Source organism: Euphorbia lathyris, chromosome 7, assembly GCF_963576675.1.
Source record: "Euphorbia lathyris chromosome 7, ddEupLath1.1, whole genome shotgun sequence".
Lineage (NCBI taxonomy): Eukaryota > Viridiplantae > Streptophyta > Magnoliopsida > Malpighiales > Euphorbiaceae > Euphorbia > Euphorbia lathyris.
The window spans coordinates 47,937,243-48,009,331 of NC_088916.1; the positions used below are offsets into that span (position 1 = coordinate 47,937,243).

General features: G+C 37.9%; 1 protein-coding gene across 1 annotated transcript; it reads right to left on the reverse strand.

Annotated features, from left to right (window-relative positions):
• Window positions 1-13,081: 13,081 nt before the first annotated feature.
• LOC136235522 (protein DCL, chloroplastic) lies at window positions 13,082-37,237 on the reverse strand. The gene is made up of 3 exons (XM_066025235.1): window positions 36,878-37,237; window positions 33,484-33,598; window positions 13,082-18,380 (listed from the first exon to the last, which is right to left on the reverse strand). The coding sequence occupies exons 1-3, from the start codon at window positions 37,177-37,179 to the stop codon at window positions 18,213-18,215; spliced, it is 585 nt and encodes a 194-aa protein (XP_065881307.1). The 5' UTR covers window positions 37,180-37,237; the 3' UTR covers window positions 13,082-18,212.
• Window positions 37,238-72,089: the final 34,852 nt, after the last annotated feature.

A 72,089-nucleotide genomic window follows, 5' to 3' on the forward strand; every position in this document is an offset into this window, starting at 1 on the left:
CAATGTATGTGAATGTATGTGTCTGATGTATGCTAAAGCAAATCAAGACTAAGTTAGATTATGAGACCTAAAATAAAATCCCTCATTAAAAAGTTAAGTAAATAAGCAAGTTATTAAAATCGGTTGCCCCTCCCTAATATTATAATTCAGCCGGCAGTGCTGAGGGCCTTTGGGTTGTTGAGTAAACTCAAGCTCGGGGTCCTTTCGGTAACACCTGAATTATCGAAAATCATTTTTCATGAATATGGGGTAATACTTAAATTAGATTATGATAATTGGATGAGTAAACTCATGTTATCATAAACTAATGGGCAAGACGGTTGGGATTAATATGAATAGCATATTAGTTACTAATGTGGTTAGTAACCCAATAACCTAGGAATCACATTAAAGATGTGATTGATTACATGAATCTACCTAATGAATGAGACTAGCTTGTTGAGTAAACTCAAGGCGAAATCTCAGGAGTTAGGATCCTAGCTCACTAAAGGATTTGTGAAATTCTTCGAATTAATATGGAGGGCTATTAATTTGGCAAAATAGTGGGAGCAATCTAAAATAAACTAAAAGGCCTATAATTTTAGATTGATATACTTTAAGCAAATGAATGACATACGTTTACTCTATCTCACTCTCAGGTTTAATTAAACCCACTCTTATAATCATGACTAAAACCAATCTGCAAAACATTCTTACCGATAACAAATTGAATGGTTCAAACTTCACCGACTGGTTTCGTAACCTCAAAATTGTTTTGAAGTTCGATAAAATAGGGTATGTACTTGATACATCGATACCCCCTCTCCCTACTGATGATGCTCCCATTGAGGAAATTGATGCTTACCAGAAGCATAAGGCTGATGATGATCATGCCGGATGCATCATACTTGCATCGATGACACCGGAATTACAAAGGCAACATGAGGAAATGGATGCCTATTCCATCATCATGCACCTAAAGGAATTGTTTGGGAAACAAACCAGGTGCGAACGCTACGAGATATCCAAGTTGCTATATCATAGTAGGATGCAAGAGGGCACATCTGTCATGACACATTGTGTCAAGATGATTGGCTACATTACCAAACTTTCTAGTATTGGATTTGCGATGGATAACGAATTAAGTATAGACTTAATTCTTCAATCCCTCCCAGAAAGTTATTCACAGTTCATTATGAACTATCAGATGAATGACTTGCAAACCTCTCTTGAAGAGCTTGCAAATATGCTCAAGTCAGTTGAGCCCAATATGAAGAAAGACAAAGCCATACCGACTCTTGTCATTGAGGGATCAAAGAAAAGGAAAGGGAATTATCCCAATCCTAAATATCCCAAGAAAGGTAAGAAAGTCGTGCCCAACAAAACTAAGGGAAAGGAAGTGAAGAAGCCCAAAGGAGAGTGCCACTTCTGTGGTAAAGACGGGCATTGGAAAAGAAACTGTTGGTGTACCTAGCCTTCCTCAAAAGGGGAAGAAGCTGGGACTTCAACATCTGGTGTGTTTTATATTGAAATTTCACAGTCTGAATCTTTTGGTACTTGATACCGGATGCAGCCTGAGGATATTCCAGGAATATCTAGAAATATTATTTCTATTATCCGCCTTGTTGACGATGGCTTTTCATATTTCAATAAAAGACAAGAGTTGCAATTTTTATAAAGATTCGATCTTTTATTTTTCAGGAATATCACAAAATGGGATTTATGTGTTAGATAACAAAATTCCTGCTTTTGCAATTGATACCAAAAGACATAAGCTAGATAATTCAACTTACTTGTGGCATTGTCGTTTAGGCCATATAAACAAGAGACGCATGCTAAAGCTACATTCAGATGGGCTTATAGATCCAATCGATCCCGAATCATTGGAAACATGCGAATCATGTTTAAAAGGTAAAATGACAAAGACACCCTTTAGCAATAAAGGTGAGCGTGTATCAGACACTCTAGGACTCATTCATTCAGATGTATGTGGTCCTATATCAGTCCAAGCAAGAGGAGGATTCAGATTCTTCATAAGCTTCATAGATTACCATACCCGATATGGTTACATCTACTTGATGAAGCACAAGTCAGAAGCTTTTGAGAAATTCAAATGCTTCAAGAATAAAGTAGAAAATCAATTAGGAAAGAAAATAAAGACGCTTCGATCTGATCGAGGTGGCGAATATCTTTCAGATGATTTTCTGAATTATCTAACTGAATGTGGGATATGCTCACAATGGACACCTCCCTATACACCACAACACAATGGTGTGTCCGAGAGGAGAAATCGTACCCTATTAGATATGGTACGATCTATGATGAGCATGGCCTTACTTCCAAAGACGTTCTGGGGCTATGCCTTAGAAACTGCCCTCTTCACCCTAAATCGAGTACCAACTAAATCCGCTAGTTCCACACCATATGAATTGTTCGTTGGTAGGAAACCCGTGTTTTCATTTATAAGAGTATGGGGTTGTTCAGCTTTTGTCAAACGCATTGCGTCCGACAAACTAGATTCGAAATCTGATAAATGTTTCTTCATTGGATACCCTAAGGAAACTATGGGATATTACTTCTATCATCCAGATGATCAGAAAGTAATCGTATCTAAGCATGCAACCTTCTTAGAGAAAGAGTTTCTCGAAGAAACATAAAAGGGAAGCATGATTGAACTTGACGAAGTTCAAGAAGAAGAAACACCGACTGAAACAACAGAGGCGGTTGAGGTACCCGAAGGAGTCACATTAGATGAGACTCCAGTGCCACCTATTCGTAGATCACAAAGAGTTCGTGAACTCCCAGTTAGATATGGTTTTCTAGTGGGAGATGATAATGAGGTTCCCGTGTTAGACGACGAACCCGAAAACTACGAAGAGGCTCTTACTAGTCCAGATTCTAAAGCATGGCTTGAGGCCATGGATTCTGAAATGGATTCCATGTATACTAACCAAGTGTGGACTTTTGTTGATCCACCCGAAGGGATAATACCCATTGGGTGCAGGTGGATCTTCAAAAAGAAGACAGACATGGATGGAAAGGTTAGCACCTACAAAGCTAGGTTAGTAGCGAAAGGATATCGTCAGAAGCAAGGAATTGATTATGACGAAACTTTCTCTCCTGTGGCTATGTCCAAATCAATCAGAATCATGCTTGCAATTGCCGCTCACTACGATTATGAGATTTGGCAAATGGATGTGAAAACAACTTTCCTAAACGGAAACCTGCTTGAGGATGTATATATGATGCAGCCTGAAGGTTTCATATCGAAGGATGCAAATAAAGTTTGCAAACTTCAGAGATCCATTTATGGACTCAAGCAAGCATCTAGAAGCTGGAATAAGCGTTTTGACAAAACCATAAAACAATTTGGTTTTGAACAAAATTGCAAAGAAGCTTGCATTTACAAGAAAGCAAGTGGGAGCTCTATAGCATTTCTCATACTATATGTGGACGATATATTATTAATGGGAAATGACGTTGCTCTCTTACAGTCAGTGAAAGTATGGTTATCTGGTAACTTCTCAATGAAAGACCTTGGTGAAGCAGCTTATATACTTGGTATAAAGATCTATAGAGATAGATCGAGAAGACTGCTTGGTCTTTCACAGGCTACGTACATTGAAAAGGTGCTAAATCGGTTTAGCATGCTTGAATCGAAACGAGGTAACTTACCCATGTTACATGGAGTAAAGTTAAACAATCATCAATGTCCTAAAACCGATGATGATAAACGACGCATGGCTGTAGTCCCGTACGCCAGCGCAATCGGTTCGATTATGTATGCTATGCTATGCACTAGACCTGACGTAGCGTTCGCGTTATCTGTAACGAGTTGTTACCAAGGGAATTCGGGAGACGATCATTGGATTGCCATCAAGAACATTCTTAAGTACTTGAGAAGAACTAAAGATATGTTCCTAGTGTACGGAGAAGGTGATCTGAAAATAGAAGGATTTTCAGACGCAAGTCATCTCACAGATGAGAATGATTATAAATCCCAATAAGGATACCTGTTTATCTTGAATGGGGACGCGGTCAGTTGGAAGAGTTCCAAGCAGGGAAGCGTAGCTTTCTCTACGACCGAGTCAGAGTATATCGCAGCTACGAAAGCAGCAAAGGAAGCGGTTTGGATTATAAAGTTCATTACAGAACTAGGTGTGGTGCCTGACATTGTCAATCCCATTACACTATACTGTGATAACAATGGAGCCATTGCGCAAGCAAAGGAACCACGGTCTCATAATGCATCTAAGCATTACCTTAAGCGATACCACATCATTAGAGAGATTGTGGCTAGAGGAGATGTGAGAATAGAAAGAGTACCTACAGAGGACAACGTTGCAGATCTGTTGACAAAGCCTTTAACCCAGAGAATACATGATCGTCATTTAACTTCTACTGGGATAAGTTTTAGAAACAATTGGCTTTAGTCCAAGTGGGAGTATGTTGGGGTTTAATGTCCTATAGACAATTGTTCTAGGATACAAACTTAATGTAAATGAATTGTTCTTTATATCATTTGTTTAATGAGATATATGTTTTATAACTATATAAAGGCAATCCCTTTTAAGCACTAAATAAAGTCTAAAAGGAAATCCGTAAGTTTATTTAAAGTGATTATAAAGTGTTCATAAAAGCATGAAGTGAGACAAAACTTTATAGTAAACTGATAAACTTAAAACCACCCCAAGTCAAGTGATATGTTTAGGATTGACATATCACTGTTGAGACTTGTATGTAACAATGTCTTCTGTCCGACAGAAAGCTGATCTCACAAGCTTCATATATATAGATATCTGGACAGTTACATAGATCCGATGAAACGTTGTTCATTAGGATTGGGGATCCGATTTGAGATAACAGGATGGGTAGATTCATCCTTGTCACCTGTTCATCTCATTGGTATTAATAGGTATAACTAATCCTCAGACTCAAAGGAATATTAATTGGTATTCTGGATTACGGAATGTGATGCTTTGACTCTGGTGTAACACGATCCTTAACAGAGATGACTCTGGGGTGTGAACAGTAGACGTTGGGTATCACAGGAAGTAATTGCGGAGTCGTTATATATTGGATTGAGCATTTATCACTCCCGATAAATGGGAGATACATCCATGGATCGCTTGTGGAAGACTCGACTCTAAATCCTTGCAAGGTGATAGCTTAAGAGTAAGAAATACAGATTTCACTTAACCTATCTTTTTGAGTTGACTCGGCCTGTACAAGTAAAACGAACGTCTCGCTATATGTGACTTGACATCACCCATAGTCATAAGATTCAGTTCAAGGATGTAGTTGATAAAGGATCGAATTATACTGTAACTAATACGGAACGGTTAACGACAGAATCAACCTGTCTTCTTATAGCTCTGGGGGAATGATTACGGACTTGCTAATCACATACTTTGTACATCATTCTGTTATGCAAAGATTAAATATAATTCTTTGAAAATTAATTTAATAATGTTGCATACGGCTAGAAGCAATAAGAACCTAATGGATCACACATAAGACTTGGAACCTAAAAGAGAGATAGATGTTAATTAATTGATAGAAGCCCAATTGAGCCCAATAAGGCCCATGGACATAAGGGGGTCAAAATTCATGTAGTGATATACATGAATAATTAATTTGATTTTGTTAATCCTAATTAGATTAGGAATATAAATTAAATTAATTAAGAGATAATTAAATTAGGAGTTTTAATTAGATTAATATACTCCTATTATTATCCAATAAGGTTATTATTATTATCCTTAATATATTAGATATATAGTGAGATAATAATTAGGAATTCTATTCCGAATGGAATTCCTATTCAGTAACCTAATTCTATTTAACTAGGGATTAGATACAAGAGATTATAAATACCCATTCCCTTGAGATTTTCGAAATCCAAGCAAGCCATTCCCCTAATTGAGATTTTCGAAATCTACCTAGTGCAAAAGAGAGAGAAAATTCGACACCCCTAGTTCGAGGACGAGATTTCTCTACGGCTTCGTTTGATCAATTGATTTTCATCTATTTCTTTTATCCTTGATCTTGTGTTGATTAATTAGAGGCAATCTACTTTGGTTGCTATTCAACGGTTGATTCTAAATTAATCTTCCCGTGTTTTATTTCGTGTTTGGGAACTCAAAGAAGAAAAACAAACAAAAGGGAGAAATTCGTTTTACTACTCCTACCTCAGGTCAGTTCACGATTTCGCGGATTCCCGGAGATTTAACCGTCGGATCGTCGCGATTTTTGGACAGGAGCTTCTAGACATATTCTTCCACGTTTCCACCGAAGGGATTGTCGTTCGGAGGTCTGGAAGGTCTGTTTCGGATAGGGGCAGATTGGTAGACAGTTTCTATCTCTTTTGAAGTTGTAGGCACTTCGTTTGCAACGGTAGATAGAACTTCTAAAAGGTATTTCTTCTTATCATTCTTTATATGAAATAACGGTTAACGGATCTTGTGGTTTACGGAAATAGGTTAAAATTTTATATTTCCGCTGCTATACTTTAGCCTAATTTCCAACAGTATGTGCATAAGGCTCAACATGCCGTATTCACTCATAACACTGCAACATACTCAATCATATCACTTTCTTATCAATCATGACGTATCACAAACACCCAAACATTATCCACATAATTCACATCAGATTCAACCACATCTCACACTCAACAAGTCATTGTTGGTCCCTGGTAATTAGTTCCAAGGGGGGGTTAGGAACTAATATAACTTTTTCGCGTTTTAATTAAGCTGACGGGAAGTTATTTTGAGAGTTTATTAACTCAGCTTATAGTCAGCTTGGTGAGATATGTTTGAAGACAGCTTTAGTCAGATGTTGACTAAAGTTGTTTTCTTGTGAGTTGAGAATTGACACTCTTGGAGGTCAGCTTCTAACTCAGCACCACTTACTTACTCAATACCAGCTTAGGCAATTTATATGCTGAGTAAATAAAGTAAACAACACATGCAATTATAAGAGAGAGTTTAGAGATTACTCAGTATCACTTATCCTGGTTCGGCCTCTCTGCTTACGTCTAGTCCCCAGAGTCCTCCGGGATTTTTGAATCCAATACTGAGCTCTTTAAAGGTAGAGCACAAACCGATTACAAGGCAGTTGAATATGCAAGAGTACCTTCCTCTATTCGTCTACTCAACTCCTACTAAGTGCTACAACCCAGCACCTAGATTTCTCTACCACTGAAATGCTTACAGCCAAGCACTCAGCTTAACACTCTCAATATTCCTATTGATCACAGACTTGTTCTTTTTGAACTAAAGAACACTTTAGATGATTACAAATCAATCTAGCATTTACACATAGAATAGAAAAGTTGGTGTAAGATCTTTTTTTTTATATTTGAGTGCTTTCTAGACTTTCTCTCTTGTATTTTTCTTTCAATGTTTCGGTGATGATCCAAGTTCATCGATTGTCCTTTTATAGAAAGAAATCTGTAGATTTGATCGTTTTGAAATGTCTTAGCCGTTAACACCAAAATGGCTCTTTTGGGGAACAATTTCTGGACAGCTTCAGACTGGACCGCCATTCCCTTTCTCTGTTTTCTTCAGGCGTCAGGTTTGTCTTCTAGCGTCTGGTTTGCCTTTTTGTACCAGTTGTCTGTTTCCAATAATCCAACGTCCCATGACTCTTGGAATTAGTCTTTTAGGTGTCTTCGAGGTTCCAATTATTGGTGCAGAGGATTGGCAGACTTTGTCCTTTAGTGAACGGATCCTTTATGCTGTCCTGACCGTCACTCAGCTTCATTTGTTCTCTTCGAGTATTCAACGTTCATGCTGAGTTCCTTCTAGGTCAGCTCCGTTTTAACCGCTCTTGAAGAAATCTTCAACTTTAGTCAGCTTCGTTTTGCTTCTGAATTTTACTCCACTCAGCTTCCATTCTGTCATGCTGAGTTCCGTTCTACTCAGCTTTGCTTGTACTGTCTTTTGTCCTGTCTTTACTTTATATATTTTTGCACTCAATATTTAACAAACATATTAGTACAATTAAATCAAAGCATCTAAATTTAATTGCCTCTTAATCATGGATGATTTTGTCAAATCAAAATCTTGTGGAAAGGTGTTTCAACAAACTCCCCCATTTTGATGTTGGCAAAATACATAATTACGGAACTCAGTTATAAGTTGCCCCATGATTGATATTTTTGAGATGACTCCCCCGTAAGGGTTGCAGACATTTTGTCTTAACTTTATTCTTAACATTCCAAGATCTAATTTGATTTAGACTTAAGACATTTGTGTATACTGACTCAGTTTTAGTTTGGATTTAAGTCAGTTTTGGAAGTATGCTGTCTCTCAGTTTATTTTTAATGTGTTTTGGTCTTAATGCATACTGAGTGTTTTTAACTTCTTGATTTGTTTGTTCAAATTTTATTAGTCAGGTCAGGAAGGAAACTAATACTTGTAATATTGATCTAAACAACAAGAAGGCATATTGACTGAAACAAAAGAAAACACATTGACCTAAGCAACATTTAAAGACAGGATAATGGGATAAGGTTTTAGACATGACTAAGCAAGGTTCTACTTCTTCTTTTTCTGAGCTGAGTGATCAGCGTGAGCAATTCCTTTTCCTTTCTCTTTCGCTTTGCTTCCAGAAGCATAACCTGCAGGCTGAGGCTGAGTTTCTCCTTGAGTTCCTCCTTGACTCGTCTCCCCTGTTTTGCCATCATCGGGTTTGTAGAGGAAAGTTTCATTCCGTGCTGCGGAGGAGAGATAATAAGAGTAGCGCTGGAGCCTTTTGGTGCTTTCTCCCAAGCCATCAATTACTAGCACACTATTGTCCTGGATATGCCGAGGAACCCGAAGAGAGCTACTGATCATGCTGAGGAGGCATTCATGAGATTTGCTCAGGCGGGTGAGTGAGCCTGTGATCTGTCCAAAAGCTTGATGGAACAGTTTCAGCAGAGCAGAATCATAAAACATGCGCTGGCCATTGTTGATGCGCATTGCCTTCATGATAGCTTGTGAAAAGCTCATGAGTTCAGTATTGGAGATGGGATCAACATCCATCTGGGCTCTGTCGATGTTGAGTAGTCTGACTGCTTCACTTAATTGGTCAATAGCACATTGAGAAGAGGAGGATACTAAGTCACGTGTACTGGTCAGCTCAGTATGAAGCTGGGTGAAACATTGTTGAAGTTCAGCAGAGGTGGCAAACTCAGCATTGGTGGGTGGACTTAATTTGGTCAGCTCAGCATTCAACTTGGTAAAGCAGTCTTGTAATTCAGCAGACGTAGCAGACGCAGTATTGGCAGTTGCGCTAGGGGTGGTCAGTTCCGTTGTTAGCTTAACAAAATAGTTTTGAAGCTCAGTGGAAGTGACATACCCTGGATTGACTTCTGACAGTTGGTGAATTTTGCCTTCAAGCGAATTCATGTGGGTGGCCATTGTAAGCACGAGTTCAGTCAGTTTTGCTATTTGCCCTTGATTCGGTTGCTGAGTTTGAACCGCAGTGATAACGCTAACCAGATCCTTTAGTCCTCGAAGTTCATTCAGAAGCTGAGTAATACCTGACAGGTGGGAGGACTCAGCTTGAGTAGATTGGTGACCATCAGCTTGAGTAGTATGGAAATCTTGAAGCAAGGACTGAGCAGAAGCAATGACCCGTCGGCCAGACTCAGTAGCATTCAAGTATGCAAATTTCGCAGTATTAGACTCAGAGTCTGGTACAGAGTTTGATGGAGGTGGAGGAGTTGGTTCTCTGCCAAATTGAGTACCTTGATTGGTACCTGGACTTTGATTGATTGGATGAGCTGAGTCATCAACATGTTGTGTTGGAGGTGGAGTTGAGACATGAGTTGGCTCAACTTGAGTAGTTTGAATTGGATCTGCAGGGTTTTTGGCTTGTTCCTCATCCTGAGTAACAGAGGCTTGCTTTTCCACTGGATTTTCTAGTGGTGACTCAGTTTCATTGGAGAAGTACTGGAACTGGATTGTAGAGAGGTCAGTTTCAAGCTCATCAATGGGAAAGTCGTCCATGAGATCGATTTGCTTTTGCGCTTTCTTTTTGAGTCTTCGCTGTGTCTCAGCTCTTGGCGGTGAATGGTCAGTTTGAATACCTTCACTGGACTCAGTAGCAACTGTCTCCTCTTCTACAAGTTGCTCAACTGGATCCTCAATAGCATTACTTTCTTTCTCTCTCTGCTCAGCATCATCCGAAGATGTCTCAACATTAGGATATTCTTCCTGCTCAGTATTAGTTTCTTGGTGCTCAACATGTTGTTCAGTCTCTTCCACAGCTTCCTTTTCTTGGTCAGTTCCATGACCTTCCGGTTGAGTAGAGGCTAGTGGGAAAGTAGTTAGGAACACTTTTGTATAAAGAAACTTTCTCAAATTCGGACTCTAAGGTCCTCAAAATGATACATCAACATGGCTGCCTCACATGACATTCAATTTCGAGGCAGTCATGATCCATCTAGGTTTTCTTCCTCTATATATGGAATTAAAGTCCCATATTTTACAGAGGGTTTCATAACACATATAGGAACATAGTTTATTCTTTATATATCTTCAAATTCGAACAATATCAATATGAAAAACATGCTCCAAAATGACTGAAAGCAGTACCCTAGATTTCTGTTTAGGGCACTTGATACATATCTTTCATTTGGACAGCCTATAACCACTTTAAACAACACCAAAACTCAACAAACTCAATCACAACTCATCCACAACAAATCCTATGATCATACCTAGGTATTTCAGAATCTCAAACTCATAGAAAACAAGCTAAAACAACATACTAACCTTCAACTTGTGTCTATCATCTAGTATGCTTCCTAACTTGACTTGTTTGACTCGAAAATGGAAGAAATTGGAAGAGTTTTCTTTGGAGGATGTTAGGGTATGAAAAGGGAAGGTTTGATGAAGCTTTTGTCGAAATTGTGGCTGGAAAGCATAAAGAATGAGTTGTGTACATCCATTTGAAATGAAGAGGTGCATTTTGTCTCAATCTTGGATGACACCTCGTGCTTAAGTGAGGTGCTTGCTCACAAAACTCATTTCCAGCCCTCCACAAGTCTAATTTGATCAATTAAGGACATATTTATTCATTCATTTAAGTCCTAACTCAATTAACCAATCGTTACATCTTAACGACACACTAATCGTCTACTAATCGCATGATAATCGCATTATGCATACGAAACTTCCAATGCCAATTAAATGAATCTAAAATGTATGTATTCAATCATGAAAACATATATGAATGTGGGAAGATGTATATGTTAGGGTTTTAGGGATGTTACAATATAATCTTAGGAACAAGAGATCACTAGTAAAAGGGTCATTCAGCAAGGCCTCGAGCGAAGGGTTTCATTCAGGAGGATTCATTATGGAAGCCAAATGAGTCTTTGTTTGGGACCCATCAAGTTCAGTTGGCACACTCTTGACAGCTGAAGGTACCTCTAGAGGAGGGCATTCGAACTTTAAAGCAAAAGTTGTAAAGTTTGTGGAAGCAGAAGCCTTCCCAGATCCTTTTCCTAATGGGCAAAGACGAGTTATCAATAGTTCACGAAGAGAATATTAGTAGGAGTACCTACACCCAACAATAAAAATAAAAGAAATATAAGGTGAAGGAAAAAGTAAGGTCACCTTCTTTTAATTTCTTGAAGCCTCTATCCTCATTGTAAAGGATTTTACCTTTCCTATTAAGAAGAGCCATAGGGAGGTCGAATCATGTCTAACATATCTAAATAGGACCACTACTTAGAATAATCAAACAAAATGGTAAGCCCCACTTCCTCCTTAGAGGTAAGCTTTTTTGTAGGTTTCCAAGTCGACACTATAAGGAGCCTCATTCCATTTGGCCTCGAAGGAATAACCCTGAGCATAAGGACCTTCACGGATCGAGGGATTAGTCTTCAGCCAAAACAACTTTAGCTTAAAGTCCTTGATACTCCGAACCTTCTTTGTTAGGAAGCCCCTTCGGTTACAGTGTGTCTGCCAGTATAATCATGCCATCAATACCCTTCTTCATATGGTGCCGGTAAAACCGAAATAGATAATAAGCTCCAACAACCAAGTGTTTAGGGAAATCTGACAAGGACATAGGCCGTACTTATTCATAACATTCTCGACACCTTTGGGCAAGGGAAAACACATGTCCCACTTTAGGAACTGTTTGAACATCCTTAGGTCACCTTGAGGAGAATCAAAAGCCCTCTGATTTTCTGTTATTAGTCGAATGGTCATTTTCTCCTACTCTAGAAATCCAACCACCATATCTATTAAATCTTAGACAGTCAAGGTAGATGGTTGTGCGTAAACATTCAAAATCACTTGCTTGGGTTTCTTAAGTACCCTCTGATGAGTGTCGAATTCACCAAAAATAAAATACCTACTCTTGGAACTAGAAAACTGTAGTAAATGTGGAGTAGGGTCGAATCCACAGAGACTGGTCGAATTATAACTTTTTGAAACTAACAATTAAAAGTAAAGAGGGGGGGTTTGCTTTGTGGAAGGAATTGAATATAAGATAACAAGTAAAAATTAAATATCAATGATTAAATAAATGAGAAATATGTATGAGACAGATTCTAGCCAGAGGTTAGGTTCGAGTCTTGAATTGAACAAATTGATCATTGATCACGGAAAAGATATGTTTCAGCCATTCAAATAAATTAGCTAGTTATTAAAAAGCATTAACAACTAATCTCTTCTTACAATTTAGATAATCAGGAAACGTTCACTAATTACCTATATTTAATCAAACAGTTCTAAACAAGCTTTAGAATTTAATTTGATTGAAAACATTAAATATAAAAGAGATGTTAATTCTACTCAACAATCACACAAGCGGGATTATTTAGAGCATATCAATCTCAATTCACAACATAGGTTAAAAGTTTGTCCACAATCAACTATGTTATTTGCTAATTGTATCAGATGATTTAAACGATTACGTATTTAAACATCTAATTAGCAAAACGATTGCAAGTAAATAATTAAATCAAGGATTCAATTAAATCACGCAATACGAATAAGAACAGAATGGAAATCAATTACTTGAAATTGATGAAAAAGATGAAGTACATAATGATCTCACAATTCCATTGTTCAAGACCTAAATCCTCTAGCTAGAAGTTGGAATTTAGTTCACCATGGAAGAGAGAATAAAACGTCAAAGATGAAGAAGCTTGAAGAAGGATGATGTTGCTGGAAGAAAAAGATGTCGATGAAAGATGATAATCCTTGATTCTCTGTTTGTCTTTTAAAACGTAAAATCCCCACTCTTCCCACTCTTCCCAATCTTCCCTGTTGTTCTCCCAGGAGAAAACTAAATAACTACTTATAAAAATCTAATAATAATAAAAAATTCTATATAGAATTAAACTCTCATTAGGATTCTGTAATTTGAAATCCTAATAGAATTAAATCCTATAATAATGTATTGATATAATTAAAATTAATAATGAAAATTACAAATAGTAAAAATCATGAAATAAAAGTCTTCCAATGATAATCTAACTCTTAAATTCGGACTGGTCCTTACCCATGAGCATGGGTTAGGACAAATGAGCTTTTTAGTGAATAATTTCCTTCTTCAGTATAGCCTAAGCCATGGGCATGGGTTAGGTCCTGACAGATTTCTCCAATTTCACTTTAAATTCCATAAGATTAGCATTTTAATCTCCAATTTGAATTGAATCTCCAAAAACATCTATAAAACACAAAACAAGATAAATAAGCACTAATAAAGTAAAACTAACATTAAACTAAAGAGAATTAAAATATAAAGATGTACATAAATATGGACACATCACCCTCTCTATAAGATTTTGGGTTTCCTTGGAGGAAGAAACTTTATAGGGTTTTGAGGATTAGGAGGCTTGGTAAAAAGGGAAGAATAGGAAGAAGAAGATTCTTGAGAGTGTTCAGAAACAAGACAAAGTTTTTTAAAAATTTTGCGGACTAAACCTCCATGTAGCTCCAAAAAAAAAGGAAAGAAGGAAGAAAGGGAGACTTACAAGAGCACAAAAAAGCATGAAGGAAGACAATGCAAGAAGAAGCAACTGAAAATACTCTCCAAATTTATATACCTAATTTAATAAAAAAAAAAACACAAGAGGCGTCAGATTAATAATGACACCATACTCCTAAGGTAGCATTGAAAAACTCAAATTAGGTAATTAATGCTCCTAAAAACAGCAACAGTCAAAGGAAACATGATAAGAAAAAAACTGAGACTCAAGTCACGTGGCAAGTTAGTAGGGTCTACAAACGTCAGATGACATCTCATTATCGTGACCTAAAAAGATCATCTTCATAGGATTTGGTAAATGTCAAAACAAACCGCTAAAGAACTTCGCACAAGGGTCTCTAATGAGGGACATTTGATACCATATCATAAAAAGAAAAGCTACACGTGGACTAATGAAGGATATTTTCTCAAAAGGCATAACTGTCAATACACGTGTTCCAATCACAACAAGACTCAAACACACGCCATCATTCCCCCATATTACTTTGAGACTTACGGAATGAGAAAGCATGCCAAAAGGTACCTGTAGTACGTGTACCACTCCAACATCGTCACGTCGAAACCTACTAAAATATAGAATACCTTGATAAACTGTTTTAAAAGTGCACATCAACATCATAAGATACACACAATTTTCTTATCGCTCCTTTTTAATAAAACTTCAATGTTTTAGTATCTTTACTGACTTCAACATCGGAATGGAGACACCGGGCTTTGGCCCCTCTTTTAACCTTTTGCTCATCTCATTTAAGGTTCTCAAAGCAGTCTACCAGCCTATCTTGGAAGCTGAAGACATCAATAGATAGTATTATAAGAATGTAGAGTATCCAAAGCAATATAGTGTGCGTCTGAGAAGACTAAGTCAAATTCCTAAATGAGAAGTAAGTCTCATAGCTCCAAGGAGAAGTGTTTGTCTGTGTGTGTTGTCTTGCAATAACTTCATCATTTCCTATTGTATTTACTCTCATTCTTGTGTTGCTTTCTTTCTCTTTTTCTTTTTTCTAAGGCTCGATCTCCAAGAAATGTGACTATTTCAATTTTGAATAAATTCAAATTTAGAAAAGAAAAAAGGGTTGGTGCTAGCAGGTGAATAAAATCATTTTTAATGATTTTGCTTTCAAGTGCTGCTAGATTTTCTTGTGTTGTTTTTCACCTCACTCCACAAACTATAATTCTATAGAATTAATAACAAAATAAACTTTGCATATGTTCTTTTCTTTTTACTTGATCATCTCATATAAATATCTATTACTTTCTAAAAATAATTTTTATTTAATCATTCAACTCGTGTTCCTTCCTATAATATGCAAAGCCATGTTCCCATCTTCATAATTTTAAGGTTTTATGTCAAAATCGTATTAGAAAAATGATGATTTTATCAAATCAATGGCCGATCCTAGATAGGAGTGTTTCAATGTTATTAAAATGCTCAATTAAAATTTGTTGAGTGTTTATCTTTAAAAATAAAAAGTTTAATAAAGTTTTATTATCAACCATGTTCCAGACCAAATAAAAAAAAACACTATTGTTGGGAGTCTAGGCTTCAAGAATCCTCTGCTGCGCCACAAACATTGACCTTTCTTCCTATGATTTAGGTCTTGTACTGTTTTAGGTTATGGGGCCCATTGAAAATGTATCACAACCCTTCAAACAATAAGCAAGACCGACCATGATCTATCAAATTAGCTTTCATTCTCTTTTACACATTTATTTATTTTTTAAATAATAAGTTTTATTAACTTAAATTAGACGAAAGAATATTGCTAAAAAATGATAGTGGACATTTCCACTCATCCAAACAGACATAGAATTGACTGGTTTTGCTAAAGCATGGAAAGCCGAATTCACTTGAACATTTAATAAAAGAGATAGAGCACAACTCTAAATCTCATAATAAAGGAATACAATCAAAAATAAAATCAATGGTTAATGATTAGAAAAATCAATATAAAATCCGGTCAAAAACATATTTATTTTATCCACATTCCAAATATGACTTCACAAGTATGAAAGTTGTGTTATATATATATATATATATATATATAATGTGACCAGAAAGAAATTACTCTCTCCATTCCTTTATATAAATCATTCTAGCAAAATAGTAACTTTTAGTTTAGTTTTTTGTTCCAAATATTAATTTTTTTATATTGGTATATATATTTTTTAATATTCCAATGTTTATTCCCCAATAATGACATGAGATAGAATTATTTTTAGTTAACCAGTATATTTCTTAATTTGTGTAAAATACCCTAAAATGACTTATATAAGGGAACGAAGGAAATATAAAAACCTTAAAATAAGTAACCGCTTTTTAAAATAAATAAATTAGATTAAATCCACGAAAACCAAACCTTAGAAGAATGGTTTTTGTCATTTGAGTTTTGCATTAATGATTGTTACTAGTACTTAAAGAGCATGTGTTATATCGTATTGGTGTAATGGACTGGGGAGAGGAGTCCCATTGCCACATCGATTTGTTAGATCCAGCTGGGAAGAGGACTATCCACTCCACTCCACTCCACCCTTTCATATAAAGTCTCTGTCTAATCATCATGTTTGTCCCGTAATCATAATATCTTACATTGCACAACTTTCTCAGAACCATGTTTACCACTTCTGCTGTTATTATTGATTTTATAAGGGAGGGAGTTGACTTTATTGCTTTTTATTCTATTAATTTTAATACCATTTCATCGAAATGTAAACAAAACTTACGTATTAAAAGTATATTATATACTAGCCAGCGATACTCTAAAGTTTGGACATTACTTCCACATTAATGAACCAAAACTCTGTTGACTTATTGTTACAATATTTTCTTTTCTCTTAATACACTAAATTAGAGAGTCTTGTACCTGTCCAAATTATCTTATTGGCCCCTCAACTTCGGCCCTCTGAATTTAACTACAATTACCTATTGATCCATTAAATTTAATCAAATGATCTATTGACCCCTAAAGTTGTTATTATGATCTGTTAGCACAAAGCTATGCATGTTTTAATTAATTAGACCACATTTGATTTCGTCTAGCAACAAAAAGAACTGGTCAGATCAGGTCTGCTGGCTGGGTCTTGACTTGAGAAGTGAACAATTAATTAATTAATTAATGTTGCGACACCTGTCATGAAATGGGGATGGCAAAGCCCCGTGATGAACATCAGAAGCATAAAACAAGAGCAGTTTATGGCTGCTTCCTGCAGAGTGTTACAGTCTCAGTCAGAGAGTTTCTGCTCTGCCCATTGGTTAATAGCCAATGCAATTGTAGATGACATAACTTAGGCAGATAAGAATGTTTATGATGCACCACAGTACACTGTCACCATTTGCACACTACCATGCGTGCTTTGACTACTCTTAATGCACACACATCTGCAACTCTTAATGCACACTATGTTCATACTTCAGACTAGGGCAATGATACCTACCTACCTACAGTTTTTGCCCAATAGAAACCCACCTCCAGCTACGATTTTCCTTTGACTATTTTGACTCCCTTAAGTCCCCATCAACCACAAACCTTTAAAAAAAATTACTTCTATACTTGCTTATTCAATATTCATAACTAGACAATATGCATTTTTTTTCTTGTATACAATAGTTTTATCACTAAAGTTAAAGCTTTGAATAACAAGGACTATCAACAACCTGATGTTACACTGAAGGCCAAATGGTCAGACATTGCATACAGCCAAACAAACTCAAATTTGAAGTCAAACCACAACTAAAAGAAAGAAACATCATGTGGGCTCTGATATTTCTTGACAATTATCAGACCTTTTTTTAATAGTATAGTTAATTGTTTGGCCTGTGAACCTCATCTATACTTTGCATTCTTTTTTCTATACCACGTGTTTTTCTATGGATGTGAAAATAAAGTTGTTGGCATGTATGATACAAGAAAATTTAGCTATCTTGGGTTTCTCACAAACAATTATAATGCCGGAAAAGATGATATTTGCTGCCTAATGATCACAAACCAAAGCCAACAAAGAGACATGCAAGTCAACATAGTAGAATTTCAGTTTAATCATTTTCAAACCAAAGCCAACAAGGATTTAACTACTGCATTGACAATTAGAATGTATAGATGCCACCAAAACCAGTTGACATTTTCATACGGACCCTGACCACATGTAAATATTATAACATTGTCTCGTTCATTTCTTGCAATGACAAAATTATAACTGAATTCCAAATTAAACATCAGTGTTAAAGAATTTGATTAACTGCCACGCTTAAAATGTTCTCGAATGAATTTATCAGAATATGCTGGGTACTTATCTCGAATGTATGCTCGCAGGCATTTCTGATAAGAAAAGTCTATCCATCCACCATCAGTTCTTACAACAAACAGGCATCTTGAGTTTCTAAACTGTGGGTGACGATCAACCTTGACCAAAGAACAATCATATGAACAGTTAGTTTCCTCATACATCAACAGAAATAGGTAATTAGTTGACATGCATTCACACATTACAGTGCACTAACATGCAAACAAGACAAAGATGAAAAATAATCTAGTGATTACAGCTGAAAATTTTAACAACAAAAATGCCTGTCATCAGCTATGTTCACACAAATGCATGCTACCAAAATAAGAGCATTGCATCCCATGTGACAAAGATGATTGAGGATAGAAGCATATTGTTAAAAATCTTTTATTATTTATACGTTGACCATATAGCCTTCAGACTTTCCATGAAGAAAATGAACAAAAATTGTGAGACAAATGCATCTTCTTATCCTGGCGCTTCACTACAGTCAAATATTTAAAATGGGGAAAACAATGTCTGTAATAGGAAACTTCAGAAAGCTAAGAACCGGCACAGTTCCTGTAAAAATATTAAAAGTGACCTGTGAAAAAAGATTGGCAGATCTCACACTATTGCTTGAGACCAATAACCAATTGCACTAGTTTGCATCAATCCTGCTACAAAAGTTTTAAATCTCATTGGTGTACAGGTCTTACTAGTGCTCAAAAATTGATGCAGCAAAATCTTTTGAGAAAAAGAAGACTAACTGTTATGGAAAGAGATCAAGTTTATTTTACTATTATTTAGGCAGATTTTGCTTTATCATATTATTTAGGCAGATTTACTTTATCATGATTATTTAGGCAATATTATCTTTTAGCAATTAGCAGTAATATCTTATTTAGACAGTTATAGTAGTATTTTATTTTAGGAAAAGTTATCCTAGTTATTTTCCTAAATAGTAGTTTTCCTAAGTAAGAACTCTTTCCTATTGTAATGTCTTTACGTCTCCTATAAGAGGCAGTATCTTTTCAATAAGAAATCAATCATTAACCTTGAGAAAAATTCAGAATTAGGGAGTTAGGGTGATCTCTTACAAATCACCAAATTGAGCTTCAAGGATAGGAGATTCGAAGAACATGAAAAGCAAGGGAAATCAAGGATTTTCTTGTGAAAAGACATGCGACGAGATCCTATTCGCGAGCCCATAACACTTACCATGTATCCTAAGAAAGTGAGTAAATGAACTATTGCTATTCAACATAATCATAATTCAAAACAGAATAATGAACCATAAGTGAGTAAGAAGTAGCGTAGTTACTTCCTATTAGGATTAAGCACAATTAAAATCGAGCATGAGAAAAGATAATACACATTTAAATACACACTCTTTTTGATTGTTGCCTTGCCTCCAAACACTTTTTTCCAAAATGTCCATGCATATACCAGACATACAAAAATCAAAAGAATAGGCATAATACATAAATTAATTCTTGAATTTGTACAAAAAAAAAAAGAAGTTTAATCGCTCCCTGACCTTTCAGAATGGCATATTAGACAACTATAGTATAAAATATAACCCATTAGGCCCATGTAAATTTTGGTTAAGTAACCCTGCATGCTGACATGGAACTGCACTTAATTGTCGATGTCTAACAATGTACTTTGAAAAAGTCTGGAGAGATAACAACAATTGCAAGTTGTCATAAAGATAAAAATAAACTATTTCTTCAACTTAAGCTTTGCGGTTGAATTATTTTTTGACATTATATTAGATTATCTTAGACCAAGAGGTCTAAGAGGTTAGAATTCTAACAACTTCAGTTTATTGATTAATGTTTCTGTACAAAGAGGGTTAGCTTATATATGCTTCTACACTCTTCAAGCCTAAAAGCATAGTTGTTAGAATCGTATGAGTCGCGAGTCAATGCGACTCGTACGGTTCGATCCGATTCTTGATGATTTCGAGTTGTATCTATGGTACGACTCCAAATCATCAAGAATCGGACATGAATCGGCTGAATGGGTAGTGAATCCGCCGATTCAGTCGATTCATGACACCATTAGAAAAAAAAACTGTTAATTTTTAAAAACTAAAAAACGAGTCTGCAGAAGAACTAAAACCGTTTAATAAGCAGTTATGGAATGCAAATAGATATAGAAGACTCTTCTTTATAATTGGCGCAACGGTAAACGTTGTTGTCGTGTGACCAAGAGTCACGGGTTCGAGTCATAGGAGCAGCCTCTTGCCAAAAAAATTGGCAGGGGAAGACGTGCCCCCAGTACACCCGTGTGGTGGGACCCCTCCCTGGACCCTCGCTTAGCGGGGACGCGTAGTGCACCGGGCCGCCATAGAAGACTCTTCTTTGGACTTTATAAATTCCAAACCTTCCGTTTCTCTGTTCTTCCTTTTCGTTTTCTCTTCTCTTCTATTTATTTGTTCTTTTTCAGCTGTCCTCTATAATATTCTTTCGTTATCTTCAAGTTTCTGTCTCTAGAAGAAGAAGATGATGATTCTTTTGATGCTGATGAATTCTTTGGCAATTAGTTTTATTAGGATTGCATTAGATTTGAATTTTAACTTAAGTGCTTGGTTGATAACTGTTATGGATCCAAAGCAACCCAAACCTTTGCAAGTTTATAAACGGTTCTCACATGACAGATAGAAGAAGTTTGTTAATTAATTTTCAGTTATTTGTGTCTATATTTCAGTTTGCAGGCAGTTTCTTTGTAATAACTGTAAATAAGCAGTTTCCTTGTAATAACTGTAAACAAGCAGTTATGTGTGTTTTGGGTTGAATTAAATGCAGAGGAACAAAGGAAGAATACCTAAGTTCCATTTCATCAAGTAAAATTCAGAGATCTGAGGTTCTCTCTTTAATTGATCCTCAATATTTAGAATCATAGGTTCTAAAGGCAGAAAACCTAAGAAGAAGAAGGTAGAGTTACCTGGTTCTAGACCCATAACTAGATCACTAACTCGGGACCATAACAACTTGGTATCAGAGACGGGAGTTATGGGCGACATAAGGGGATTACAGCAACAATTCGAAGCCTTCATGGCACGATATCAGGAAGATCAAGCGAGACAAGAGGCAAATCAGGCACGACAGGAGGCTAGATTAAACGACTTGGCAAACGAGGTCGCTTCAGCTTCAACTCGTTCCGAGGGACGCTACAATGAAGAGACCAGTGCTAACAGAGGTCACAGAGATCGTGATCAGAATAGAAGTACAGGAACTTCACGCAAACCCAAAATCGAATTCCCTAAGTTCGATGGCAGCGGTGACCCACTTCCTTGGTTGAGTCGCTGCGATTACTATTTTCGCCACCAAAACATTCCGGAAGAGGAGAGGATCGGAACGGTGGCCGCACATTTGGATGGAGACGCCCAATTTTGGTTCCTGAAATTGGACAGGGACAAACTGAATTTGCAATGGGATGAATTCAAAAACCTCTGTCATCTTCGTTTTGGTCCCATATCTCATGGCAACAATTTGGGGGAATTGTCGAAATTGCGCCAGACTAGTTCTGTGGAGGCTTATCGGCGCGAACCACGAGTTTGTCTCCTACACAGGAAATTCAAATTTTTATTAGTGGGTTGCAAGAATATACAGCAGTTGAAGTCGAATTGCATGAACCTACTACCCTTACTGCAGCGATGAATTACGCCAGGTTGTATGAGCGGAGGAAGTATTGGCAACAAAAACCGATTTTTTCTTCCCAACATCAGCCTGATTCAGTTCCAGTGAAACAGGAACCCCATCCATCTGGGCATTTCAAGAAGTTATCCAAGGCAAAAATGGAAGAAAGGAGGGCCAAGAATTTGTGCTTTAATTGTGATGAACGATTCTCACCGGGACACCGATGTAAGAAATTATTTTGGATTGAAGGATTAGAGGAATCGGAATTTGAAGGGGAAGAAACAGAAGGGGTACAACCGATTGAAGAACCTAAGGTTTCCATCCACGCCATTACTGGAAACCATGATGCAGGTTAAGGGTTCTTTGAGCAATCACCCTCTCCATTTTAATTGATTCCGGCAGCACTCATAATTTTTTGGATGTAACGCTGGCAGCTTCTTTGGGTTTGAAGCCGCAAAATTGGAAGAAAAATATTGTTGTTACAGTGGCCAATGGAGAGCGGATACGGAGTACAGGTTTTTGCATTTCAATTCCCTTAATTATCGCTAAATATAAATTTTCCGTAGATTTTTAATTGTTTCCCTTGGAAGGAATTGGGGCAGTATTGGGAACTTCCTTATCAATGAGATTTGAAAAGTGGGGCCAGCAAATTGAATTTAAGGGAGAAATAAAATATTGTGCATTGGGAGGGTTTTATCTCCCGCGGATGTTTCTTGGGAGGATGTTGTTCATATGACTCAACAATTCCCTAACTTCTCGCTTGACAAGCTCGTTTTCGAGGAGGAGAGTGATGTTATGGATCCAAAGCAACCCAAACCTTTGCAAGTTTATAAACGGTTCTCACATGGCAGATAGAAGAAGTTTGTTAATTAATTTTCAGTTATTTGTGTCTATATTTCATTTTGCAGGCAGTTTCTTTGTAATAACTGTAAATAAGCAGTTTCCTTGTAATAACTGTAAACAAGCAGTTATGTGTGTTTTGGGTTGAATTAAATGCAGAGGAACAAAGGAAGAATACCTAAGTTCCATTTCATCAAGTAAAATTCAGAGATCTGAGGTTCTCTCTTTAATTGATCCTCAATATTTAGAATCATAGGTTCTAAAGGCAGAAAACCTAAGAAGAAGAAGGTAGAGTTACCTAGTTCTAGACCCATAACTAGATCACTAACTCGTGACCATAACAATAACTTAATATAAAAAGTTAAACATGGTTAATATTTTACTTTTTATAATATTTTGAATTTGATCCGAATCTTACAATTGGGTTCGATTCACGAGTCCAGATTCACAAAATGAGGATTTCGAGTCGCGAGTCGAATCTCGATTTAACAACTATGCCTAAAAGGCTTTCTCAGAGTTGTATAGAGATGATAAAACTATTCTTAAGAGTTTTTACCCACCAACTTAAGGTGCATTTGACAACAAAAGTGATACCAAAACCTCTTAGATTGAGAGGTTTTTACCCCGATTCATTAAATTTCAATGGGAGGTAGAGTCAGCCAGTATGTACTTATACATATTTCAAGTTCAAAGAGCTCGACCTGGCTGAATGTGTGAGAAAACAAAACTAAGTTGGTTCTTTCACAAGGTGATGTGTACAAGTTTACTTTGCTGCTGGATCTTCTAGAACAATTTTAAAGGTCAAGTTAGATATTAAATCTACAAAATAATTTTAATAATAAATTTATTGCGATTAACAGGATCTTTGAAGGCACTTTGAATTATGATGAACGGAAACTTCTGTCAAGAGTTCAAAATTTATAAATCATGAGACAAGTAGTTGAGAAAGAACATGGATGGCCATGCACGCTACAGAGTGACAAGCAAGTGTTACCATGCAGATCAAGTTGTTCTCTTTAATCCAACCATAATCACCTTCTAGCTTTATGTATGCAATGACATTAAACGGGCAATTGAATTCAGAATTTTAAATTGATCACAACCATTTCTTTGCACACTTCAAAATTGTTCTTCTACATTTATGGATCATAACAGAGACTCAGAGATTGCCATCTACAATAATAATTTGATTGCTCATGATACTAATTGATTCCCAGTGGTTATTCTGGAACTTGAGAAAATGAAAACCTACCAGATATTTGTGTTTTGATCAAATTGTGGTGAAGAACCACCCAACTCAAAAACTTAAACTAAACAACTTGACCCGCAAAGGCTCCAAAAACAGCTTCATAACCTCCAATACACTTAAGCACACAAATTCCCTTTGAGGTTGAAGAGCGAACAAGAAAGAATCCACTCTGCCTTCTGCTGAAATTTTATTAAACAATGTGGTTTGATAGAGTTTGAACTCTATTGTTTTTATCTAAAAGACTTTGATACCATGCCAAATGATCACTCAATCCAAAAACCTAGTGTCATTTTGCTAATCAAATAGCTTGTTCAGGATTGTCAAAAAAAAAAAAGGAATATTATGGTTGAAGTTATGAAAATTTAAATCCATGCTAAATTTAGTGCCTAAAATTATTCAAGTTCCAGCCTTTTCTTTCTTTTTTCCATGCATATGTATATGAATTCATAATTTTAAAAACAAAAGCCCAAATGAAAGACGTCTACATATAAAACTAAAATCCAAAATAATAAAATAATTTTGTTAAAGTTGAGACCGGATGAAAACCATTCTCCCCTCCTCCTCTCTGCGCATGTTAATTTCTACCGCACGGCAATCAGACCAGCATTGTTATATGGTACTGAGTGTTGGGCAGTGAAACAATGTCACATTCATAAAATGTTGGTGGCGGAGATGCGTATGTTGAGATGGATGTGTAGTCATACGAGAAAGGATCGGGTGAGTAATGAAATAATTAGGACAAAAGTAGGGGTTACATCTATTGAGGATAAAATGAGGGAAAACCGACTTAGGTGGTTTGGTCAAGTAAGACGAAGAGCGCATGATGCGCCAGTTAGGAGGACTAAAGAGTAGCAAAGGGATGTAGTGGTGAGGGGTAGGGGAAGACCTAAGCAAACTTGGAGGAGGGTGATCGAGAGTGATATGAGTTTATTGGGGATTGAGGAAAATATGGTAGTGGATAGAACAGAGTGGAGAGAGAGAATTTGTGTCGCTGACACGACTTGATTTCACGGTTTTATATGATGGTTCATGTTAGCTGACCCCGAATCATTTCGGGACTAAGGCTTTGTTGTTGTTGTTGTTGTTGTTGCTGCTTGGGGAAAGTTCAGCTTCTGTGGGTAATCTTGCAGGATTCTCTTGTGATTGAGGATGTAACCGGGCCAGAGTCTGATGAGGATAAACCTGGTGATTATGCCCTGGTCGTTGGGCAAATGTTTGTTCGAATTGGAATTTACTTCATTTTGTTCCTCCTCTACTTTCGAATGGTGAGAAACTGAAGTTTACTAATTCCAAATTGAAAGATCAAGCATACAACTGTTTAGATTATGAAGCCTTAGACAAGTTTCCTAGTTCTGGCTTGTTGGGAAAGTTTGTCAAACTTGGTCAACAAGTTTGCTTTCTAAGCAAGTTTGTCCCTCTATTTAAAGAAGTTAATGTTGGGTCCTGATGTGTAATTGTAATCTCTTCTTCTTAGTAAAAAAAAAATCCTGGCTTGGCGGCGCCCCCAGACGTAGTCAATATTATTGACGAACTGGGTAAACAATTCCCGTGTGTCTTTTATTATTTTCTGCTCTATTTTGTGTGTTTCTGCTATTATTTTTCGCAACAATTGGTATCAGAGCCAGATTGGCTATCGATTCGAAACACATACGATGGACGTAGGAAAATTGACAATCGAAAAGTTCGATGGATCGGATTACGGATTCTGGAGGATGCAGATCGAAGATTATCTTTACGGTAAAGATCTGTGGCAACCTTTGAAGGATAAACCAAAGGAGATGAAAGATGAAGAATGGAATGTTTTAGACAGGAAGGCGATGAGCGTTGTGCATTTATCTCTAGCACGGAATGTGGCGTTTCACACAGCAAAAGAGAAAACCACGAAAGGCATCCTAAAGGTTCTAGCAGACAGTGAACAAGGTTCATCTGATGCGGCGTCTGTTTAACCTAAAGATGACAGAGAGCACAGAAGTTGCTGCTCATCTAAATGACTTCAATCTCATAACAGCCCAGTTGACCTCAGTCGATATAAATTTTGATGATGAGGTAAGAGCCTTAATTTTGTTGTCTTCTCTACCTGAAAGCTGGAGCGGAGCTGTTACTGCTGTAAGTGCTTCAGCGGGGAAGGAGAAATTAAAGTTTGATGAAGTCAGAGACCTGATCATGAGCGAGGAGATTCGCAGGAGGGAATCAGGAATAGCTTCAGGTTCAGCTTTAAGTACAAACAATAACAGATCAAAATCAAGAAACTCCAATCGAGGCCGAGGGAAGTCGAGAAACAAGAGCAAGTCAAGAAAAGACAAGAGCCAAATCGAGTGCTGGAACTGTAAGCAGTATGGCCATTACTCAACTCCGTGCAAAGCACCGAAAAAGGAAAATTAGGGTGATAACTCATCCTACGTAGCAGCAGAGGAGATCAGCGATGCACTAGTATTAAGTGTCAGTAGTCCACAGGAATCATGGGTTCTGGATTCTGGAGCATCCTTTCATGCATGCCCTGACGCTGGAATTATGAATAATTACAGTGCAGGAAATTATGGACAAGTCTATCTTGCAGATGACAAGCCTATGAAGATCGTAGGTAAAGGAGATGTGCAAATCAGAACCCCGAGTGGATATAATTGGGAGCTACGAGGCGTGAGACATATTCCTGGCTTGAAGCGGAATTTGATCTCTGTGGGGCAGCTGGATGAAGAAGGCTATGACCTATCTTTCGGTCACAGAACATGGAAGATAACCAAAGGGGCTTTGGTGGTGACCAGAGGAAAGAAGGAAGGAACGTTGTATATGACTAACAACCAGGATTGTATTGCTCTTGCAGGTGCAAACAGTGATGCAGGGTTGTGGCATTGCAGACTTGGCCACATGAGCGAAAAAGGGATGAAGTGCTTGGTGTCAAAGGCTAAACTACCAGGCTTGACAACAGTTGATGTTGGTCTATGCGAAGAATGTGTACTGGAAAACAAAAAAGGGTTAGTTTTTCAAAGATTGGTAGAGAACCAAAGGCACAAAAACTAGAGTTGATACATAGTGATCTATGGGGACCAGCGCCTGTCAAATCCCTTGGTGGCGCGTCATACTACATGACCTTCATTGATGACTCTACTAGAAAGGTATGGGTTTATTTTCTAAAACATAAATACGATGCTTTTGATGTTTTTAGAAAATGGAAAGCCCTGGTAGAAACCGAAACAGGTCTTAAAGTGAAGTGTTTGAGATCTGATAATGGTGGAGAGTATGAGCTCAATGAGTTCAAAAATTATTGCGCTCTAAATGGTATTCGCATGGAAAAGACTGTAAGAGGCACTCCACAACAGAATGGAGTTGCAGAACGTATGAACAGAACCCTGAATGAGCGCGCTAGATGCATGCGACTCAAATGAGGGTTACCAAAGATGTTTTGGGCAGATGCAGTCAACACTGCTGCCTTCCTGATTAACAGAGGACCATCAGCTCCTCTAGATAATCGTATACCAGAGGAGGTATGGAGTGGTAAAGAGGTAAACTTATCATTCCTTAAAGTTTTCGGTTGTGTTTCATATGTTCACATTGATGCTACTGCTAGAAGTAAACTTGATGCAAAATCTGTGAAATGCACGTTTATTGGATATGGTGGTGATGACTTTGGTTATAGATTTTGGGATGAACAGAATCAGAAAATAGTCCGCAGTCGAGATGTCATATTTAATGAACAGATGTTGTACAAAGATAGGTTGGGTGCAGCAGATAGTGATGGTACAAGTGCTAAGGACCCTCAAGTTATTGAAGTGGATATCTCAAATTCAGGAGCAAGCAGAATTGCTCAGAATGATCCTGTAACTGTAGAGGCACAACCAAGCCAGCCAGTCGTTTATGTGAGGAGATCACAAAGGCAAACTCATGCACCGGAAAGGTACTCTCCCTCTCTACATTACCTTTTATTGACTGACAGTGGTGAGCCTGAATGTTATACAGTGGCTATACAAAGTGATCTTTCGAGCAAGTGGGAGCTTGCAATGGAAGATGAGATGAATTCTCTAATGTCCAATAACACTTGGGAACTAGTTGAGCTTCCCAAGGGTAAGAAGGCATTGCACAACAAATGGGTTTACAAAATCAAAGCAGAAGCAGATGGAAGCAAACGTTATAAGGCAAGACTGGTTGTGAAGGGGTTTCAGCAGAAGCAAGGAATTGATTATACTGATATATTTTCTCCAGTCGTGAAACTAACAACTATTAGACTAGCTTTGAGTATAGTTGCTGCAGAGAATTTATTGCTAGAGTAGATGGATGTGAAAACTGCCTTTCTTCATGGAGATCTTGAGGAAGATATATACATGAAGCAACCAGAGGGATATGTGTCTGAAAATAACAATGATCTTGTGTGCAAGCTAAAAAAGAGCTTGTATGGTTTGAAGCAAGCCCCGAGGCAGTGGTACTTGAAGTTTGATGGGTTCATGCATGACATTGATTTTGTCAAATGCAATGCGGACCATTGTTGCTATTTCAAGAAGACTGACAATGGCTTTATCATTTTGCTATTATATGTTGATGATATGTTGATAGCAGGTTCTTGTGCTGAAGAAATAAAATTTTTAAAGCAACAACTGTCTGACCAGTTTGCTATGAAGGATCTTGGAGAAGCTAAGCAGATCTTAGGCATGCGGATTAGTCGTGATAGGGTGGCAGGAAAGTTGTATCTTTCACAGGCCGAGTACATCGAAAAGGTCTTGAAGAAATTCAACATGCAAGGTGCAAAACCTGTAAGCAGTCCTATGGGTAGTCACTTCACACTATCCAAGGACTCACCCAAAAATGATGCAGAGCGTGCCTATATGGCGAAAACCCCATATGCATCTGCAATTGGTAGCATTATGTATGCAATGGTGTGTACAAGACCAGACATTGCACATGCAGTGGGAGTTGTTAGCAGGTATATGAGCAATCCGGGTAAACAACATTGGGAAGCAGTGAAATTGATCCTCAGGTACTTGCGAGGTACCACAAAGAAGGCCTTATGCTTTGAAGGTAACAAGATCATTTTGAATGGGTATGTTGATGCTGATCTTCCAAGTGATCGAGATCGGAGGAAGAGTACAACCGGGTATGTGTATACAGTAGGTGGTACTGCAATCTCTTGGGCATCCAAGCTGCAGAAGGCTGTGGCTTTGTCTACCACAGAAGCAGAATACATAGCTGTGACAGAGGCTAGTAAAGAGATGGTATGGCTTCAGAATTTCTTGTCTGAGTTGGGAAAGGTGCAGAAGAACAATACACTCTTCAGTGACAGTCAAAGTGCCATTTTCTTAGCAAAGAATCAAGCCTTTCATTCAAGAACGAAGCATATTGAGTTGAAGTATCATTACATACGACATCTCCTAGATAAGAAGACTTTGCAACTATTGAAGTTCCAGGAAGTGGAAATCCTGCAGATATGTTGACTAAGGTTGTAACCTTGGAGAAGTTGAAGCTATGCATGGCTTCAACTGGTCTTGGAACTTGAGAAGTTTTAGGAGTGGCGCCGCCGTTGTTGAAGAAAGATAAAGAGATGATTACTTGTCAGACTTCAAGTGGGAGATTGTTAGGTTATGAAGCCTTAGACAAGTTTCCTAGTTCTGGCTTGTTGGGAAAGTTTGTCAAACTTGGTTAACAAGTTTGCTTTCTAAGCAAGTTTGTCCCTCTATTTAAAGAAGTTAATGTTGGGTCCTGATGTGTAATTGTTATCTCTTCTTCTTAGTAAAAAAAAAATCCTGGCTTGGCGGCGCCCCAGACGTAGTCAATATTATTGACGAACTGGGTAAACAATTCCCGTGTGTCTTTTATTATTTTCTGCTCTATTTTGTGTGTTTCTGCTATTATTTTTCGCAACAACAACAACAACAAAGCCTTAGTCCCGAAATGATTCGGGGTCGGCTAACATGAACCATCATATGAAACCGTGCAATCAAGTCATGTCAGCGACACAAATTCTCTCCCTCCACTTGTCCTATCCACTACCATACTCTACTCAATACCTAATAAACTCATATCACTCTCGATCACCCTCCTCCAAGTTTGCTTAGGTCTACCACTACATCCCTTTGCCACTCTTTAGTCCTCCTAACCGGCGCAGCTCTTCGTCTTACATGGCCAAACCACCTTAGTCGGTTTTCCCTCATTTTATTCTCAATAGATGTAGCCCCTACTTTTGTCTTAATTATTTCATTACTCACCATATCCTTTCTCGTATGACCATACATCCATCTCAACATACGCATCTCCATCACCGACATCTTATGAATGTGACTGTGTTTCACTGCCCAACACTCCGTACCATATAACAATGCTGGTCTGATTGCCGTGCGGTAGAATTTTCCCTTCAATCTATTAGGCATGTCGGGGTCACAAAGGAAACACGTAGCACTCTTCCACTTCGCCCAACCAGATTTAATCCTATAAGCAACATCTCCATCTACTTCTCCATCCGTTTGGATAATAGATCCTAAATAACGGAAGCACTCCAAGGCCTGAACAACTCTCCCATCTAGGGTGATTGTCCCTGCCTCCCTACTCCTATCGTCGCTAAACTTACACTCCAAATATTCTGTCTTACTTCAGCTCAACTTAAAGCCTCTAGATTCTAAAATTTGTCTCCATAGTTCCAACTTCCTCTCCACACCTTCTTTCGTCTCATCAACCAACACAATATCATCTGCAAACAACATGCACCATGGTATACCATCTTGAAGTGAACTCGTTAGTTCATCCATAACGATGGCAAAAAGAAATGGGCTTAGTGCAGAACCTTGATGCACTTCAATCATAATAGGGAACTCTTCAGTCTTCCCAACACTGGTACGTACACTCGTGCATGCTCCCTCATACATGTCCTTTATGATGTCAATATATTTCCGCGAAATGTCTTTCCTTATTAAGGCCCACCAAAGTACTTCCTTTGGTACCTTATCATATGCCTTCTCCAAGTCAATGAAAACTATATGCAAATCTTTCTTCTTATTTCGATAGTGCTCCATTAATTGTCTCATTAGATGGATGGCTTCCATAATTGAAAGATCAAGCATATAATTGGAAAATGCTTTGCTGGGTAGTGTTTTGGGTGAATCACCACGATTTTTCTAGATCAAGAGTTTTGCAATGAGGAGATAGCAACAGTTTCAGTTGAAATCAGTTCATCAGGTGTGTGTTAATATCTTCTTGTTTAATTTCGATTCTGATGAAGGCAAATTACATGTTCTAGGATAAGGTCCTTTGACCTTCAATCGTAAGCCACTCATATGGCGTTAAAATAACAGGGCATATTGATTCTTGGGGGCAGTTGTTTGTCTTGTGCAGGTAGGTTACAATTGGTGTTGGTTGTTCTTAGGAGTATACAAGTTCATTGGTGTTCCTTCTTCCTAAGTCTGTGTTGAAGCTCATTGATGACAAATGCTAGAACTTCCCGTGGAAAGGGAAAAGTGTGTACGAATGGGGTTTGTTAGTTCTTGGAAAGATATGTATTCTCCTAAAAGCAGTGGTGCTTTGGGTATCAAGGATTTGGGGTTGTTGAATCAGGCTGCTATAGGCAAACTTATTTGGAATCTTGTAACTTAAAAGGTTTCTTAGGGTTGCTTGGGTGCAGGCTAATAAACTCAAAAGGTTGCGTTGTTGGGGTATTTAATTTTGAGGCCATTTGATGCTAGTTGGAGCTGGGCAGGGCTTTACAAAGTCAAGCTTTTATTCACAAGATCCTTCAAGTATATATTGGGAGATGATAGACGTTTTAGTTTTTGGTTTGATCCTTAGCTGAATGGCCATAGTTTGGTTGAGATTTTCCCTGGTCTAAATATTTCTGATGCTGACATTCCTAGAGGCAGCAAAGTGGTTAACATTTATAGGGGTGATGGTTGGAGGTTACCTGATCCTGGGGATGAGTTAACTGTTCAAGCTTGGCAGACTGTATCTCGATTTCAGATTAGTCCTGGGGTGACTGATAGGGTGGTTTGTAATCATACTTCTAAGGTACTTACTCTGTTTCTAGTACTTATAAAATGCCAGTTCATTCTCATGACTCATGAGGTTGTGTCTTGAAGGGTGGTTTGGGCAGCTCAGTCAGTTCCTCGTTTAAATTTCTTTGTGTGGTTGGCCATTGAAAACAAACTTTGCACGAAGTCTCTTATTGCAGCTTGGGCACAGTTGAATGATAAACTGTGTATTGTGTGGTCAAGCAGAGGAAACTGAGAGAAAACCGACTAAGGTGGTTTGGCCATGTGAGACGTAGAGCGCTTGATGCGCCGGTTAGGAGAACCGAAGAGTGGCAAAGGGATGTAGTGGTGAGGGGTAGGGGAAGACCTAAGCAAACTTGGAGGATGGTGATCGAGAGTGATATGAGTTTACTGGGAATTGAGGAAAATATGGTAGTGGATAGGACGGAGTGGAGGGATCGAATTTGTGTCGATGACACGACTTGATTTCACGGTTTTATATGATGGTTCATGTTAGCCGACCCCGAATCATTTCGGGACTAAGGTTTTGTTGTTGTTGTTGTTGTATTAGTGACCAAATCTGGGAAGTTATTTGTGGGAAGTGTGGGATTCCTTGGAATTTATGTTGGAGGAGTCTAGTCAGCTGGCTAAGTAGAAGGGTTATTGGCAAATCAGTAAAGGCCGCGATTAGAAGATTAGCTTTCTCTGCCTGTGTTTATTGTGTTTCGAGGACGAGAAACAAGCTGCTCTTTGATCAGATTCCGACTCAGCAAGAGTTAATTGTTAGACAATTTTGTTGTAGTGTGAAGATGAGGTTATGCAGGGTTAATAATAATAGTATTCTCTTGGCTAATTGGAATTAGTTAGCCCTGTGTTCTGTATTCTTGTTCTCTTCAAAATGACCAAAAAACTGATTAAACATATAAAACCTGCACCCTAGAACATCGATCCAATTTGATAAACTTCAATAGTATGTTGATTTTTTCAGTTAATATATCTAATATTTCTCCATAAGGCACCATCCAAAATTGATCTCCAACACTTGTCAGCACACACAATAATGAAAATAAAAAAGAAGAAAAAACAATAAACAGAAGCCAAAACCTTATAATGCACAATGGTACATCTACCACATATAAAATTTCCCGAGCACTACAAAGAATGTTATGCACAATAAGGGATCTCTATGATGCTATGATTAAGGCATGTTCTTTTCAGTGGGAAGCAAGTAAACCAATCTACAGTCATTTGTTTGAACAATTATATTGTTCATGGAATCCTTTTTCTTAGTGTGAACTACTGCCCATGACAAAAACTATAATCAACTGAGAAAAGAATAATGAATAACAACAACAAAGCCTTAGTCCCAAAATGATTCGGGGTCGGCTAAGAAAAGAATAATGAATATCACACGTTAATGCTCACAAGGACAGAAAGAAAAATGAAAAATTGCATTCAAACTTAGTTTTGATCAGGAGAAGGCCGGAAAGACAACTCTAATTCTATGTAATTGCGGCTTAGTCAATCACTAATAAATCCAATATAAAGAATGCAAAAATCTGTTTACCATTATAGAGTCGAGCCCTGATCCAATTTTATCATCAGAATTTGGATGATAAGAAAGAAGCTTCTCGACCACAATTTTTTCATCTTCAATTGTTAGACGTTCTCCATCCAAGTACCTGGGTCCAACAGAATTAGCCGAATGAAATTGAATTTCTCAGTCTCTAAATTAACAACTAAATGCAAAAATCAACTAAATATAGATAAACTTTTCCTTTTTGCAATTTGGCATAGGCCATCCTGAAACATGCAAGCATATGTAATGGGGAAAGAGTAAGTCAAATGCACATTGATATATTTAACAAGTTAAGAGACATCCTGCAGTACATACTTCATCCCATAAATGGCAGGTTTCACTACCATTTTCCCATACATAAACATGCACATCAAATTGGATAAGTGACCATTGTAATTGGGGGGACATTGTCTCTGATTCTTTACATCCTTTGAGCTCAACTGTCATTCAAGCACAAATAAAAATGAGGAGCCATGCATTCATTGATCTGACATCATGTCCACTTAGAAACGAGGTTAGAAGTAAAACAGAAATTTACTGAAAACATATATGGGATGAACCCCAATATGTTGACGTGTTAGCTTCCTCTTTCAAGAAATTTATAAAGACTAACTATAACCTTATTCAATTTCTAATTCATGTCCTATGAATATGAATCAAGATAATTAGATTGTTGGCTTCCAATATTGAGTAAAGCTTCTGTTAGACAAATAGGGAAACTATGTTCTATCAATTAATCAACACCTACACACATATATAATAGTAATAATAATAGTAATAGTAATAAAAGCTACTCTACACAAGCAAATAAAATTTTTACAGTTCACAGCAGTCCCCTAGCCCATATCTTAATCATTCCAGCTTGTTATGGATACTATTTGAACTAGATAAGATATCTAGTCTAGTTTGTCCTCAGAATCAATCTTATGCCTCTTAGCCTGTGTGCACAGCTTAAGTGCTAGCCCTATCTCAGTATCTCCCTTCCCCCATTCTCAGCTCGTCATTGATACTAATTCGAACTAGAAAGGATATCTTATCCAGCTTGGCCCCAGAATCAACCTTATACCTCGTAGCCTGTGTGAACAGCTCAAGCGCTAGCACTATCTCCCTTCACTTAGGCAGGCTTTGGAGACCCTTAGCCGGTAGGGCCCATGCACCTAGACCTATAGGCTATATAGTATCTAGCCAGAAGTTGCAGGAAATTATGCATGCATATGGACCACCCATGACTTTAACCCACAACCCCGAGGATATAAAGGAGGCTTTAAAACCATGTAGAGAAAATTGGCTATACTGTTTTCTAATTATCTCTATTTTTTTAAAAATTAAGTGTCAATTCTTTCCATGGGCTTAATAAATGTTATATTATATGCATGCTGATATAAAGTTGATTCTCACCTATCACATGTATACAGTATACATATATAGAAAGCTATTCATATAATAAAGAAAGACTATAACAGCTCATAACATCTCCACATGGTTGTTGACGAATAATATTCATTTTAATATGCATGGCACTGTAAAAAGATGAAAAACAAGACAGGGGAAGCTTGCCTACATTCTGATGATCTTTTTTATTTTACTGTCGGGTTAAAATCTCAAGAAAACTACCTCAGAGTTTCTATTTGTGAAAAGTAACTCCCTCTAGTCATTCACCACAATGTAATCTTTCAAGGACTATGCTTTCTGGTTGTCATTTCTTTCAGTGGCTAAGAAAATGGATTGGATCAGTGAAAACAGACACGCAGTTCTGGTATGAAATAGAAACTGTCATAGACCATGTAATACACTAGGAATACATGTGATACCATATAGATTAAGAGACTCCATTGATATATTTGTATCATTGATTGGGATACCATATATATGAAAGCTCTACTTTCAGTTCCAAAGAAGATCTTAGAACCAGCATAAGAACATTGAGGAAACGAAACATGGAAATTTATGTTTGTATCATTATCCATGCAATAAGGGGCATACGTTCAGATTTACATCAGGCCTATATTCAAATGAACATGAATCGAATTTCCAATGGAAGAATTCCAAATTAAAAGTCTAGAAACCAAAACCCCAAATGAATAGTTTAACGACAGCTATCAACTAAGGTAAATGACATATAGCAGAAAGACCTTTTACCAGCTTGAATCTACCCAGCCAAAATGATTAAGACCATATAAATATTTGAAACTCAAAAGTTAGGTTAGCTAAATAGACCAAGGATATTGCAATCTTGGAGCTAAATCAAGGAAAGAAGAATAAGATGGATTTGGAGATATTTTTGGAAGAAATAGAAACTGATGCCACCATCTTAAGTATAGCCTAAAATTTCCAATTGCCTTATCAATCACAACCACCAGAAGAAATAAACCAAAGGCAAAAAAGAAAGGCACAATGCAGCATTAAGCTTACATCATAAATATAAATATAAATACAAATATATGATGTTGCAAAGCTGATATAAAACAAATAAATACAAAATAAACATACTGCAAATGCTTGAAATGGAGGAAGCAAGCATTCCTCAATCACAAATTCATAGACCACCTTTGCTAAGTTTATGCACATAGAGTGAGTAAGCATTAAAAACGAAAAAAGTAATTTATGCAGCATGTGTTTTCATTTTATACGTTTATGCAGCATGTGGAGGCAGAATCCAGTATCTTAGAAAATTATACTTATTGGCCGTTTGGTAAAGAGCTTTTTGGAGGGAAATTAGAGGTTTGAGCCACCTAAGAGGTTTTGACTAGTCAAACATCTAATAGTGGTGTTTGGTGAGGAGAGTTTTGGAATAGGTTATTGGTATAAAAAAACTAATTTTGAAAAAGGGTTTTAGGAGCTTTTTCAATTAGTTTATTGTTCCATCTCTTTTGAATGAAAATTAGTATCTTCTAACCCCAAATAAAAGGGTTACCATGTACTTATTTATCATTTTACAGCTATTAGTAATTTTTAAGAAACAGCTAACTAAAAAGCTAATTGGCTAACAGCGCCATTATCTGAAGTTGATTTGTAAAAGGAAAGCCAACTCTGGGTTTCAAAATACAAAAAGTAAAAGCTATTGGGTTCTCTTTCCTTAGTAGCGGCAGGGAATGCTACTTCTCCTCCCTAGCTTTATTCAATAAAAGAAAATAGAAGAAGAAACAACAATTCAATTTCTCCGCAGCTTTTCCTACTGCCTCGTTATCCTGAGAATACCAGAAAAATAACTTTCAACGCAACAGAAACAAGAAATTGGGGTCACGGGACAACAACAAAATTAATTCAAATTAAGCAGCGAAATTTGAATATTTGAAAATGCAGTAAACAAGCAAATAATTAACTGAGCTGTAAGAAATGCTGAATCTGCAAAAGTTTAAGCCGAGTATAAAACAGGAAAAACCTGTCAGAGTGAAGAATTTCTTTAGTAAGGGAAGTAATGGACTCTATATCATTGAGAATCTCGTCTTCTTTATCTTTCCACTTCCGATAATCAGGATCATCCCATCTCGGATACTTGAGCGAGTCCCGAGCACTCGACACTGCAGTGGTTTTTTTCACGGCAGATACTTCCTCCTCGAGCCGGGAAGACTCAGCAGTTGTGCTCCACGGACGACGAAGCGGAATGATTCCAGCGGGGAAACGATAGTAGTGAAGCCGGAGACGCGTGAGAGGAACCCCCCTAAGAAACAAAGCTGCGGCCATTTTCGTTGGAGTGAACTAGTGCACGGCAGGGAAGGGTCTAGAGGCTATCGCTGTGAGTTTCTGGCAAATATTAATGAAGTAATAGTAAAATCTAAGTGGCTTCTCAGTTACTTTTTTTTCCAAAAACATCTTGGAATTTGAAGTAAGTTCATCCAATGATAAAAATAAAGTAAAATTTACTTTGTCAAAAGCAAAATAAGTATAGCTTAAGACGTAAAATCTATCTTCTTTCAAAGTTACAAGATAACATGCAAAAACATCCCCAAAGTTGTCGCCAAAAGCAAATAGTATAGTAACATTTGCAAGTTAGTATCATTTTTATATCTTTAATGTTCAAAAATAAGGCTGTAAAATCAGCCGAGCCGGTCATGAGTGGTTCGGTGGTCAGTTTGATAAAAGCTCAACTTGATTCGGCTCGATTTATAAACGAGTCGATCGTGAACACGATTTAGAGGCTCAATTCGTAAATAAATTGAGTTTGAACACGAAAAAGTTAGGCTCGAAAGCTCACGAGCAAACTCAGTTATAAGCTCGTGAACAAGTTCATGAATAAGCTCGACTATAATGTTCACGAACAACCTTGATAGAGGCTTGTGATATCGAATATTATTTATATTTAATAATTATAATTTGTTGTATAGCTTATTCCAACATTCTTTTATTTGATATTATAGTAAAATATATATTAGATTTGGAGGATATAGAAGGAATTTAGAATTGACTTTTCCTCTTCACACTTCTCTTTTCATTTCCACATCCATCTTCTCGCACTACTTTTTATTTGATGATTAAAAATATATTTTTAGTGTGTATGTATATAAAATTGTATTGTTTCATTTGCTAAGCATGATATTGTTTTATTTGATATTATTTCATTCGCGAACATAATAAATGAGCTTGTTCATGAACATGCTTAACGAGTTGCTTTCGAGCAAAACTCGTGAATAAAATAAATGAACAGCTCACAAGATAAGCTCGTGAACAAGATATAAACAATTTGACTCGTGACCAGCTCGTGAACAAACGAGCTTCTAAACAAGCCAAACTTAGACACAAATTTGTGCTCGAATCGAACTCTAAGCTCGGCTCGAGCTCATTAAAATTATGACGAGCCGAGTTTGAGCAAGCCAAAGCCCGGCTCGATTATAGCCTTATTCAAAAGTTAAATTAATTTTATGTCGTTATTAACGAAACACTACTTACATTTATAAGTTTCATTATTCCTATTAAATATGTATGTCATATTATCATTCATTATTAAATTGTTAATATATTAAAAATATATGTATACACATAAAATAAATAATAATAAAAACTTTATCTCGTATTATATACCAAATCAAAGTTACGTGTATACACAATATATTTTTTTAACACTTTAAACAAAAAAAAAATCATGTTTATACATGTACTTTTTTTTATCTCGTATCAATGAGTAATAATATGATACACAAATGGAGTATAAATAACGAGATTCTTGACTGCATAGAGTATATGTAATTAGGGGTCAAATTGACCCAACTTGCAAATATTGGAAGTATAATTGTATTATTTATGACGTTACGGATAAAATTGTTCTTGACGGTCAACGTTAGAAGTATTTTTCACCTTATCTTAAAGCAAAATAATCCAAAAATTTAATATTTATTGTACTACAGGGAAATAAGAATATCATGCGACCTTATTTGGTGATTTTTTTCGGATTTTTTTACCTTACCTTATACACGTATCTTTCTCTCTTAGCTCTTACATATTTGTTCAGTGGTTTAACGTCAAAGTTAAGATCTTCCTTTTTTTCCTTTTCTTTTCTTCTTCATCCTCTCAAATCCAAATTACCCCACCAGTGATAGGTGAATATGGATCAAGTACCTTTAGCGCAAATATATGTCTCATTACACTGTTCTAAATCCATCACTTTATCAATTATATTGGACTTGAATCTGCCCCGCATTAAAAAACCAATATTCAATATGGTGGACCATCGAGTCCAGTAGTCATTGTTTGCACTGCCACCAACCATAAAGTAATGAATTTCGCGAAGAGAGCGAATCTGACCGCTACAATAAGAGGGTTGATGTAGCAATTTAAGGGTTTAAATAGCAACTCTGTTTCTAGTAAGATGTCTCTGAATCTTTGAAGATTATGGACCATGGAAGTGGGAGGGGAAAAGATAATTATTCCAACATTTGCAATAGTAAATGTGTCTTTAATTTTTTTTGGCTTTGGTACCTTCGCCCTATCATTAGTCGTCCATATTTAATTTATAGATAAAATGTAATTTTGGTGTTGCATGTTTTGTCAATCATTTCAGTTTTGTTTTTGGATGCGTCTCTATGGATGACTATGGTTAGTTCGAGCTTGTACGTTTGGTATATTTTCATGAACTTCTCAATGGATTTACTATGGAAGTAGGGAATCTAGGGGTTCTTTATGTGTTAAAGGATCTATTTGTAGATCTTTGTTAGTTTATTTTCAATACTTTCAAGTATCTTTATTTAGACAGTCAGCAAACCGGACAGCCTTTTATGTTGTTCGAATGTTCGGCTTTCATTCTGACTGTCATTTGTCAATAGTTACTCTTCCACCTTTTATCAATGTTTTAATTTACATTGATAAATCTGATTGTCGTTATTTTATTTTATTAAAAAATGAATAGGAATACCACTAATGTATAAGGTTGTTCGACATTTTTTTACGAGAGATCCCTATGGAAATGAGAATTTACAAAAAAAAAATGAAAGTTTTTATGGACAGGGAGATGAAAAATATGTATCCATAAAAGACGATGATGGGGATGGGAAATGCTTCTCACGCTCAGTAAGATTTAATCACTCACTCTGTACAATCTCTAAAACTATTGATAAAATGTAAATTTTTTTTTTTTTTGGTAAGAAGGGAAGAGAAAAAAAAAACAAACAAACAAAAACCTAACCCGGGATCAGTCTAGGAAGACTGACCCCAATCCTATCCTCAAGAAGAGAAGGTAACAGAAAAGAAGGAGGAACGGAAAGGGTAGAAACACATATCCCCCCATGCCCAGCAGCTGCCAAGCGATCCGCCACGCGATTTTGCTCCCTATAAATATGGGAGAAGGTAAGAGAATCGAAGGCAGGACGAAGCCTCAAGATGGCTTTAATGAGATTCTGACTCTTAAGGCAAACAGCCTGTCTATCCGAAATCCTGTTGATAGCCTCCAAATTGTCAGACTCCACCGAAAGTCTTTTAACACTCATGCGAATGGCGAGTTTAATGCCAGACAAGATCCCCCAGAGCTCCGCAGTAAAGGAGGAGCCCGTACCTAAGTTATGGGTAAACCCAGCCAGCCAGGCGCCACCAGCATCCCGAAGAACTCCACCAGCAGCAATTCTGCCATTACTAAGGCAGGAGCCATCCGTATTCAACTTGACAACCCCTTCCCTGGGCTTCCTCCAACCAACTAACTGGACCTCTTTAACCGGGGAGGGGTGAACCAGGGGCTCTCCTTCAAAACTCTTTGTAATAACAGAGAGTTTTTTCGAGAAGTAAAACCGGAGGTCAGGAATAAAGACAGTCTTCTCAGCAAATAACTCTTCATTCCTCCATTTCCACATTTGGTGACAAATAATAGCGAAGAGAATAGCCCCGTGCTCCATACTGGCCAACAAATTCCCATTAACGCCTTCAGAGAACCAGTCAATATCAGAGAACCCCATAAAGGAAGGAAGGATGTGGTGAGGAAGGACCCCTTCCCAAACCTTTCTACTATTCGGGCAATCCCTCAAAGCATGGCACAAGGTTTCCACATGGCCGCTGCATCTGCTACAGGCACCAGATACAGCCAAGTGCCTTCTGTGTCTATCTGCATTCGTGAGGAGCCTGTCTTTGACTCCCAGCCATAGGAAACTCCTAATGCGGTAGGGGACTTTGAGGGCCCAAATGGACTTCCAAATTTCCAAGGGAGGATCAGCCCTATTAGGGGTAAAAGCTTCATAGGCCGATTTGCAAGAATAAGAACCATTATTAGTCAAGGCCCAGCAGTGTCTGTTCTTATCCTCCTCCTGATTACTAATCTTCACACCTTTAATATTAAGGAGGGTCTCCAGGCTAAGAAAGGAGTCGAACTTAGACCAGATCCAGTCTCCCTCCGAGTCCACCACATCAGCAATTCTCCAGGAGAGGAGATCATTCGGCGGAGGGGCGATGCACACCTCAATCAACGGTTTGTCACCAATCCAGGTGTCATACCAGAAACTAATGGATCTCCCATTACCCACCTCCAAGCCAATCCCCGTACAGAACTCAGCAAAAACACCACTAAGCCCTTTCCAGAGGAAGGAACAGCTGACAACCCTCTCCTTCGGGCCACCAAAGATTCTATCTTTCCTATACTTGCCGCACAGAAGACGAACTCAAAGGGAGGAGGGGGATTGCCACATTCTCCAAAGAAGCTTCATTAACAGGACTTTATTATTGTCCTTAGCTTGCCTTATACCAAGACCCCCCCTGCTCTTAGGCTGGCAGGCTTCCTTCCAAGGGACCAGGTGAATCTTCCTCCCATCCCCAGACTCTCCCCACAGAAAACGCCGATTAATTTTATCAAGGTCGTTGAGGACCGGCTCAGGGAGCTTACAGGCTTACATGATGTGATTTGGAGCAGCGCAGTTGATAGACTGGATTAAAGTAAGGCGACCTGCAAGGGAAAGAGAATTAGCTTTCCAGCTAGCACACAAACCGTTAGATTTGTCCAAAATGTCTTTAAAAGAGGCTTTGGACACCCTGTCACTATGAAGAGGGACCCCAAGGTATTTCCCAAACGATTGAGTCAGGGGAATGCCAGACATCTCACTCAGTCTTCTACACAAGCTATTATCCATATTCTTGGAACAAAGCATATGGGATTTATGGATGTTAATCTTCTGGCCAGAAGCCTCACAAAAGCAGTCGAGGATATCCATCACAGCCTTAATTTGTTCCTCATTACCCTCCATAAAAAGCATGACATCATCAGCAAAGAGTAAATGAGTAACAGGGGGCAATGTCTGTTGATGGAAACAGGGTGGAGAGTCCCTTTGCTCACCGCCTCTTGGATCAGGTGAGACAATCTTTCCATGGCAATAACAAAAAGGAAGGGGCTCATAGGATCCCCTTGACGAATACCCTTGGATGGAGAGAACTCATCCGACATATCCCCATTGATCATAACCTGGAAAACAGGAGAGGAGATACACTTTCCAATCAAATTCCTCCAGTTCTCCGGGATACCAGCTTTGGCTAAACTATCCAGAAGAAAGCTCCAGTTCAACCTATCATAGGCTTTCTCCAGATCCAGCTTGAGAGCCACGATCCCTTTCTTGCCTTTCTTAATCTTCATAGAATGGACAACCTCCTGGGCAATAACAACGTTATCCATCAATTGTCTTCCAGGAACAAAGCTCCCTTGATTTTGGCTGATAATATCCGGAAGGATCTTCCGGATTCTATTAGCCACAATCTTAGTAATAGCTTTATACAAGACATTACAAAGACTGATGGGTCTCATCTGGAGAAAGAAAGAAGGCTTGGCAACCTTAGGAATCAAGACAAGGAGGGTTTTATTAACCAAACTGATATCGTTCGAACCACCAAAGACACCTAACACAAAGCTGTATATACCCTCTTTAACAGTGTCCCAGTGTTTATGATAGAAACTAGCGGGGATACCATCAATACCAGGAGCCTTAGTGGAACCGATGCTGGAGAAGGCCAGATCAATCTCTTTAAGCTCAATGGGATGGAAAGCATTATTAATAGCATCCTCCCCCAAACGAGGAAAGGAAATGCCAGAGTGGGCACTCTCTAGGTCCACAGCTTCCTCTCTGAATAGGTCCTTGTAGAAATCAAGGGCAAGGCGCCGAATGTCCTCCTCCTCAAAAATCCACTCACCACTGGCGTCTTTAATGGCCTCGATCCTATTTCGCTGTCTCCTAATGATCGTTGAGAGGTGGAAAAACCTGGTATTCCGGTCCCCGTCTTGAATCCAAGCCTTCCTAGATTTCTGGAACCACAGAAGCTCTTCCTGTCTAAGCACAGCTTCCAACTCGTTCTGAAGAGCTCTTAGGTGACCATTCAGGCTATGATCAAAACGAACCTCCAAGCAATGCTGAACACCTTCCATTCTCCTCAAGAGTTTGTTCTTCCTCCTGATAATATGACCAAAAGTATTTTTATTCCAAACAGCCACGTTCCTCCTGAATTCCTCAGTAGCGAGGAGAACATCAGAGTGGGGATGCCAATTGCTTTTAACGAAATCCTTAAACTCGGGGTGAGACTCCCAAGCCACCAGATACCTAAAAGGTCTATTACCTTTCAGCCGATTTCCTTTGACCAAATTAATGAGGATAGGGCAATGGTCTGAGTGACGGAAAGGGAGATTAAGTACCTTGACCTCAGGAAACCTATAAATCGCTGCAACATTAGCGTACACCTTATCCAACCTAACAAACACACTATTCCTTTTCCAGGTAAATTTGTGGCCAGCAGCACCCAGGTCCGAAAGCCCGCACATATCCATACTTTGCTTATGATTAAGACACCGGTTCACATAATGATTACCCCCTCCTCTCTGATCACTCAAGAGGGCAATGTCATTAAAATCCCCGGCAACCAACCACGCCTCCACCATGTTAGAGCTAAAAGAATGAAGGATCTCCCACAGCCTTCTTCGGTTAGTCGAAACAGGATCAGCATAGACGAAGGTAATAAAGAAGGGTTTATTACCCGGGTAACACACCTTACTATGGATGAATTGACTGTCCATAGTAACAATATCAATATTGACTTGACCTGGCTTCCAAAAGAGCCAAATCCCCCCTGCCCGGCCAGTAGCCTCCGACCTGACGCAATTCCAATTCTTAAACTTTCTAACCACCTCATCTGCTTTGGCTCCACTAACCTTGGTCTCAAGAAGGACAAAGCAGGAAGGGTTAAACTGTTTAATGAGATCATTGACATGAATGCGGATAGCCTTGCTCGCCGCACCTCTAACATTCCAAACGAAGAAGTCCATCAGAGGGGGAGACTACAGACGCAGGCCCAAACCCTAGATCAGGTATTTGTTCGGGGCTCCGGAGAGCCTAGAGGCGGTCCCAGAAGGACCCCTTTTATCCAAAGAATTCAAACCATGAACGTTCTTTTTAGGTTTCCCTTTGGGATTCTTCATGTTTAACTTACTCACTCCTATAGTCTTACCAATAGGAGCATCAACAGGAGGATGTAGAGTACTCGCCTCCCTACTCAAACCCTTCCCAGCTGACAGGATAGACTGGGGAATCTTTTTGCCTTTAGTAGAAGCATTAGAGACAAAGAGAGGATTAATAGAATTACCCAGACTAGAGGCATGCTCTACCGACTCCAGACCAGGCATGCTTAAATCAATCTGCTTATCAGAAGGATCCGAGTCCTGATCTTCCTCCATAGACAAAACACCGAACCTTGACCCGGAACCCGAAGCTGAGTCCATTCCAGTCTCAATCCCCTTCTTAATATCCGGGGGTCTAACCTTGATCTCAGGAGCAATCTGGAGAGTAGTCATTTTCGAACTGATATCTGGTGAATGATTAGCATTAACATTAGCTCGTGGCTACCTTCTCACTGGCCTCTTGGCAAGCATCCATGGGCCAAAGCTCCTTACTTCCCATTGACTCTTCTCAGCTTCGCCTATGATAGGTTGCACCAACTCCTCCACGTCCTTCCTCCTCTTAGGACAACCCTCAAGGGTATGGCCAAACATACCACATTCATAGCAGATGTTGTGTATACCTTCATATTCAATATGATAGACCTTGTTTTGAGTACAGAACTGAGAAAGAAGAGGCTTAGCGAGATCAATATCGATACAGACCCTGGCAAACTTGCCTCTCACTGCCCCAATGGTAGTCTTATCAACATGGTGGACTTTCCCAACAAGGCTACCAATCTTGTTCAGGAACCTATCACTGTAGTATTCAAGAGGTAGGCCCGGGAACCTAACCCAAGTAAGGATCCTGTTAACAGAGCAATCATGGGGATCAAAATTTGGGACCCAAGGTCTCAGAGCCAACACATGATTGGAGATAATATACGGACCACCATTCACAATAGCATTTTAAATGTAAGCTATTGATTTTTCAATTTAATAAATATAATGAACTAACTAAAAAGTATATATTATTGTCTATATGGGTAAATAATTGATTAGTCCCTTAACTTTTATCAAACACATTATTCAGTTCAGTCTCTTATTTAAAATAATACATTATCTGATTCTTTACTTTTATTTTATTCAACAATTTAGTTCTTTTATCCATTTAAAATCTATACTATATATAATTACGGAAACAGAGAGAAATGAGAAGAAGTGTTTTAGAGGTCTTTTTGATGAGTTGTCAACGTAGTAAAAAATCAGATTAAAAGTATTTAATTAATTAAAAATAAATATTTAATTAATTAAAAATAACAAATTTATATTTATAATATATTAAATAATTACTAGCCTATTAATTAAAATAATAAAAGAAAGCAAGAGTTACGGGAAGATGAAAAAACACAAAGTAAAGGAAATCCAAAAGTCACAAATAAACTTCTATATAAAGCATGATAGATAGTATTCCACCATTATATTCATTGGTCACGATAGATAGTATTATATTTATGAAGGTAAATATTCGATTTTTTTCATATGTTGTAGTTATTTTGTTATCAATTATATTGTTGTTTTATTTTTTATTAAACAATAGTTGTTATAGTTTCATCTTTCAGATTCATTTCTGTTGTTACCCAGGTTCTATACCTCTCGCTATCTTATCCATGTTTTCTTTTTTATTTATCTTTTTTTCCCAAACTGATAGCTTCAATTGAAAAATCCGACAGAAATAGAAGATGTATGAACAACTAAAACCGGAAAACACAAAAGTGTCAAAAATTACAAGAAATTCTTATGTTTCTCAAGGTAATTATTCGATTTTTTTTATATGTTGTAGTTATTTTTGTTCTCAACTGTGTTGTTGTTTTCTTTTTATTAAACAATAGTTGTTATAGTTTCATTTTTCAGAGATGAAATTTCATTTATGTCGTTACCCATGTCCATACCTCTCGCTACCTTATCCATATTTTCTTTTTTATTTGTCTTTTTTTTTAAATGACTAAAATAAAGATTTTGTAAATTTGTATTCTTTTTTAGTATATGTTGCTAGGTGTTATCGTTTCGATTGCTAACTCTTAACTAAAATTTAGATTTTCGGCTTTATATGAACTCAATTTTTGGCTTTCTCAATTGTGCTGTTGTTTTATTTTTATTAAACAATTGTTGTTATAGTTTCATCTTTCAGAGATGAAATTCCATTTCTGTCGTTATCCAGATTCCATACCTCTCACTACCTTATCCATGTTTTCTTTTTTATTTATTTATTTTTCAAAATGCCTAAAATAAAGATTTTGTATATTTGCATTCTTTTTTAGTATATGTTCCTAGGTGTTATCGTTTTGATTGTTAACTTAACTAAAATTTAGATTTTCGGCTTTTTATGAACTCAATTTTTAGTTTTAATTGAAGTTAGATTAATTTTTCTAATTCGGAAAATGTTGAAATCCACTCATTTTTTTAGTTTGAGTTTAGCTAATTGATATGGATTGTATTTTTTATTTTTATGCATTTTGGTACAAATAGATATAAAGTTTCACACGATAGTTGTTCATTGAAGTTTGAGACATATTAAATAAAATATTAAAGAGATATTGGAATATTATACTTATAATGAAGTTTATTTCAATATAAATTATGTTATATTATTATTATTATTATCAAGAAGTTATTTTTTCCCAATTTTCTAGACAAGGAGATTGTAAGTGTCCAATACGCTTGATAAGATGTTTATTTTTGAAGAATGTGGATTATGCTAGATACAAATTCAAAATCAAGGTAAATAAAAATAAATTTGATGCTCAAAATCCTAAAAATGTACATTAATTATGGATATTGAGATAATTGCTTTTGCATATTGGCTTATATAATTTTTAACTATTATATTATGGTTCGTACAAAATTGTTAGTATTTTAAGAGTTTTTAACAGATGAAAATGAAATATGACCATATGACAAATTATTAAAAAATATTAATTAATAAAATATTATTATTTGAATCTCTTCAAATTCTCAAATGTTGAGCATAATGATTCTAATTAATATAATTAATTTCACATATTAATTATAAAACGTTTTTTTTTTGTACTGAGTGGTTACAGTTGCAATTTAATTCTATTTAACTAAAATTAATTTATGGACTTAATACTTCATTAAGAAAAAATAAAATGTTTAATTAATGGGCAAAAAATATTTTCACTCACCTCTTTATACGCTTATGTCTCGACATTCTCTCTTATTTTCAAAAAAAAAAATCCGAGAGGAAGATGGTTCTCTCCTAATTATCTTTTTCGTCCCTTCATTTTTTTTTTCAATTCTTTTGTTTGTTTTTCTTACTTACAAAATTTAAGAATATATAATTATTAGAAAATATTAATGAAGTCAAATAAGTGATATGTGCGAGTATGACTGATATTCTATATAGTGAAAGAATGAAGAACAAATTGATCGAATGTCTTGATGAGATATTACGAGATGAAAATAGGAGAAATCATCATCTTAAACTGATTCAATTAGATATATTGGGTTATTGTAGCAGAATGAATAATTGAATTCGAATACTTGGTGATCATGAAATTCCATCAACCAAAATAATTATCATCAAGATGAATTTGTGACTAATTCTTATGAATTTTATTTTTTTATATGTAACATATTGAATTGATAAAGTTTCTTCATATGCAACATTAGAAAAGTATTGATTGTAATAGTTTATAGAATAATATATCGATGTTGCTTCCATTTTAACATATATTGTAATTCTTTTGTATCATAGATATAATATTTAATTTTAATTGTAGTTTAATTCAATTTTTGTTTAACCTATATTGTAATTCTTTTGTATCGTAAATATAATATTTAATTTTAATTATAGTTTAATTCAATTTTTTGTTTTTTATTATATTCTAATATATTTCTTAATTAATCTGCTATTTTATTATTATTGTTTCATAGAATATTTGGAATATGAAAATGTATTAAAATTCCTAAAAAGTACAAATCATTGAATTTTGTAAAAATAAATAAATCATTCATCTTTAGTTAAAATTCTATAAAAAAAAGTAGTCAATTATTTTTAAAATTAATTTAATTTGAATTATCATTAAAAAATATATATTAATTTCAAATATACATAATATAAATTTTTTTCATAGCATGATATAAAATTATTTAAAAGTAAATATGTCAATTTATTTATTTATCTAAATTATATAAAAGTTTCATACCCCGTGCATCGTACGGGTTTTCCACTAGTATTATTTTATATAGGTGATGCTTGAAACTTTGTTCTGATAAAAAAGACACCATCACCAAAAGTTGGGAGCCAAAAATGTTTGGATCAAAAAATGGTCAATGTGATATTCAATCTATCCCTAGACATGTAAGGCGCAATGAGGTCCCAAAATTTAATGTTTGATACATTTTTCGAGGTAAAGATACCTTCAAAATATTTTTGCATCTTACGACCTTTTCTAAATCGATGGCTATCACGAGGTGATACTCAACTAAAAATGATCTAACAGCTACCACAAATTGGGTCAAAGTTGTTTTCTAGTGTAAATTACCCCGATAACGGGTCCAGCCATGAACTGAAAGTCCACTAAAACAATATTTTTGAAGCAAGAAAACTCGAGGTCGTTAAATGAGACCACCAATCCAAGGTTGTTGAGGAGACTGATGATACAACTTTCTTAAGCAAATTTTAAGTGTCAATCATGGACGTCTTCTAAGACTTCATCCCACCAATATGAGGTCATTGAAGAGACCAAATGGACCTCTTCCTAGACCAAAAGTTCCCAAATAATGTTATTAAGCAATTTTTAAGTGTAACCATGGATGTATTTTGAGACTTAAGTTCATAGGTCGTTGAATGAGACTATTAATCTAAGGTCGTTGAATAAAGTCTCCAACTAAAATTCACTGAATGAGACCCTAAACTGAAGATCATTGAATGATGCCATCAATTTTTAAACGTCTTATAAGACACAAATCCCAAGGTCATTGAAGAGACTGATGGGATAGCTTTCCAAAGCAATTTTTAAGTTCCAGCCATGGATATATTCTAAGAACAAAACCTTCGATCGTTGAAGAGACCAATAAACTTAAGGTCGCTGAAGAGACAAATAAACTTGAGGTCATTGAAGAGACTGATCATATCATTTTTTGAGGAAAAAGACCCCAAAATCGAGAGTGTATTAATAAAGCACGAGCTATGGCAAATTCATAACAACTCCAACCTCCAAATGGGCATTCAATTTTTCATAATTTGTTTTATGAATTTTTTTCATAAGTCGATAACCATCCTAAATCGAAGGTGGGTTAAGAATAATCTAGCAACCACCACAAACTGGGCATAATTTATTTTTCTTCTATGCATAAAATCCAATTATGGGTGAACCAATAGAATTGTCAACATTATAATGTTAGGATTTAATGACTCAAACGGTTACCATAAAGTTTAGCGGTCTAAAGTCAAATGACAGATGAAAGTATACCAAATGACTCGAATGGTCACCCTAAAGTTTAACGGTGTGTCAGGTGACAAACAGAATCGCCTAAACGACTCAGAGGGTTGTCCTAAATTTTAGCAGTCCCCTGAATATATGTTTACATTTCAGATGTGATAGGGCTCATAAGCTTGTGCGGTGGCCCCGAATCTATCACTGAAGATGTCTATTGTGTCTAGGATGAAACTGTTGGTCCCTTATAATATTACAAGTATAGTTCCAAGGGGGGGTTAGGAACTATTTAAAAAAAAATTTGTTAGGGCATACTTCTTTTTCGTGAGAAAAAGGTTTTAACAGCGGCGCTGAGTGAATAGCAAGATACTGGCTTAGTCAACTGGTACTAGGTCAGTTTCTTTACTTGAGTCAGGAGATGGCACTTAGAGTCTATTTCTGAGCTCAGATATTCAATGCGCACAACTCAGCTTGACCTCTTTACTTGGTCAGTTTTTGTTTAAGCAAGCAATAAGTATATAAAGGATTTTAAGGTTAGAAATATGTTACTCAGCAGATTTATCCAGGTTCGGCCTCCAAGCCTACGTCATGTCCCCAGAACACGTTCCGAGATTTCGAATTCTCTACTAAGCTCTTTAACAGTAGAGCATCAAACCTTTTACAATCTTAGAGACTGAGTATAACAAGAGTACCTTCCTCTATACCTCTACTCAATCCTAATCTCTCGCTGAGTACTATAACCAAGTACTCAGCCTCTCCTTTCTAATCTCTAGAAATGATAAGTGTTTGTCCTAAACAACGATTGCTAAGACACCTTAGATGATTGAATAATCACTCTAGACTTTTACACAAAAGATATGAAATTTAGTGTAAGATTGCTTTGCTTTTTCTTGCAGAACTTTGCGTAGAATTTTGGTCAGCGTAATGGCTTGATCAAGTTCTCTATGAATGAAGCAACTGAAGGGCTCTATTTATAGAGACGTCTGAGGCATCGGTCATTTCGAATTTCAAAATAACCGTTGGAGGGAAACAGCTTCCTGTCGTTGTCATCCTGTCTTGCTCAGAGCTCTCGGCCAATCAGATTTGAGTATTTTTTGTCCTCGGTCATCTTTTGGTCAGTTCGGCAGAATGTCCCTCCATTTATGGTAAGGTCAACTAGACAGCGTTCTGTGTCTTCTGAACTTTATCCAAAGTGGAAACACTTTGTCTGGAAGTTGTTCTTGCTCAGCTGCTGGCTTGTACACTTTGTCGAATCAACTCAGCAGCTTCGTCCCGAAGTTGTTCCACGAAGGTCTTCTAGATCCTTCTTTCACTGAGCTGCGTTTTGTACATAACGACAGCGTTTTGACATACGCGGGCCGAGTTGTCTTAAACTGTTTGACTTGGGCTTTGACTTCCGTATTGGGCTTTGGGCCTTTTAATCTTTGTGTCTTATAACAATTTAACTCAACATTGAACAAACACATTAGTAGAATAAATCAAAGCATTTAAACTTAGTGTGTTTAGAATATGTTTTTAATTATACTTAAATAATTTTGTCAAATCAAAATTATGTGGAAAGATGTTTCAACAGAAACTCCTAACTCAGTGATTGGATTCGGGTCCCAAATAGTATATTGTGTCTAGGGTAAACCTCCTAACTCAATAGTTGCCTTCGAGATCCAAATAATCTTTTGTTGCATCCAATGCATCATCATATTCGAATTCTATGCAGAAAATAATGGAGTACTATTTGGAACCTTCCAACAATTATTTTATATGTTTTATATATGGTCATTCCACTTTATTACGATTTAGGTATAAAGCATCAATCCATCTCTCTTTAGTTTCTCTAAGGCACTAAAGTGCAATCTTGAAGCTTTGGCGATATTATTCCTTTAGATTTTTATTGCATGAACTCTTTCTATGCTCCCACTAACTTTCTTGCACTCGTAAATCTTATATCACCTCCACGTTGCCAATCATTATTGTTGGTCCCTTATAACGTTACAAGTATAGTTCCAAGGGGGGGTTAGGAACTATTTAAAAATTTTAAGTTAGGGCAAACTTCTTTTTCGTGAGAAAAAGGTTTTAGCAGCGGCACTGAGTGAATAGCAAGATACTGGCTTAGTCAACTAGTGACTAGGTTAGTTTCTTTACTTGAGTCAGGAGATAGCACTAAGAGTCTATTCCTGAGCTCAGATATTCAATGCGCACAACTCAGCTTGACCTCTTTACTTGGTCAGTTTTTGTTTAAGCAAGCAATAAGTATATAAAGGAGTTTAAGGTTAGAAATATGTTACTCAGCAGATTTATCCAGGTTCGGCCTCCAAGCCTACGTCCTGTCCCCGGAACACGTTCCGAGATTTCGAATTCTCTACTGAGCTCTTTAACGGTAGAGCATCAAACCTTTTACAATCTTAGCAACTGAGTATAACAAGAGTACCTTCCTCTATACCTCTACTCAATCCTAATCTCTCACTGAGTACTATAACCGAGTACTCAGCCTCTCCTTTCTAATCTCTAGAAATGATAAGTGTTTATCCTAAACAACGATTCCTAAGACACCTTAGATGATTGAATAATCACTCTAGACTTTTACACAAAAGATATGAAATGTAGTGTAAGATTGCTTTGCTTTTTCTTGCAGAACTTTGCGTGGAGATTTGGTCAGCGTAATGGCTTGATCAAGTTCTGTATTTTTCGAAGCAACAGAAGGGCACTATTTATAGAGACGTCTGAGGCATCGGTCATTTCGAATTTCGAAATAACCGTTGGAGGGAAACGGCTTCCTGTCGTTGTCATCCTGACTTGCTCAGAGCTCTCGGCCAATCAGATTTGAGTATCTTCTGTCCTCGGTCAGCTTTTGGTCAGCTCGGCAGAATGTCTCTCCATTTATGGTAAGGTCAACTAGACAGCATACTGTGTCGTCTGAACTTTACCCAAAGTGGAAACACTTTGTCTGGAGGTTGCTCTTAGCCAGCTGCTGTCTTGTACTCTTTGTCGAATCAACTCAGCAGCTTCGTCCCGAAGTTGTTGCACGAAGGTCTTCTAGATCCTTCTTCCGCTGAGTTGCGTTTTGTACATAACGACAACGTTTTGACATACGCGGGCCGAGTTGCCTTAAACTGATTGACTTGGGCTTTGACTTCCATATTGGGCTTTGGGCCTTTTAAACTTTGTATCTTATAAACAATTTAACTCAACATTGAACAAACACATTAGTAGAATAAATCAAAGCATTTAAACTTAGTGTGCTTAGAATATGTTTTTAATTCTACTTAAACAATTTTGTCAAATCAAAATTATGTGGAAAGGTGTTTCAACAAACTCCCCCATTTTGATGTTGGCAAAACTATTTAGCGAAGAACTCAGTATTGAGCTCCCCCATGATAGTTGACCTAATATAACATAGCAAACTCCCCCGTCAGGGTTGAGCTACTGACTTAGATTTACTCTAAACATTTTGAAGGTTTAATCGAGTAAGTCTAATGTCAGTTTTCAGATATAGGTCAGCTCATGGAACATATTCTATTTTACTCAGTTTTTAAGCGGATGTTATAGCATTCAGAGGGCGCTGAGTAATTTGTTGTTCAATGAGTTTTATAAGACAACGTTTTATAAACATACAAGTCTATGTCAAACATGTTATCAGCATTAGGTTCAATCGATAAGTTTTATAAGCATTAACCATAGCGGATGTAATTGAAGATACTTAATAACTTAATACTCAGCATCGTATAAAATGACTCATAACTCAGTTTTAGGATAAAAAGATGCAAGTATTGATATTACTAGAAGTAGTCAGCGTATACAACAAAAGATAAGCATAAACATATAGACTACAAACTTAGCATAACTGAGCTAGCCTAATTTCTATTTCTTTTTCTTTTGCTTGGACTGACTAGGCTCATGCTGTGTTCTAGCTTGTTCTTTCTCCCCCGTTTTGTCAGCATCGGGAGGAGGAATCCTAAAGGCGTCGGTTAAGATGGCTCGGGTCAATTCTGTGGACAGCTCCTTAAGTCTATCAGCGCTTTCATTGACACCATCAAAAATAGCAACTCCATCATCCGAGACCTCAGCGGGTATATTAAGTTCAGCAGCGCTGATCATGCTGACTATGAAAGCTTGAGATTTACCTATCCAGGTAAGTGCATCGGACAGACCAACAACGACTTGATGAAAAGTCTTTAGTAACGATGTGTCGTAGTATTGACGCTGAATATTGCTGTGACGTATGTGGTTGAACGTTTGTCTGGTGATAGACAGCATTTCATTTTGCTTCATAGCGTCAGTGTCCATCTCTTGCTTGTTCAAGTTCAGTAATCGAACGGCCTCACCAATTTGCTCCACTGAGCACTGAGAATAGAAGACCATTTGCTCGTTGGTTTTAATTTGCTCAGTGTGAAGCTGAGCAAAAAGCATTTTGACTTCATCAGAAGTTGCATAGCGCGTGTTCGCAGCTGACAAATTCTGAACTTGTTCTTGAAGAGCGTTGAGATGTTGAACTATTGTCAGCTGGATCTCAGCCAGCTTTGCGATGGAACCCTGCTTAGCTTGCTGTGCTTGAAAGGTAACGATGACACTCAGCAAGTCCTTGAATCCCTTAACTTCATTGAGAAGCTGAGTTACATGGGAGAGCTGAGTTGTCTCAGCAGTAGAAGACCCAGCAGCAGGTTGAGTGGTTTGATGAAGGTCTTTGATTAGTGTTTGCACCGAGTCAATGATTCTTTTTCCAGACTCGGTGGCATACAAGTAGCTAAGAGAGCCTTCATTAACTTGCCTTGTTGCCTCAGTATGACCGGTTGGAAGAGGAGTCAGAGGAATAACATGGTCAGTGACTGGAAGTGTGCTTTCAATCTGCACTTGAAGTTCTGGTAGAGCTGATTGATCGGCAGATGTGTTGATTAGAGAAGAGGTAATTCTAATGCTGTCTGTGCTGACAGGGGCAGGAATGTTTTGAGTCAGCACAATGCTTGGATTGACAGCATTTACAGGAATTGACTAAACTTGACTTGTTGAGTTGGCGGAAGCATTCAAGTCGGCGTGTTCCTTTGGTGAAGAAACAGAGGCTTGCTTTTCAAGAGAAGCCGATGGAGTAGAAGATGCTTATTTTCTGAAAAATTTCAGCTTGAGTTTAGAAGGATCTTGGGTCGGCTTTTGGATAACAAAGTCAGGGACAGTCGGTTTCTGAACAGGAGGAACGATGTCAATCTTCTGACTTGCCTTAATTAATCTTCTTCTTCGAGGAGGAGTATCAGCTTGAATAGACTCTCCTGAGTGAGAGGGAGAAGTTTCCTCTTGATCAGCATTAAGCTGGTCATCTTGTTCTTGTTCTTGATTAACATTGGGTTGGTCAGGTTCTTGTTCATTTCCAGCAGCCAACTCAGTATTGGTTGGCTCAGCTCCAACCTCACTAGCTGTCTCCTTAGTGTCCTCAGCGTCATCCTGACCGCTTGCTTCTTCTTGTTCTTCATCTTCTTCACTATCGCCATCTAACTCTTCCTCAACTTGTGCAATGAACTGATCGTCCAGATGCACCTCATCTTCTTGATGCTCAGCTACAGTTCCTAGACACTGTGTGTAGTGAGAATCACCAGGCACAACGACGTCAATAGGGATAGCATCAATAGGAGTCAGTGTAGAAGACTTTTGCTTCTTTTGAGGTTGCTCATCAGCATCTGTTCTTTCATCAATTTTAGGCTCATCTTGCCTGCTCCTTTTCTCAGCTGACTTAGGTCTCTCCTGACCTGGTTCAGCAGCTGACTTAGGATTCTTGGCCTGAGGCTCAGCCTTCTTTGAAGGAGTCCCAACAGCTTTCCTCTTGCGGGCAGCTGGAGCCTTTGTCCTCTTGCTTTGCTTTGGAGCTGTTTCCTCAACTTGTTGTTCAGCAGCAGCTTTTCCTTTCTTTAGTGGCTGATTGTACTTCAAAGCCCTTAGCGAAGCAGCTGTTATTTCAGATCCTCTAGCTTTAACTTCATCAGTTAGGTATATTTGATGATCAATGGGGATCCTGGTGATGAGCGAGCCCAACCACTGCTTCTTAGAAACCCAGCAATCAAGAATACTGGCATGTTGATAGGCGTGTATGTCAGCATATGCCATATAAAGCATTGCTCGAAATTTGTCGCTGAGCTGGTGCAGTTTATCTTTGGGTAAATAAAGTAGGTCAGCAGGTAATGAGCCATCTTTTGGTGCTGACCCATGGATGAACTTGAGATTTCTCCAGAATGACCAGGGGGCTTGCAAAAGTTGACTTCGTAGTTAGTGTCATCCTGATCTCCAGTTCTTCTCAGTTTTGCTCCCTCATTTTTCAACTTCAGCAAATTCGCCAAATAGGTGGGATTGATGAAAATCGTTTTCTCCCTTACCACTGTTGTTAAGTAGTCCTGGTTATCGTCAGCGACTAGGAGATTGTGGTAGAACTCCCTTACTAGGTCAGGATAGGTGTGGTCTCTAATTGAGAACAGCTCTGTCCAGCCATTCTTCGATATCCATTCACAGAAGGGTTGTTCGGATGTCACGAAGGCCTCAGAAACCCATCGTGAGAAGTCTACTTTCCATTCGATAATGTTATCAAATACCTTGGTATAGGTTCTGATTTTGGTCGGTTTTCCTTTGGAGGAGGTAGCTTGCCCAGTTTTGCCTTTGCTCGGTGTAGTGACCTTGGTGGCTTCAGGCACAGTAGTTTGCCTGGAGGGTTCATCGGAGCTGGTCTTAGGGTGACCGGCACCGGAGATGTTGACGGAAACTCTAGTCATAGTTTCAGAAAAAGATTGGGAAGCTTTGAGAGTTTTTAGAGAGAGAATGCTTTGCCAAAGAATTCGGTAAGTGTAAAGAAAATAAAGAATGGGGATTTACCCATTATTTATAGCGGTGAAGAGTGGATCTTATCGAATCCATATGTCAGTTTTGCCTTGGGATTGTCAACCGACAAAGATCCTGGCTTTTATGACACATTCGGCGCATACGTCATCCTAGGTGGCTATTCGTGTGCTTTTGCATTTAATGCAACGGATCTAACACTCAGCGTTTAGAATACTAAGCGTTTTATATTAGCCAGTAGGATGATTTCTCAGTTTGAGATTACTACTCGGTGTCAATATTTACTCAGTATTGATATGTATTTTGCGGTAAGTACTCAACATAACAATCACTCAGCATGCATTTGCATAAATCATTCAGCATAGCAATTCACTCAGCATAAATTTTCATTTTAGAACAGGAATTTACTGAAGAGGATTAAACATACCAATGGCTTCTCTCAGTATGCTGAACTGTTCAAGAGCCAGTGGCTTTGTGAAGATATCCGCAAGCTGCTTATCCGTTGGGACATAGGTCAGCTTTATCTCACCCTTGAGTATATGGTCTCTAATGAAGTGATGTCTTATGCTGACATGCTTCATCCTGCTGTGTTGAATTGGGTTCTTTGATAGATCAATTGCACTTTTGTTGTCGCATTTGACCTCAATTGTCTTTGTTTGAACACCATAGTCTTCAAGCTATTGCTTAATCCATAGGACTTGAGCAACACAATGACCAGCAGCAATGTACTCAGCTTCAGTGGTAGACAAGGCTACTAACGCCTGCTTCTTGCTGAACCAGGATACAAGATAGATTCCTAAGAAATGACATCCTCCAGAGGTGCTTTTCCGTTCTAGCTTGTCTCGACCATAGTCAGCGTCAGTGTATCCAACGAGTGTAAAGCCATGAGTGTTGGGATACCATAAACCTGCGTTCACTGAGCTTTGCAAATATCTAAGGATTCTTTTTACAGCTATGTAATGAGATTCCTTAGGGTTAGATTGATATCTAGCACAGTAGCATACTGAGAACTGAATGTCCGGTCTACTGGCTGTTAAGTAAAGTAGAGAGCCTATCATACCTCGATACAATTTGCTGTCTACTGACTTACCATTCTCGCCAGCGCAGAGGACAGTGTCAGTGCCCATAGGAGTGGATATTGGCTTGCAATTTTCAAGATCATATTTCTTCAATATCTCCTTGGTATATTTAGCTTGACTGATGAAGATGCCATTCTTTCCTTGTTTGATTTGAAGTCCAAGGAAGAAGTTGAGTTCTCCCATCATAGACATTTCAAACTCAGTCTGCATTTGCTTGCTAAATTCATTGCACATTAACTCATTAGTAGCACCGAAAATAATATCATCAACATATATTTGAGCCAGCAGGGTATCTTTACCCTTTCTCTTAATGAATAAGGTTGTATCAGCTTTGCCCCCTGACGTAGTTTCTAGTCAGCAGGAAACTGGTCAGCCTCTCATACCAAGCACGTGGTGCTTGCTTGAGGCCGTACAGAGCCTTTTTGAGCTTATAAACGTGGTTTGGGAATTTAGGATCCTCAAACCCTGGAGGTTGATTAACATAAACTTCCTCGTTTATAACTCCATTAAGAAATGCACTCTTAACATCCATTTGAAACAGTTTAAAGTTCATGTAAGATGCATATGCACATAAAATCCTAATAGCCTCTAGCCTTGCCACTGGGGCAAAGGTCTCACCGTAGTCAATACCTTCTTGCTGACTGTAGCCCTGAGCTACAAGCCTTGTTTTGTTCCTGACTACATTTCCTTGCTCATCCAGCTTGTTGCGGAAGACCCATCTTGTTCCAATGGTCTTCTGACTCCTTGGATGTGGCACTAGCTCCCATACATCGTTTCTTCTGAATTGGTCAAGTTCCTCTTGCATTGCGCTCATCCAGAATTTATCTTCCTCAGCATCAGCGAAGTTCTTAGGTTCCTGAACTAAGACGAAGGCTACATTGCTGAGGTACCTCCTGAGTTGGTTTCTTGTCATCAGGGTATTCTCAGTGGCATCAAGGATTGCACTCTTTGAGTGCCCTCTTGGAATCCTTATCTCTTTGGGTAGATTGATGTCTTGTGCTGTCTGTGTTTCAACAATCTCTGCAGGTGAAGACTGGTCAGTGAAAACAATATTTGGTTCACTTTTACCTTTGGTCAGCCCTTGAGGGAATGACTTAGCGGCTGTATCTTGATCAGCGGGTGCTGAGTGTGGATCATCCTCGGTCAGCGGCAGATATCTTCCTGCAGGGTTAGTTTCGTCGAACTCAACATGTACTGACTCTTCTAAAACTTGAGTTCGTTTATTGAAAACTTTGTATGCTTTGCTGCTTGTTGAGTAGCCTAAGAAGATAGCTTCATCAGCTTTTGAGTCAAACTTAGCTAGGCTATCTTTGGTGTTTAAAATAAAACATTTACAGCCAAAGGCACGAAAGTATCCAATGTTGGGCTTTCGTCCTTTCCAAAGTTCGTAGGGGGTTTTCTTTAGTATAGGTCTAACAAGAGCCCTATTAAGAATATAGCACGCTGTGTTAACAGCCTCTCCCCAAAAATACTTTGGAAGCATATGCTCACTCAGCATTGTCCTGGCTATTTCAACCAATGTTCTGTTCTTCCTTTCAACAACCCCATTTTGTTGAGGCGTCCTAGGAGCAGAAAAATTATGGTCAATGCCGCTGCCTTCACAGAATTCAACAAACTGTTGGTTTTTGAATTCTCCACCATTATCACTTCGGATGTGAGCCAATTTTAGGTCTTTATCATTTTCAAGTTTTCTAACCAAATTTGAAAATGTCTCAAAGGTCTCATCCTTGCTACTCAGCAAGATGACCCAAGTGTACCGAGAGAAGTCATCTACAATGACCAAGGAAAATCTTCTTCCACCCAGACTCAGCGGCTGGACTAGAACGAAGAGATCCAAGTGTAGTAATTCTAACGGACGCTTAGTTGAGACAATGTTTTTTCTATGAAAAGATTGTTTGGTTTGTTTTCCAGCATGGCAAGCGTGGCATAATTGATCTTTTTCAAATCTAAGTTCAGGCAGTCCCTCAACCAATTGCTTTCTTGCTAATTTGGCCAGGAGGTCCATGCTTACATGACCAAGTCTCTTGTGCCATAGCCAGGAATTTTCTTCCTTTGAAACTAAGCATACAGTTTTTGAAAACTTTTTCTCTAAGTCTAGCATAAAGACATTATCAATCCGAGGGGCGGTTAAAATTAACTCATTTATTTTTCCCTCGTATATTTTACATCCAGTAGCATCAAATATAACTTTTCTCCCATTGTCACATAGCTGAGCTACGCTGAGTAAGTTATATTTGAGTCCGCTGACTAGGGAGACTGACTCAATAGTAGGATTACCTCCGATGGTTCCTGACCCTACTATCTTACCCTTTTTGTTGTCTCCAAAACTTACGCTTCCTCCTCGTTTACGCTCAAACGTGATGAACTGAGTTTCATCACCAGTCATGTGCCTCGAGCATGCGCTGTCAATATACCACATCTTTGACTTCTCAGCACACCTCAGGCTTACATGCATTGTAACTAGTTACTTTTAGGTACCCAATTCTTTTTGGGTCCTTGCTTGTTAGGTTCAACAGGTAAAGCATCATATTTAATTTTATGGCGGCATACTTGGACAGTATGGCCATTCTTTCCACAAAAGTCACAGCTGACCTTCCGTTTAGGATTTTTCACTGACTGGTCAGCACCCCAATGCTGAGCGTGCCAGCACATCTTAGTGGTGTGTCCTTTCTTCCCACATAAGTCACACTGGACATTCCGCTGGGGATTCCATCTCTGCTGACCAGTACTTTGGTACTGAGCATTCAGAGGAATATTCCTTTTGTTTTGAACCTTTAGTTGGTTCTGGATATTTGTGACGTCCTTTCTCAGTTTCTTTGAATCTGATTGGACTTCAGAGACAGACTTATGTATGATCTTCATGTTATCATGCAAAGTTGAGTTATCCTGAAGAAGGTATCTGAGGTCACTTAGCTTGACCTATTCAACCTCATCACAGCGCCTGCTGAGTGCTCTAATTTTCTTATTACACTTTTTGACAAGTGTATAGAGGTCACTAAGGGCATTACCCATTTCGTTTCTGAGCTGGGAAAGTGATATTACCTCATTTGATTGCTCCTCATCATCAGATGCAATTGAGGGGTCAGCATGCTCAGAGACGCACGGCTCAGCAAGTTCGTCAGCCATGAAGCATATCTTTGCTGACTCGGTGGCCTCAGCTTCTGTTGATGAAGACACATCACTGTCGCTCCATGTTGCCACCATTGCCTTTTTGCCGTTCTTCTTATCTTTCCTCAGCGTGGGGCAGCTTGACTTGATATGGCCAGTTTGATGACATTCAAAACATGTAATAGGCTTTGAGTTGTCCTTCTTGTATTTGCTGTCGCTGGATTCAGCTTTATACTTATCAAACTTTCTGTAAGGCTTCTTAGAATATTTGTCATTCTTCCTGAATAGCCTTTTCATCTTCCTTGTGAACATCGCCATCTCTTCATCATCTGTTGAGCTCCCATCAGTGGAGTCAGCTTTCATGACAAGAGACTTCTGCTTCTTGTCTTCAGACTTTTCTTTCACCTCGAAGTTTTTCATTGATATCTCATGGGTCAGCAGCGAGCCGATGAGTTCGTCATATTTGTAGGTGGTTAAGTCCTGAGCTTCCTCAACAGTGGTCTTCTTTGCTTGCCAGTCTTTAGGAAGACTTCTGAGTATCTTTTTGACTTGTTCTTCCTCAGTGAAGATCTTCCCAAGTCTCTTGAGCTCATTTATGATGTTGGTAAACCTTGCATTCATGTCAGATATTCCCTCATCATTGTTCATTTCGAACAGCTCGTACAGTCTCATCTGCTGGTTCACCTTGGAATCCTTTACTTTATTGGTTCCTTCGTAGGTGACCTCCAGCTTCTTCCAGATCTCTTGCGCCGACTCACAACCTGAGATTTTATTATATTCTACAGCATCGAGCGCATAGTGAAGCATATTTATAGCCGAAGCATGATTTTGTAACTTCTTGAGATCATCCTCTGTTCATTTGGCCTCAGCTTTAACAACTGTTAGGCCAGCCACAACTTCGACAGGTACAAATGGACCTTGGACTATGGATAGCCAAGCACTCATATTTGTAGCCTGAATGAAATTTTTCATCCTATTCTTCCAGAAGGTATAGTTAGACCCGAAGAATAGGGGAGGCCGAGTGATGGACAGCCCCTCAGGTAAGATCTGAGTTGTTTGGTTTCCTGGGAGAAACCGAGTACTGTTTTCGCCCATAGTGGGGATCAGCTCAAGGTTGTTAAACCTTTTACAGTGAGCTTTTAAGCTCTGATACCACTTGTTGGTCCCTTATAACGTTACAAGTATAGTTCCAAGGGGGGGTTAGGAACTATTTAAAAATTTTAAGTTAGGGCAGACTTCTTTTTCGTGAGAAAAAGGTTTTAGCAGCGGCACTGAGTGAATAGCAAGATACTGGCTTAGTCAACTAGTGACTAGGTCAGTTTCTTTACTTGAGTCAGGAGATAGCACTAAGAGTCTATTCCTGAGCTCAGATATTCAATGCGCACAACTCAGCTTGACCTCTTTACTTGGTCAGTTTTTGTTTAAGCAAGCAATAAGTATATAAAGGAGTTTAAGGTTAGAAATATGTTACTCAGCAGATTTATCCAGGTTCGGCCTCCAAGCCTACGTCCTGTCCCTGGAACACGTTCCGAGATTTCGAATTCTCTACTGAGCTCTTTAACGGTAGAGCATCAAACCTTTTACAATCTTAGCAACTGAGTATAACAAGAGTACCTTCCTCTATACCTCTACTCAATCCTAATCTCTCGCTGAGTACTATAACCGAGTACTCAGCCTCTTTTTTCTAATCTCTAGAAATGATAAGTGTTTGTCCTAAACAACGATTGCTAAGACACCTTAGATGATTGAATAATCACTCTAGACTTTTACACAAAAGATATGAAATGTAGTGTAAGATTGCTTTGCTTTTTCTTGCAGAACTTTGCGTGGAGATTTGTTCAGCGTAATGGCTTGATCAAGTTCTGTATTTTTTGAAGCAACAGAAGGGCACTATTTATAGAGACGTCTGAGGCATCGGTCATTTTGAATTTCGAAATAACCGTTGGAGGGAAACGGCTTCCTGTCATTGTTATCCTGACTTGCTCAGAGCTCTCGGCCAATCAGATTTGAGTATCTTCTGTCCTCGGTCAGCTTTTGGTCAGCTCGGCAGAATGTCTCTCCATTTATGGTAAGGTCAACTAGACAGCATACTGTGTCGTCTGAACTTTACCCAAAGTGGAAACAATTTGTCTGGAAGTTGCTCTTAGCCAGCTGCTGTTTTGTACTCTTTGTCGAATCAACTCAGCAGCTTCATCCCGAAGTTGTTCCACGAAGGTCTTCTAGATCCTTCTTCCGCTGAGTTGCATTTTGTACATAACGACAGCGTTTTGACATACGCGGGCCGAGTTGCCTTAAACTGTTTGACTTGGGCTTTGACTTCCGTATTGGGCTTTAGGCCTTTTAAACTTTGTATCTTATAAACAATTTAACTCAACATTGAACAAACACATTAGTAGAATAAATCAAAGCATTTAAACTTAGTGTGTTTAGAATATGTTTTTAATTCTACTTAAACAATTTTGTCAAATCAAAATTATGTGGAAAGGTGTTTCAACAATTATGACTGCTATAGAGGTTATATGATTCGTATCGCATTCACGACTTTGTGAAGCAGTCTCAATCATCAAACTATCTTATTTAGGAATATGTGTTGTTTGAAATTTATTGAGTTCAGTTCTGCTCCCGTTATCTTCCTTGAAAACGAACTCTTTTTCAAGAAAAATAAATATTCGAGCAACAAATTATTTATTCTTATTTGGGAAGTAAAAATGATATCCTGTGTTTCATTGAGGTATCACACAGATCAACACTTATTTACCTTTAGGTGAATAACGATGTTCTTAGTTAATCCTTTAACAATGACCTTTTATTCATAAAGTAGATGTGACATCCTTTGGGTGCTTTATCCATCCGAGTAAATTACACCAATAGTACCTGAACTTTACCCTAATTCACACTTTGATACCTAGATTACATTTTGTCCCGAAAATATACCTGAACTAATGATGACCGGACAATTTAGTACATTTTACCGGTCAATAACCGGTCAATGCGAGTTTGATGAGTAAATTACACTAATGATACCTAAACTTTACCTTAATTCACATTTTGGTACCTAAATTTCATTTTGTCCAAAAAATACACTTCAAGTAAAGATGAATCGATAATTTAGTATATTTGACCAGTCAACATGAGTTTGACCATTTTAAATTAGAAATTTAGACCCATCATATACTCAATTGACATATATAATACTACCCTTTAGCTCTACATATATATTAAAGGGTATTATTATAATTTTATGTTAATTGGGTGTATTGTAGGTCCCAATTTTTAATTCAAAATGGTCAAACTCTCATTGATTGGTCACTAACCGATCAGATGTACTAAATTATCCGGTCACCTTCACTTGAGTTATATTTTTAGGACAAAAAAAATTCAGGTACCAAAGTGTAAATTAGGAAACTTGCATTGACCGGTCATTGATGTAATTTGCTCAGACAAACTTGCATTGACCGGTCATTTACCAGTAAAATTTAATAAATTATCCGATCATCGTTACTTCGGATATATTTTTGGGACAAAATGTAATCTAGGTACTAAAGTATAAAATAGATAAAGTTCAGGTACTATTGGTGTAATTTACCCTCATCCATCCATATCTAATAAGGTGTCTCTAAGCGTTTTATTTGATTTAAGCTTAGTGATGTTTTTGGCTATTTCCTCTAAGGTTTTGAAAAGTGATTTAACTTTAATTGGCTTATGTATTTTATCATCCTGATCCAATCAGATGATTCTGATACATTTAGTGCTTAGTGGGACATATACATCTAATGTATTTGGGCTACTTGAGTCTTATCCAATTAATTTTCTTGTTAATAGATTTTAATTCATCTAAAACTTATAAACAAATTCACAGTTTGTTGTGTGTTTAAAAAACAAGTGAGTTGAGCACTCTATCTTTTGCATTTGAGCACATGCTACGTGTTTATGTGTCTTTAGATTAACTCACGCCAATTTGGATTGGGTTTAAATCTAATCATTTAAAACCCATTAATTACTTACCTTATAGTTTGGATTGTTTTAAGAAAAGACATTCATATATCGGTACCATACTATAAAAGAACGTTTCCATTATGTTCAAAACATTACTCCAAATAATATGAAAAATGAAAAAAATTGTCATAGTCTAAAATATGAACATTAAATGTACTGACACGAAATACATATAACAATCCAAAGTGCAGAAGAAATAAAATTAATATTCCCCTTCCAAGGATTGTATCTTATGCTCTCATCACAACCTTTTGGCTCACTTTTTTCTTGTACCAATTTCCTTCAATTTCCATATCCATACACATTGCAATAATGTGATCACAACATTTTGTATTCAATATCTGAAATGTAGAAATATATGAGTTTATTTCTATAACTAAGATAACTGAAGTGGAAGCCCTGCTTCCATTTTTCCTTACCTCTTTTATGTAGAAATTACAATTTCTCTTTCAATGCTCTAGTCGATTGCATTGACTATGTCTCTTATCTTTATTGGGTGTGGGCTTTAGAGTGGCTTTGGTATCATTCCCCTTGGATTTTAAGCCTTTTATCTAGAAGTTAACCTTGCCTTTCTCTTTCATATGGGAATGCTTTCCAGTTGCACTATCAGCAACTGATTGATCCTTTCGATTCAGAGGCAGATGCATCCTGGTGCATGAGGAGGCTCCATTCCCCGGTGCTGGAGATGCACGGGTCTAATTTCTGGCCCATTATCTCCTTCTAGAAGGAGATGATCTCTAATTTCATTCTCTGTGGAGAAGGAGAAGGATAAAGTTGCGCCCAATCCAAAATGGGCTAGGGTGGGCCTTTTTTTAATTAGCCCTAGTTCCAAAACGACGACGTTTTGGGTTGGGGCTAATTAAAAAAATAAAAAAGATCAAGAGATTCCTGGTATCTTTTATTTTATTTTTCTAAATTAGCCTCATTTTAAAACGACGTCGTTTTAGAACTGGGCTAATTAAAAAAAATAAAATAAAGGAATGGGATCTCCCGATCGCAATCTTTAATTCTTTTCTTTCCCAGCTTCTCTTCCTTCTACCCCCTCCCCTCCTCTTTTTCATTTTATTTGCTTGTCTTTGCCTCCTCCAATTTTCGGCCGCCCACAACCTCTTCTCCTCCTTGAACTGCCCCCAACCACCACAACATAGGTAAGTTCTCTTTCTTTTATTAAATTAAAATTAGGTTTATTTTTTTAGGGTTTTTAATTTATGAAATTAATTTAGGAGTTTAAATTAAACTTGTTAATTTAGGTGACTTTACTTTAATTAAGGGTTTTGATTTGAGAATTTAATTTAGGTGTTTAAATTTTTTAATTTAGGTAATTTGGGATTTTGATTTGGGGATTTAATTTAGGGGTTTAAACTTGTTAATTTAGGGGTTTAAATTAAACTTGTTAATTTAGGGGTTTTGACATATTGTTTGTTTTTATTCAATTGGATTTACTTTAACATAATGTTTGGTATTGTTTAATTATATAACTGCAAAAAGATGGATAAATTTGTTATTAGATCAAAGAGAAATTCAATTGAAGCATACTCCTCGGGTAGTAATCTGGTTCAACAAGAAAGTGTTAAAAGAGTTCGTGTCGCGAGCCAGAAATTTCAGTTGAACTTATTAGTGATCCGGTAAAACGCATACCAATTGATTCATATCCAGTTAATATGAGAGATTCAATGAGGAGACGATACTTGGCTAAAGGCCATTCTCAACCTAGTGGTCACGACTTCCCGATGTTGATAAAGGTAATCGAAGGAAGTTTCAATACAAATGGTTTGAAAAATTTCCTCGGTCAGAATATAGTATATCTAAAGATGCTACATTTTGTTTACACTCTTATTTGTTTGCAAATGATAACAAATTTGGGGATAATTCTTTTATACAATTTGGTTTTCAAAATTAGAAAGAAGCTTTTATCAAGCTTTGTTTTGCATGAAGGAGGTACTTCTAGTTCACACCATTATGCAAAAAATAAGATTGATCAATACAAAGATCAAAGGGAGAATGTGGTGTTGGTCCCTTGTTTAGTTGCAAGTATAGTTCCAAGGGGGGGGGGGGGGGTTAGGAACTATTTAAACTTTTTGCAATTTAGGCAGACTTCTTTTTCTAAAGAAAAAGATTTGAACAGCGGCGCTGAGTAAACAATAAGATACTGGCTTAGTCAACAGGTGACTAGGTCAGTTTCTTAGCTTGAGTCAGGAAATAGCACTTAGAGTCTATTCCTGAGCTCAGACGTTCAACGCGCACAACTCAACTTGACCTCTTTACTTGGTCAGTTTTGATTATTTAAAGCAAGCAATATAAATAAGGAGTTAAGGTAAGAAATACTTCACTCAACAGATTTATCCAGGTTCGGCTTCTTCTAAGCCTACGTCCTGTCCCCGGAACACGTTCCGAGATTTCAAATACTATACTGAGCTCTTTAAAGGTAGAGCCTCAAACCTTTTACAATATCAGCAATTGAGTATGACAAGAGTACCTTCCTTTATACTTCTACTCAATCCTAATCTCTCCGCTGAGTACTTAAAACCGAGTACTCAGCCTCTCCTTTCTATCTCTAGATGTGCTAAGACACTTTAGACGATTTACAATCACTCTAGACTTTTACACAGATATGAAAATGTAATGTAAGAATTTTGCTTTTGCTTCTTGCTTGCAGAACTTGTAGAGATTTGGTCAGCGTAATGGCTTGATCAAGTTCTGTGTTCTGTGAAGCTTGTGATGGCACTATTTATAGAGATGTCTGGTCATTCGGTCATTTCGAATTTTGAAATAACCGTTGGAAGGAAACGGCTATATGTCGTTGTCATCCTGACTTGCTCAGAGCTCTCGGCCAATCACAATCGTGTATCTTCTGTCCTCGGTCAGCTCAGCAAATGGTCTCTCCTTTTATGGTAAGGTCAACTGGACAGCATACTGTGTCGTCTGAACTTTGCCAAAAGAGAAAATACTTTGTCTGGAAGTTTTCCTTCGTCAGCTGTTGTCTTGTACGTTTGTCGAGACTACTCAGCAGCTTCATCTTGAAGTTGTTCCCGAAGGTCTTCTAGATCCTTCCGTTTGCTGAGTTGCGTTTTGTTCAAAACGGTAACGTTTCACTCAGCAGCTTCATCTTGAAGTTGTTCCCGAAGGTCTTCTAGATCCTTCCGTTTGCTGAGTTGCGTTTTGTTCAAAACGGCAACGTTTCACTCAGCAGCTTCATCTTGAAGTTGTTCCCGAAGGTCTTCTAGATCCTTCCGTTTGCTGAGTTGCGTTTTGTTCAAAACGACAACGTCTTGACATACGCGGGCCGAGTGTACTGAGTTGTTTGACTTGGGCCTTGGCTTCCGTATTGGGCTTGAGCCTTTTTATCCTTATATCTTATAACAGTTTTAACTCAACATTGAACAAACACATTAGTAGAATAAATCAAAGCATTTAAACTTAGTGTGTTTAGAATATGTATTTTAAGTTATACTTAAACAATTTTGTCAAATCAAAATTATGTGGAAAGGTGTTTCAACAAACTCCCCCATTTTGATGTTGGCAAAACTATTCAGCAAGGAACTCAGTATGAGCTCCCCCATGATAGTTGACCTAGTATAATTTAGCAAACTCCCCCGTAAGGGTTGAGCTACTGACTTAGTTTTACTTAAGACATTTAAGGATTTAAATGAGTAAGTCTAAGGTCAGTTTTCAGATATAGGTCAGCTATTTCAACATATTCTATTTACTCAGTATAAAGCGGAAGGTTTAGTCATATAGAGTGTGCTGAGTAATTTGTTGTTCAATGAGTTCTTATCAGAATATTTCATAAGTATATGGGTTCATGTCAAACATGTTATCAGCATATAATTTAGTTAATATTACAAGTTTTAAACATAGCTGATTTAATTGAAGATACATAAGGACTCAGTACATAAAAGCATATATCATAACTCAAGATTTGAATAAGAGAAGTAAGTATGATATATTGATAGAAGTCAGCAGTTACACAGCAAAAGAAATAAACATAGCACATATTACAAAAGTTAAGACCTAGCTTATCTATTTCTTTTTCTTGCCCTGTGACTGACTTCTCTCGTACTGACGTTGCTCATGCTGAGCTCTAGCAGCTTGCGCTTTCTCCCCCGTTTTGTCAACTTCAGGGAGCTTAAACGCATCGGTTAAGACAACGCGAGTCAGTTCTTGTGAAAGCTCTTTTAGTTTGTCAGCACTTTCATTGACGCCATCAAAAATGGCAACTCCATCAGCTGATACTTCTACTGGTATATGAAGATCAGCAGCACTGAGCATATTTACACTAAAAGCTTGAGCTTTGGCTTGCCAGATGAGAGCTTCAGAGAGGCCAGCAAAGACTTGGTGGAAAGTTTTCAAGAGAGATGAGTCATAATGATGACGCTGGATATTATTATGACGGATGTGGTTGAAAGATTGTTGTGCGAGAGACAGCAACTCATTCTGCTTCAAAGCGTCAGTATCCATCTCTTGCTTGTTGAGGTTAAGTAGCCTGATGGCCTCACCGATTTTCTCGACTGAGCACTGACTATAGGACACCATTTGCTCATTTGTCTTAAGTTGCTCAGTATGAAGCTGAGCAAAAAGCATCTTGAGTTCGGAGGAAGTGGCGTAGTCAGTGTTCACAGCAGACAACTTCTGAACTTGTAGATGGAGTGAGTTCAGGTGTTGAATTGTTGACAGCTGTATCTCTGCCAACTTGGCAAGTGAATCCTGCTTAGCTTGCTGGGCTTGGAGTGACAAGACTACATTTAGCAGATCCTTGAGTTCATTGACTTTGTTGAGAAGCAGAGTGACCTGGGAGAGCTGAGTTGTCTCAGGAATTGAAGATCCAGCAGCAGGCGAAGCGGAGTGTTGAAGATCGTGGATGAGTGCTTGCACTGAGTCAATGAGCTTTTTGTCGGACTCAGTGGAATCCCGATGGACATCAGTATGACCAGAAGAAGGTGGAGTGAAGGGAGTACCCTGGTCAGTGACTGGATGACTTGGCTCAATCTGCACTTGAGTTGGAGGTAAGGTTGATTGATCAGCAGAGAGGTTGGTGATGGAAGTCATAACCCGAACACTGTCAGTGCTGACGGCAGAAGGATGAGGAGTCAGCACCATGCTTGAGGAAACAGCATGGACAGTGCTTGGTTCAACCTGACTTGTTGAAGTGGTGGAAGTGGTATGCTCGGTATGTTCCTGTTGAGAAGAAACAGAGGCTTGTTTTTCCAACGGCGTTGTAGTAGAGGAAGTTGAGGGCCATTTGAAAAATTTTAATTGGACGGTAGAAGGATCCTTTGTTGTCTTGGAGAGGACAAGTTCAGGAATAGTCGGTGATTGCTCATGAAGTTCACTGGCCGACACCTCACTGGCCTTAACCAGCTTCCTCCTTCTACGTGGTGGAGTGGAAGTAGGAGCATCTTCTTCTGAGTGAGTGGAAGTAGTTTCCTTTTCCTCAGTATTGGTCTGGTCAGTTTGATCAACTTGCTCAACTCCAGCAGCTAACTCGGTGTCAGTTTGCACAGCTCCACACTCTAACCCAGTGTTCTCATTTTCAACCTCGATTTCGCTGTCATACTCTTCAGACTCCTCAGCGTCATCCTGACCGCTGGCTTCAGCTTCTTCTTCAGCAGTGCTGTCTCCATCAAGTTCTTCCTCAACTTGGGAGATGAAGTGGTCATCTAACTGGACCTCAGTTTCCTCAGCATCAGTACCCTGGCATTGAGTGAAATGAGAATCACTCGGTATAATAAAGTCGGTTGGTATAACGTCCAGAGGTGCCAGTGTTGAAGTCTTTTGCTTCTTCTGAGGTAGCTCAGCAGCTTTCTCAGTTCCAGGCTCACCTTGCCTGGTTCTCTTCTCAGCTGACTTACCAGCTGACCTTTGCCTCTTCGCTGGAGACTCAACGTTTTTAGAAGGAGTCTCAGCAGATTTCCTCTTGCGAGAAACTGGGGCCTTAGTTCTTCGCCCTTTCTTTGGCTCAGAAGTTTCCTCAGCTTGGCCAGCATCAGCAGCAGCAGCAGCTTTACCTTTCTTCAAAGGCTGTCCAAACTTCAGTGCCCTCAGCGAGGCAGCTGTGATCTCGGTTCCTCTGAAAGATTCCTCACCTTTGAGGTCAATCTTGTGATCAAGAAGAATTCGAGTTATGAGTGACCCAAGTCTCATCGTACCCGTGCTGCGTAGGAACCCAGCAACTAAGAAGACCGACATGTTGATGGGGGTGTACGTCAGCATGTGCCATATGAAGCACTGTTCAAAGTTTGTTGCTGATGTAGTGCAGTTGATCTTTGGGTAAATGAAATAGCTCAGCAGGTAGTGAGCCATCTTCTGGTGCTGTCCCATTGAAGATGCTGAGATCTCTCCTGAGTGACCCTCAGGTTTGCAGAAGGTATGGACGTAGTTGGTTTTGTCATGATCTCCTGACTTCCTCAGCCTTACTCCCTCAGTTTTGAGCTGGAGGAGATTTCCTATATACAGAGGGTTGATGAAGATGGTTTTCCCTTTTACTTCAGTGCTTAGGTAGTCGACGGAGTCACTGGCAACCTTGAGGTTGTGGTAAAATTCTCTTACTAGGTCAGGATAGGTCTCATCCCTGACCGAGAACAGCCCAGTCCATTCGTTCTTTGCTATCCATTCGGAAAATGGCTGTTCGTTCTGTACAAAGTGCTCCGAAACCCATCTGGAGGGTTCTACCTTCCATTCAGATATATTGTCGAAGACCTTGGAGTAGGTCCTGATCTTAACAGCTTTCTCTTTGCCAGAAGTTTGGCCAGTTTTACCCTTGCTCGGTGTAGAAGGGTTTTGTGATGGTTCATTGGAGCTGGACTTTTGGTGGCCGGCACCGGAGACTTTGAAAGATAACTTAGTCATTCTTCGGAGATGGAGGAATTAGAGGAATTTGAAAGAAAAGAAGTTCTAAGTGATTTCTTTGCCTTAAGAATTGATTAAGCGTAAAGAGTAAAATATGGGGAAATACCCATAATTTATAAACGAAATGAACGGTGTGGATCTTAATCGAATCCATGTGTTAGTTTTGCCTTGGGATCGTGTACCGACAATGATCCTGGCATTTATGACACATTACGGCGAATACGTCATCCTAGGCTATACGCGTGCTTTGCATTTATGCAAACGGATTAATCACTCAGTATTTAGAATGTCAAGCGTTTGATATTCTGAGTGGTCAGTGCATTATTTAAGGATGATTTGAAGTTCAAGTTCTAAACTAATTTACTCAGTGTGCAAGTTTACTCAGTATTGTATATTCAGTCAGTTTCAATGAGATACTCAGCAAACAAAAAAATCATTCAACATGTAATTCACTCAGCATTCGTATTCATTTAGCACAGGAAT

Coding starts and splice junctions, on each gene's coding strand:
- LOC136235522 (XM_066025235.1), bottom strand. CDS start 37,179: ATGGCCGCAGCTTTGTTTCTTAGGGGGGTTCCTCTCACGCGTCTCCGG. Junction 33,599..36,877: donor GAAATTCTTCACTCTGACAG/GTTTTTCCTGTT, acceptor TGTTGGACCCAG/GTACTTGGATGGAGAACGTC. Junction 18,381..33,483: donor CAGGGCTCGACTCTATAATG/GTAAACAGATTT, acceptor TCTTTGGTCAAG/GTTGATCGTCACCCACAGTT.